This window comes from Ochotona princeps, chromosome 2, assembly GCF_030435755.1.
Source record: "Ochotona princeps isolate mOchPri1 chromosome 2, mOchPri1.hap1, whole genome shotgun sequence".
Taxonomy (NCBI): domain Eukaryota; kingdom Metazoa; phylum Chordata; class Mammalia; order Lagomorpha; family Ochotonidae; genus Ochotona; species Ochotona princeps.
Window position 1 is genome coordinate 55401127 of NC_080833.1, and position 52760 is coordinate 55453886.

General features: G+C 42.9%; 1 protein-coding gene across 2 annotated transcripts; it reads right to left on the reverse strand.

Moving 5' to 3' along the window:
• Positions 1-4932: 4932 nt before the first annotated feature.
• Positions 4933-46677, reverse strand: SLC35D1 (solute carrier family 35 member D1). 2 transcript variants are annotated; one of them, XM_004588751.2, is made up of 12 exons: positions 46110-46677; positions 45270-45303; positions 45088-45174; positions 44387-44454; positions 42704-42775; positions 42036-42104; positions 40009-40111; positions 37352-37444; positions 28559-28626; positions 25497-25575; positions 21386-21468; positions 4933-5983 (listed from the first exon to the last, which is right to left on the reverse strand). In XM_004588751.2, exons 1-12 carry the CDS (start codon positions 46418-46420, stop codon positions 5875-5877), a joined length of 1176 nt encoding a protein of 391 aa, XP_004588808.2. In that variant the 5' UTR covers positions 46421-46677; the 3' UTR covers positions 4933-5874. The 2 variants fall into 2 exon arrangements, 1 of the variants encoding a protein (XP_004588808.2); XR_009244465.1 differs by lacking the exons at positions 4933-5983; positions 21386-21468 and adding an exon at positions 24842-25077 and having other exon boundaries at positions 25432-25575; positions 46110-46482.
• Positions 46678-52760: the final 6083 nt, after the last annotated feature.

Consider the following 52760-nt stretch of genomic DNA (forward strand, 5'->3'; position numbering starts at 1 on the left):
AACATGTGGCTTTACAAATAGATAAAATGGAAACAGAGAACCCAAGTGATGAGACCTGCAGGGCACAAGAATGGGAGAGGGAAGGTACTGGTAGTTGCCTACCTGCTATGGGTATGCAAAGGTACCAGCTCCATGTTCCACTCACTCAAGTGGAGTGTTCCCAGATAACCTTCTCTTGCTCTGCTGCAAGGCAGCCTTGTGACACAAACCAGCAGAAGTCTGAATGAAAGGGCACGTATTGACTGCCTTGTGGCAGAGTGGGTCAAGCCAATACTTGCAACACTAGCATCCATATCAGAGCATCAGCTTAGGTCCCAGCTGCTCTATTTCATATGGCTTCATGCTAATTCAGCGAAAGGCAACGAATGGCCCAAATGCTTCAGTGAGACGACATGAGCGAGCTGGACGGAGTTCTGAGCTCCTGCCTTTGGCACGAACCACCCGGGCAGTTGCAGCCATTTAGGAAGTGACCCCACAGATGAAAATGAATGAATAGATGGACCCAGCACAACGATTTAACTGGCTGATCCTCTCCCTGCAAGCTGGGATCCCATACAGGCACTGATTCGTGTCTTGGCTGTCCTGCTTCCCATCCAGCTCCCTGCTTGTGGCCTGGGAAAACAGTCGAGGACGGCCCAAAGCCTTGGGACCCTGCACCCATGTGGGAGATGCAGAGGAAGTTCCTGGCTTCGGATTGCTTCAGCGCTGGCCATTGCAGACACCTGGGGAGTGAACCTGAGACAGTCCAAGCCTGCAAAAACCTTGGCCACACCTTCAAGTGCGTGGCACAAAAATTGTCCAGCCGTTTCCTGACTGATTGAGAGACCACCCGTGGGTGACATCTTCCCCACAGATTCTTGCCCAACTGGGAGGGGTCAGGGAAGGCTTAAAACTATCCCAAGACTCTTCTGAAACCTTTGGTGTCTCCCCTTTCTTTCAAGAGGCACCCCACCTCCCAGCTCTCCGGTAGGTGCTTTCCCCTTCCCTCTCTCTTTTATATTCACCTGGTCACTGTGCAAATAAAACCACTCTGTCTGCCACGATCGCCAGCTTTTTATTTCTGTAGTAAACCGAGGAAAGAACCCACTGTGCTTATCTGGTAACAATCCAGCAGATGGAAGATCTCTCAGTCCTCCTTCTCTGTGAACCTGCCTTTGCAAGAAAAATGAGTCTTTTAAACGATATTTAACAAATAAAAAGAGCATGTGTCTCTAACAGATTACAAAGAAAAAAAGCCACTCAAAGGATTTTTAAAAAGTTGATTAAAACACACATAAGGACAGTCACTCCAACAAAGGGTGTTGGCATACATGCTGTAGAACATTCTCACCCCATCTCGTTCTCTTTTTTCAAAATAAAAATGGTGTTGCAAAAAGATACCAATATGCAAAAGATCTTTTACATTGTATACAGGAGCTTCAAAAATGTCACGAAAAATACCTGTTCGGTAAGAACTATGCATGGACTTCAGGATTTAACACATTAATGTGCTCTGAGGAGCTTTTCTTGAATCTGCTTTTTCCAAATGACCTCTCTGATGGATACATTTTGTTTGGCGTTATTTCCTAGTAAAACAGCTGAGACTAAGAAACCTGATTTTGCAGACTGACAGATGCTGAAGGCAGAAAGGCTAGTATTCTTTCCTTCAAATTCACTGCAAGTAGACTGAGCTCAGTAGCCAAATGGCTAAGCCTTGCACACGCTGGGATCCCATATGGGTACCAATTCGTGTCCTGGTGGCTCCACTTCCCATCCAGCTCCCTGCCTATAGCCTGAGAAAGCAGTCAAGGATGGCCCAAAGCCTTGGGACCCTGCACCTGCATGGGAGACCCGGAAGAGGCTCCTGGCTACTGGCTTCAGAGCAGCTCAGCTCTGGCTGTTGCGGCCACTTGTGGAATGAATCAGCAAATGGAAAACCTTTCTGTCTCTCCTCTCTGTACATCTGACTTTTCAATTAAAAAAAAAAATTCATACTACTTATACAAAGCTTTCAAATGGAAATGGGTATGTTCTCTCTTACTTGGTCTGCAGAACTTGAATGCCATCCTCATGCACAGGACAACCCTTGGCTGTTGTATAGACTGTGCACACAGAAAAGAATATGAGTACATGTTTTCAGGAAAAAGTATTTATTTAACGCCATTATAAAAATAGTTAGGCACATAATTTCATGTTTATGTCACCTAATTTACATACCTCAATCCTCAGTATGTTTTAAAAACACTAAAATCACCATTTGGCAAATGGAATCTATAGTCAAGAAATACTGAGAGATATTACCATTTGTAGACCAAAATCAGTTGATTGATCATCAGCATGAGAAAGAAAACATCTGTGAACAAATAATCTCTAAAAAATATTTTTTGTGAGACAATAAATCTAACCAGCAGATTTTTCTTTAAAAAGTACTTTCAAAATAAAGCTTACAAAAAAAACAACTGTAGAGTATCTCCTTATACCACAAAGTGGCACCCTAAGAGTAAGACCTACAGGACAGGTTGGACATCAGAGGCTCACACACACGCCAGCTAGCTCAGCTGGGAAGCAGGCAGCACGCGGTCAAGTGCGCTGGATGCCGAGGGCAAGAGGGGCCATGTGGCTGTACAGGAGCTTCCTGAAAACGACACACCGGGACAGTCTCAATTCTGAAATGCAAGCATCTTCCTCTAGGAAGACAGCTTCCCTGACTTGACATTTACCATCGCATTTTGAAAGTCATTTCATTCTTTAAAACAAAATTTTAAAAAAGGTACAATTATCTGTATCACAAAAGAGCAACAAATTAACAATAATAATAAAAGACACAGAAGATTAAAACCTTTATAGAAGCATTCTGGAGACAATAATATTCAAGCCATGTCTTTCCCAGGCTTTTGCATTTCAGAAGAATAAAGGGAGAACTTGTTTTGCTTGTATTTCACCATGACAGTGTGATGGCAGCCACACTGCCGAGTGCTCGCTATGTACTAAGTATTGTGCTAAGCAGTCCTACATCCATTATCTCGTTTATTTGGAATATTTTCTTCTCTGAGAGGGACAAATAAATTACAAATTTGTCCTTTGGAGGAACCAAGATCACAGTTATGGGGAAGGATATGTGCAATTCCCAGAATTTTAAGAGCTGCATCACTTAGCTCACAGCTATCTGACTAAACAATTTGAGTTACAAGTCTTCTGAGATTAAAAATCTACATTCTCAGGACCAGCACAATAGCCTAGTGGCTAAGGTCCTCGCCTTGCATGTGCCGGGATCCCATATGGTTGCCGGTTCTAATCCCAGCAGCTCTGCTTCCCATCCAGCTCCCTGCTTGAGGCCTGGGAAAGCAGTCGAGGACGGCCCAAAGCCTTGGGACCCTGCACCCGCGTGGGAGACCTGGAAAAGGCTCTTGGCTCCTGGTTTTGGATTGGCTCAGCTCTGGTCGTTGTGGTTACTTGGGGAGTGAACTAGCACATAGATCTTTCTCTCCATATCTCCTTCTCTCTGTATATTTGCACTTCAATTAAAAACAAAGTTATTTTATTTTTATATCTACATTCCCTCTGTACTTGAGGCACCATGAGAATCAGTGACACCAGGACACTGGCGGCTCTTACAGATCACCTTTCCTTTCATGCCTCCTTTAGGATCCAGGCACCACCCCTGGCTAGAGAATTACATGCCACTTGAGCATAAGGATGATGCCAATTCATCTGTTTCCCCAAGCTTAGCAAAATGCCTGGCATGCATACAACAGCTGCTCATTAAAGCTTTGCACACTGAATGAGGCTGTAGGAATGAAAGCAGAGGCAGGCCCAGAGCCCTAGGTGCCCTGCCAGACTGAGCCAATGGGAAGAAACCATCATTCTTTCCAAACCTTGCCCTGGTTCCTGAAACAACAGGCTCACAGAATATGTGCTCACGCACACTGCAAGTTGAAGCCTACAAATGATGGATTCTCAAAGCCAACAGCCGCAAGAGCAACTAAAACTCATGTGACAAGCTGGCCACATACAATCTAGCCAGCGAGGGTTATTTTAATCTGTCTGGCATCACCAAAAGAAGACTGGCCAATGGGGACTTAACTTTCATTAATTCAAGGAGGAAGAGCCAGTACTCACAAAATTTGGCTTTCAGAGTTCCCACACAGTTAGTTCATCTGTCTCGTGGGAAAATTAGCATTTAACTGTAGTCTACCTCTTTTTTCTCCAAGGAGATATAGTTGAAAGATCAAAGAATTTTTGCTAAGATTCCAACATTGGGGCAAAATTTAGATATTCTAGTAGGCTTCAGAATACCTAGTGGTATAGTAATTATTTGCAGGCCTGCAAATAATTGAAAATATAAATTCTAGAAACAGTTGGCCAGTCTACTTAATAATCTGCAACTTAGCTAGGTTGTGCTCCCTTATCTTAGGATGTTGGTGGTAGCTGAACAAAGAATCCAAGAATCAGAACATGGACAGGGCAGAGGCTACAAGCTCTCTGGCTCGGAAAGGTCAGACCAGGCCAAAGTCCTTGAGGTGTAGACACCTCTCATCTACATTTCATGAAACTGTATTTGTCGGGATCTTCTCAATAAACCTGCGGCCGTGGCAGATCTCCAAGGGAACTCTACCGCTAAAAGCCCTGGTTGGCCTCTTCGTCAACACCTCTTACACAGATGCAAAGGCCTTGCAGGTTAAGACAGGGAGGATTCTACAGCCAAAGTTATTTCTAATGCCAAAGCTCCGTCCCTTGTGCGTGTGACAGAGGATCAGAACGGTTAAAACTAGCTCTCACTGCGCACCTTCACTGCTCCTAGGCAAAAATCCGGCAGTGGCAAGCAACACAGAAATGCAAATCAAATCAAATGAGGTCAGTCTGCAAGTGGGCTGAACGCTTCAGGACAGAGGAGGACCTGTCTGCCACCCTAGTCTGTAAAGCTTCCTTGTGAAGGGAAGGGCAGTTAAACAAATGACAGCATGGTTCAGTGGCAAGTACGTGCATTTTAAGTTTTTGACACATAGCTGAATTTCCTCTGAGGCTTGTTTTCTCATTGGTAAGAGATAGGCAATAGGACACAACCTATTTCTAGTCACAAGGTCTCTTGCAGGGACTGACAGAGCGAACCTCGTCATTTTACCTATGGCCACAATGGCAGCAGTGACATCCTGTAGCCACCTTGCAAGACATCCTGTATCCCTAGTACTTATACTTAGCACAATGCCTAGCACACACATAATGCACTAATAAGTCAGATAAATAAAAAATGAGTGAAAGGCTTACTTCTTCCACTCCTGCACAGCAAAAAGGGAACAGCACATTTTCCAGGAATGCACTCTGTCCTTGGGTTCCCAGGGAAGCTAACATGCATAGCAATACACTCTAAAGCCCACTTTTTTTCCCTCAGTGCTGAAGCTGTTGCCTTTGGCAGCCACAGTGATGATGTCATGAAGACAAAAAAGCCGTAAGAAATGAAATTCAGAGAAGATAAATGTCATAAATGTGGCTGCATTTTCAGCAGAAGAAAGGCTGTGTCTCCAGATGCAGCAACAATCTCAGTGAGGACGCTCCAACTGGAGCACATAAAAACATGCAGCCCTCAGGGACACCTGGATATCAAACTATGAAATAAAATATTTTCAAAACACTGATGTTTCACTGTCAGAAGAAAAATAAATTAAAAAGCCCAGTATATTTTCCAGTATGATATAAATTAAGTCAAACAACATATTTAAAATAGAGTCAATTTTAAGTTTCTCTCATAAAAATTTAAAAGGCAGCAATCAATCTCAGATTGTACAAGTGCAAAGGGACAATACTTTCTCCATTATCGAGACATCTCAGTTCTTGCGTGGGAACTGCAGTGTTGGCCCTCATCCAGTCTTGGGCCTGTGTGGCTGAGCCATCCTCATGTCACACTGCGCCTTTCCCCTTGACATCCAGCTTGCTGCTGGCTTCTGATTGCTTGCTCAGCTGCTCTTCAGTGAAAGTGATGTAGGAATACACCAGGCTCCCAGCAATGCTGCAAAGCAGAAAACCACCATTAGAGGGAGGAAGGGAAGGCTTTAGGATGAACATTCTACAAAGTTAATCCCAAAACTTATGCAAACAAAATCATAAGATGAAGGGTCCAATGCCCCCAGAAGGGAATCATACAAGTTCTTCCAATGGGATTATTTAATATGAACTGAAAACAGTTGACATCTTAAATGAGAAAAACATGACAAATATTAAGCATTGTCTAACCCCATCTTATGTAAATGGACATGCATATGTGCATCAGTCAGAATCAAAATTGGCCAAAATCTAGGAGCACAGCAAGACTATCAACAGTGATTACATGTGAATGGGAAGATGACTTTATTTGGTGAATTTTAATTGTATTTTTGCATTTCCAAAAGTAAGCAGTCAAGAGAAGAGTTTCTATAGGAAACATTCCAACAAGTGAGTGACCCATAGACTCTGAGGTTCAGAGCTGGCTTGTCTCTGGCTACACACAAGTTCACCACGGGGCAGAGCTCAGCACCTGTGCCTTCAGCCTTGGACAGTTAGTGGCCAGTACCTCTCATATCCTAGCATATACATCACCACAAATGCTCATTTTGGGGGCAGTGATTATCCTGTTAACACTCTGTGGTGATCTTAAACCCACCTAGAACTCACAGGCTCCTGCCCAGTCACTAGACTGCATGAAGGTATAAGAGCTCCCAGACCCCTGATCCGCCATGGAGATGGCTCCATGGGCCTCTCGTGTGCCTCCAGTTGGCTGGGTGCCTGGTCTGGGCTCTGCTTTAGATTTTTCTTGCCCTGAGTTTGGCCCTCATCTTCTGCCTGTTTGCGTCATCAACTTGCTACTTACCTCAAGTTTGTTCTGCTTTCTTCTGGGCTTGGACATCCTCACTCCTCTCCCACTCTGAAGGAGGTGAGAACTGGCTCATAACTGCACTTGCTTACAATATGTTCTGCATTCCCTGAGACTCTAGTCAAACCTTTACAAGGCCTTCTCCAATCTAACCTTCCTCACCAGACTCTTCCTCATCCTCATCTCAACCTCACAGCACTTATTCATCACTCATTATTTATTCAAGTTTACTATGTGTCAAGCATGTTACATATGCATCTCCTGTCACTGCAATAAACAAGATCCCTTCAAATTGCGTATTTTACAGATGAGGAAATCGAGTCGTGAAGCCCTCACTTGTCCGAGATCACAGAGCTTCCTCGTAAGACACGGTCAGTCTTTCCTCATCACAATGGCTGCATCCCTAACGGGCCCGCTTCACCTGCTGTTGCGGCCATCTGTCCTTACTCCATCTCTATCAGCCTGCAAATTTTCAGGACTTTGTTCTTTTATCTTCACAGGGTTTCTTGTGCAGGGACAGGCACACTGCAGCAACATACCGAATGGGGACGCATAATCCCTTACAAGCTCACCCAAAGAAAGGGTCCTCATGAACTAATCCTTATGCCAATGTTCAATGAGCTTCATCTTCTTCTTTCCTTTTCCTTTAGTCTTTTTGGAGTTCCAGACGCTTCCAGAAATTCATTGCCTCAAGCTGATGACTTCCCTGGTAGTTAGGCTGGTTACCCCAGAGGATGTCTTCCTGAAACCTTCCTGACTAAAGTTAAACACTCCTTGAAGACAAAGCAGAAGGGCTGCTGCTTGCTTTCATCCTCTTCTTTAGCTTCTCCCTCCCACAATAATCTAACATACCACAGCGTCTCCTTCTTTGCCAATACAACATTTCATGTTCACCTTAAGCCTATCTCACCTACAGACAAATAATGGAGAAATACGAACTAGAAGATGACAAAGAAGGGGCCGGCATTGTGGCACAGTGGTCTAAACTGCCACCTGCAATGTTGGCATTCCACCCTGGAGCACTTGCTGGAGTCCCAGCTGCTCGGCTTCCAATGTGCTCCCTGCCAATGTGCCTGGGCAGGCAGCAGAGGATGGCTGAAGTGCGTGGCATCCTTCCACCCAGATGGGAGACCTAGATGGAATTCCTGGTTCCTGGCTTCAGCCAAACCCAGCCCCCAACCATCATACATATTTGGGGAATAAACCGGCAAATGGAATCTCTCTCTCACCCTATACTGCTCTGCCTTTTAAATAAATAAAATAAATCTTTAAGAATAATGACAAAGAATACCCTGGAACTTATTCCAAGCTTAGTTTTACAGATGATCCTGGACACAATCCTAATGTAGTCAGCATAACAACAAAAATAACAAAAAATGTAATCTAGTTAGCTATAGTTCAAGTCCTGAATACACCACCAACTATGAAATCCTAAGAAAATTAAGTAATCTCTCTGAGATTTCACTTCTATTCTAAATCCTATAACAATACTATCACTGGGGCCATCACTGTGGCATAGTAGGGTAAAGCTGCTGCCTCCAACACCAGCATCCCTTATGGGGTCTGGTTCATGTCTCAACTGCTCTGCTTGTGACCCAGCTCCCTGCTCTATGGGCCTGGAAAAGAGACACAAGACAGCCCAAGTAGGAGATCAAGAAGAAGCTTCTGACATTGGCCTGGTCCAGCGCCAAACACTGCAAAGCTATCCGGGGAGTGAACCAGCTCTCCTTCTGTCTTCCATGCTCTTTTTGAGAATCTTTCAAATAAAAAACCTTAAAAACATAATAATCTATAATCTATCCCCACCCATCTTGTCAACCCAGACACTCACAAACCAAAGAAGAGTGAGCAAGACTGGTAACAAAAAGCAGGCTGGTACAACGAACGAGTGCCTTAGTCTGTCCATGTTGCTAAAACAAAATTAACTAAACCAGGTGGGTTTTTAATAACAGAAATGTGTAGTTCTATAGTTGGGAAGACCTAAGGTCAAGGCAGATGTGGGGCATTCTTACTTTTTCATGGGAAGACATTTCACTGTGCCCTCAGATCAAGGAAGGGCTAGGGGATCTCCCTGGGATCCCTTTTATAAGGATACTAACCCATTCTCAATAGCTCCAGCCAATCATCTCCCCAAAGCACTACTTCTTGTGGCAGGGATGAGCTGGGGTGGGAGAGCTGGGCCTAAGTGGCCCATACCGGTATCCACCAGGCCAAGCTATGTCCCCTGCCTGGCCTAGAGGGCCAGCGCCTTGGGCCTTGCCAGTCAGGTCACTGTACCTACTAGCATGCACAAGAGCCAGGGCAAGGGGTGGCTCTTGTAGGTGGAGCTGGGTGTGGGGAAGGGTTGACATCTAAAACATTGTTGCTATGAGCCCACCCAGGATAGTCCAGCACACCTGCCTGTGTGGGCAAGAGCTGGTGATGGTAATGGGCCAAGCAGGAAGGCCAAGAGTCATTGTGCTGGGACTCCTGGCCCAGGCAGCAGCACCCACTATAGGGAAGTACCCATTGATGACTTTCAGTGTCAGCAAGCAGCCTGTACTTTCATCTCATGACACCCTCAGACACATCAGGATCCTGAACCTATGGGTGTGTGGTCTGGCCTCAACACACATGTTGCATGATTGGGCCACCATGGTTGATGACTCGTGTGCAAAGGTGAAGAATGTACTCAGGCGCACACAAAAGACAGCCTACCCAGCCAAAAACCTCAGAAGCCAATAATTTCTCAGAGTATTAAAGATAACGTAGGGAAAAAAAGCCATTGGCACTGAACAGAAAGTCTACGGTTCAGGAAAGGTGTCTATTAGATGAGACAGAGAGATTTCTGAACCTTGGATAGGCAAGACCCATGTCGCCAAATCAGCAGGAAGTAAAAATAGATAATGTCTTGAATCTATAATCTTCACCAACTCTCAAGATTAAGGACTGAAAATCTCAGAGGAGGGAATTAAATGGGACAGTTAGGTAGCTATTGTGGGGTCAGGAATTGGAAACCAAATCTCCATGGCTCTATGTAAATCCCACCCGCCTATCTACCAATCAAATGACCTCCCTCCCAGAAAGTACCTCCCCCACCAGGAACAGGGCAGTATCAGGTAACCACTTCCCTTCTCAGGGACATGGGCAGTCCCCCAATGCAGAGGGGCCCTCTGTCTCTTCCCAGGGACTGAAAAGGCAGAAAGCAAAGAGCTGGTCCCTTCTCCAACTCCAAACAGCCTGGTATGGAGGGAGGCATTTTCTACTCCAGGGAGAGACAGGGAATCAAGTCCAGGCTTTTCTACCAGGCCCAAAAGGTGAAACCCAGTACCAGACACAACCCCAGGGTTCCAGTGCCCAAATGAATGTCCAAAGATAGAACCTTTGGAATCATGAGAGTTCCCCACTGGGGCAAGGATTTTACAAAGTTTTCATGGTAGCTCTAGACCCCACCACCTAAAACAATGTATGAGTGAAAGGCACCTGCCAAATATCTGCTTAGGAATAAATTCATCCTCCTGGCTAGCTTAGAAAATCTCTGAAGACAGAAACTAGTGCAGACTTTTGCTTTGCACTATGCAATTACTTCCTTTAGCATAGTCAGGACAAGCTTCCCAGATGCTTCTCTCCCTGCCTGCCAAGGGTGATCAGAAAAGAAAAACAAATCACGAGTCAGGCAGAAGGCAAGCAAGGAGGCTAGAAATGTTTAAAACAAGGAGAATAATTTTCATCTCAGCCTGCAAGCTCTCCCTCGGCTAACCAGATCCTGGCAAGGGGGAAGAGCTCATGCCATGGAAAGGTTGTTCAATCAGACCATGGAATCTCAGCTCTGCTTCTTACTATGGTAGCTGTGTGACCACATTATATCACTTCTCTGAGCCTCAATTTATTATCACGTGAATGAGGGATGATTTAACAAATGACACAGCAGACAATGCCATCAAGGAGTCGGGACTGTGGCATAGGAGATGTGCTGACAATGGCATCCTACTGAACACTGCTTATGTCCTGGCTGCTCTGCTTCCAATCCAGCCCTCTTCTTATGGCCTGGGAAAGCAGGACAAGATGACCCAAATATCTGGACTCATGTCACACACGTAGGAGACCCTGATGGAGTTCTAAGCTCCTGGATTTGGCCTGACCCAGCCCTACCTATTGTAGCCACTTGAGGACTGAGCCAGAAGATGGAGATTGGTATCTCTCTCTCTCTCTCTCTCTCTCTCTCTCTCTCTCTCTAACTCTGCCTTTCAAATAAATAAATAAATCTGAAGAAAAAAGGATGGCCATCAGATGTATTCCATAAACATTAACCAGCTACCTGTTGCCTTTCCAGAGAGCTATTCATGTCATGTCTTTACTAAGGTAAGTGTTGGTTTGTTGTTACACACACTTTTGAGAACAGAAAAACTTCAGTCACAATCATTTCATCTGCCCCAGAGTTTAAGGGCTTTGCCCAACAGTGAATTTAAAAACAACAAACTTTCAGACCCTTTTGTGGTAACTGTGGAACTCAGAGTCCGTGACACAGGTATCACTTGCTGTAGAAGGGACAGGAGCCACCAGATGCCAAGATCAGAATGCTGGGGAGACGGCCACGGACGTATGCATATGTGAAGATTGCTTTTGCTTTGCTTGTTTTTTTTTTAGGACAATTTTTGGAAAACTAAAGAGAAAAAATGTTAAAATAAATACTTTTTCATCACTTACTGTTCAGTGTTAGTTTCTTTGGAAGAAGGACTTTAAATGATTAAGAACAGTATCTTTTTTTTTCATTCCTGCTACCGCTAACACCTGAAACTACTTATATACGTCCATTACTTGTTCCCTTTCATCTGTGTTCTTTTTTTCTTTTTTCTTCTTAAAAACTCATAAACATGGGCAGAGGACTCCCATTAGAACTAAAAATGCAACACATTTTATTCATTTCCCACACATGAAAGAGGTTTGTTCAAACTGCTAAGTCTCCCTAAAAATAACCTCACACCTACTGCCCACATGACACATTCCCTCCAGGACCTTCAGAGCCAGATCAGCGCAGCTCAGTGGCACAAGGTGGAACTAGAAATATGCAACTCTAGTTCAGGACCCAGGTTCTATACACGTGACAAAACTTAGCTCATAGCTAGCTTGTGGCGCCATCAGAAACAGAATGCAAGTTTTGCTACATTCCACTTCAGTTCTCTTTCGTCATGAATCATGATGTAACCAAGGAGCTTGTGGGCCTATTCAAAAGTACAAGTTATTCCAATAAGATCTCAAACAGAATCCTATAAATAACCTGGAAGATGTTATACCAAGAGCAACTAACTGATAATCCAAAAATGTCCTCTCTCTCTTCAAATGAGACAACCACTGAATCAACACGAAGCTCAATCCTCCTTTCTGGAGAAGGCTGGAAACAGAAGCTCACAGCTAGAATAGAATTATTCTGGAGAGAAGCAGTCTGGAGCTGAGAATTACACACTTCTAAGGAAACAGGCAAAGTCTGTCGCAACGAGAGATCGTGGGTTCAGGCACTGGGCGGAGGTCGCTAAACCTTAGGCCTCAGGAACCAACTCCACAACCCCATACTCGGAGCTGCACCATAACCCAACCCTGAGACTGTACAGACCTGGCCTGACCACACAGACCACACAGACCATAGTTTAAAAACAGTTTTTGCTACGCCACTTAAAAGTTTGCAACCAATGTGGTGACATAATTATAAAGGAATATGAAAATTAAACTCCCTCATTCATCTATTCATCATTTACTAATCAGCTCTGTGACATGGAATGAAGTTAGCAGTTGGGTAATACGGACATGCTTCTTAACTTTTCTGTGAATGGATTATTATTCACAGTACCTCTCTCCTGGGACTACAGAAACATGAAGCACACAGCATTTATTACACTGCTTTGCACAAAGTAAACAAAAGACACTGGGTGGCATGTTCTTATTTTTACTTTTGAATACTTATTATTGACAAGGCACTGGTTTAGATGGGCACAAATATAAATAAGAACCTTAAGTGCTCAAATAGCTGAGAATCTAAATGAGAATGAACAATTATATGATCTACCAGGCTGGGTTATACTTACCCGGCCAATTACTTAAGGAGAGTGTATTAATGGTGAGAACTTGGGCTTAAATTCCAGCCTGACCTGTTTACAATACCAGAGCCATGACGTGTTAGCTGTGCGACACTGGCAGCTCTATGTGAGAGAATCATCATGTTTTTCGAGGGCAGAATGGCTGGCATAGAAAAACAGGCTCAATAAATAACTTTAGAACACATTCAAATTACTCAACCTCTCTCAACTTCAGCCTGAACACTCATAAAACCGTGATTATAACAAAAGCTACACAGATGACATTAGGAATTGTGAAAATCAACAGAAAAAGAATATTTTCAACAAAAGGTAATAGAATAAGTAACTGTCATAAAACACATTTCATAAAAGAACCTTCATTCATATTTTACCACATATATAAAAATTAATCCCAAATGGATTATATGTATAATTTAAAAATAACGTCTAGAAGAAAATGTAACATAAAATCTTTATGATGCTAGGTTAGAAAAAGATTTCTCAGATACAATATTAAAAGCTTAACTCATAAAAGGAAAAACTGGTAATTTGGGCTTCATCAAAATGTAAGTGTTCGGCAGGCATTGTGGCACCCACATCCCATATCAGAATGTTAGCTACTCTGCTTCAGATCCTCCTTCCTCCAGATGTGAATCAGAAGCAGCAGACTCAAGTACTTGAGTCCAGGCACCCAGAATGGAGACCCAGATGGAATTCTTAACTCCCTGAATTAGCTGCAGCTATTGCAGCCAGGAGACTGGACAATCTCTTTCTCTACACTATATTACATATATACAATATTTTTCTGCCTTTCAAGTAGAAAAAAAAAGTGTTTTTGAAGATCTGTTTATTTGAAAGGCAGAGGGATAGAGTCAGAGGGAGAGAGGAAGAGCTTTCATATGCTAATTCACTCCCCAGTGGCTACAATGGCCAGAGCTGGGCCAAGTCAAACCAGCAGCTAGTAGCCCCAACCAGATCTTCCACGTGGGTGCAGGGGCCCAAGCACCTGATTCAACTTCCCCTGCTTTCGCAGGTGCAAATGAGCAGAGAGCTGCATCAGAAGTGGAGCAGCTGGGACTCAAACCAGTGCCCATATGGGATGCTGCCATTACAGGTGGTAGCTTCTCCCATTTTGTCACAATGCCAGGCCCTCCGATTCTTTTCAAATCAACATTTATTTATTTTCAAAACAGACTGTTATGAGAATGAAAAAGTCAAGGCACAAACTGGAAAACAGTATTTGTAAATCACATATCTAATGTGAACTTGTGTCTACAATATATACAGAATTCTAAGTATTTAATCAGAAAAAAAACAATTTTCAAAAATGGGCAAAATACTTAAACAGCCATTCAACCTGAATATACATAGATAGCAAATACGCAGACACAAGAGAAGATGCTCAACATCATTAATAATTGTTTAATTAAAATCATAACAAAATACAACTGCAGATCTAGTAAAATGGTTAAAACAAAACAAACAACAAACAACAACAACAAAACACCTGACAACACCATGGATCAGGATGTGGAGTAACTGAAGCTCCTACACACTGCTGGTAGTTCTGCAAATGGTTCTGACGATTTGCAACCCAGTGTGGCAATTTCTTATGCCATCAATCATATATGGAGCATATCACTAATAAACATTTATCCTAAGTGCAATTAAATCTTAGGTACACTCCTTTCTAAGCAAATGTTGATACCTAATACAAAAATAGCTAAAAACTAGAAAACAACAGCACGGCTTTTAATTGTTAAAAGGATAAACTACAAGATGTCTATATTACAGAATACTACTAAACAAGCAAAACGTATAGGCTGATACATGCAAAACCATAGACAGAAAGTCAAATGAAGTCCATCGAATGAAAAAGCCAGTCTCAAAAGCCACAAGCCTTATGTGGCATGCATATGACATTTTGGAAACCATACAGACAAAATGCAATCTTTGCAGTGCAATAGGAACAGTTAATTCCAGGGATGCAGCGAGGTCTGAGGTGTGTAACAGAAGTATTATGTGATCTGCTCACCATGGCAGTGGTAGTAATCTGACTATATACATTTGCAAAACTCGTAGAATTATACCTTTGAAAAGATGTGTTTTACTGTATTTAACCATGCATTTTTTTCTTCAGTGTAATACCAAGCAAAGAAAGAAAGATGAGTTCCAAAAATCTAAGCAGTGTAGCTGGCACAGCTCCAAGGGTGGTGACATCAGCATCAGGAAAGGCAACATGACTCAGGCCTCTGCTACAGGCCTGGCCAGGAGCTCGATGGAGGCTCAGGAGCATGTGCTGTCTCAGTACTGCTTGCTCCCCAGCTTCTCTGCTACTTTTTTGGCTTGGCTGAGCTACTCAGGAATCAGCTACTGGAAAAAGGCCTTCGGGGAACTGGAGAAAGACAAGCAGCAAACAGATTCTTCATGGCAAGAAAGCCTCCTTAAATCAGAGTTGGGTACAACCTGAGTAGCTGGCTCCTGCTTCCTGCACTTGAACTATCCAAATAGACTGTTGGAACTTTATTAGAGCAACAAAGAAACTAGGCAGGGAGTTAGATGTGTCCATACTGAATCACAGGCACTTTTAAGGATATAGTTCAGAGGGAGACTTCCTTCAAAGCTCAGTCTACCAAAAGTTGACAGACAACATTTCCAAGCAAAGTGAAATCTATAGTCAGACACTCCTGAATCTTTTTGCATTAGAAAGGGCAGGGCAATGCCCACAACCTGATCCTGCTTACTGTCCAGTGGAGGAAGATCAAAGAAGTGTAAATAAAATGATAATCTTCATCTTAGCAAAAAAAAAAGTAGGAAGAAAATGAGAAATTACACTTTCTAATCAAAAATTGAAATGTACACTGTAATGAAACCATACCTGAGTAATGATGCCTGGATTCTAATCCCAAACTGCAAATAACCTGAATGCTAACTGTATTCTAAATATGTAATAAGTCAGGGATCAAAAATAGATGATATACAAGTTAAAATAAGAAAACAATTAGAAATCATTAAAAATATGAAAAAAGGAATGACACAAACCAAAGCTCTGGAAGATTTTTAAAGTCGCTGATTTTGACATGTTACTGTTTCACACGTTGTAATATTCCAAATACTCAGGCTCCTAGAAAGTTGTTTTATTTTCTAAATAGTCTACAAACATTCAAGGAACTCAAACAATGAGATGAAAAAAAAATCCAATTGGAAGATGGGCAACAGATCCACTACTTTACTAAAGCGCGTACACACACACACACACACACACACACAGGCTCTCATTGACTGCTTTACTTCATGATCTCCCAACAACAGCCTCAAGGTGAGAACAACGCTGGAGCAGGGAATACAGTCCAGGTTTCCAATGTAGGTGGCAAGAACCCAAACACCTGAGTCAACCATGGTGCCTGCTGGGGTCTGAACTGGCAGAAAACTAGAATCAGTAACCAGAGCTGAGAATCAAATCCAGACATGCCATGGTGGACATCTGCTCCCCAGGGTAACAAGTCTAAGTAGCTCTCAAAGGAAGATATACAAATTGCCAACAGGCACCTGAAAAAATGCTTGACACCTCTAACCACCAGGAAATGAAAATCAAAACCACAATGAGATGTCACATCACTCCAGTTAGATTAGTTACTACCAAAAAGGCAAATGATACCAAGAGCTTGCAAAGATGTGGATAAAAGGGAAGCTGTTACACAGTTGTTTTTTTCCTTCCAGTTCTTTTCTTTTTATTCTCTTGATCTGCTAGTGGGGAAGAGAAGTGGACCACTCCTTGCTATCAAACTACGTCAGCTCCTGGGGATAGGGGATGGTCATTTGACACCGGCTTAAAGTCCGATGTGGGGAGGAATGTTCCAAGGGTGTTACACAAGTGGTTTTGATAGTTCTCAGACACTGTTGGCTTTCTTGCACTGGGGTTAAGAAAATCTTTCAAAGGTCTATTGGCTGACCAAGTTCATACAGTGTGCATTGATAGACTCAGACTCTGCTGCAAAGCTTGATCAGGAGAGTTGACCAACCTATTCTGCTTTCCATCCTCAAATGAGGCACACGACATCCTCTGTTGGCCTAGATGAGCTATCACGTCAACCATGTGCATCTAGGCACTCTATGCACTGCACAGGCATCAACAACTGAGAAGGCCCAGCCCCAACATAGGCTTTCCAAGGTTACACCGTGTATCCTCTGATTTTCCCCTTGACTTGGATTTAAGACCAGTGATCCGGTTGGGGAGTCCCTCAAGAAGTCTCACCTGGAGTAACCTGACTTAACTCTTGTGTGTGCCAGCTGGTGCAGGGTTATGCTCAGTCCATCTCCTGCACCAGCCAACATACATACTGTTGGATACAGCTCATAGTCAGTTCTGCCCTCAGCTCCATCTCATGCAAACTGACAGGTGTGGCTGCCTAGCCCAGCCCAGCCTGCCACAGGCTCAGTCCTCACACACACACACCAGCGGGTACCGTGGCTCTGGCGCTCAGGCTCACCAGCAGGAGCTGCAGTGAGCACGACAGCAGTGCCATGCCCACAGCCAGCCCCCAATCCTGTCAAGGGTACTGCAGTCCAGCCTTACATGATTTGTAACAAGTCTTGGCACTTGCCACCTGGTCCTGCTGCCTAGCCCTGCTGGTGAGTATCCATTTTGACTCTCTTACTTGTCAGTGGATATGGTGGCCTCGCTGAGTCTGGCTCACCCCCAGACCCAGCCCAAATACCGGCCAATGGGTGCTGCATTCCTGCACAGACTGGACAACCCTCAGTCCCAGCTCTTACGCTCACTGTGGAAGCAGCATCCCGGCAGGGGAATCCCCTACCAGGCTTGCTCCCAGTCCTGGGACTTGTATGTGCCAGTAGGTGCTGTGCCCAGACTGAGATGGCCCATCCCCCAGTCTCAGCATTAGTTAACAGGTGCTGCAGCCCAGCTTAGCCCAACCCTCTCCCATTCCCAGCTCTTGCTGGTGGGTACAACAGCCTAGCCCAGCCTGGCCCACATCCAGCCCCAGCCCTCATATGAACTGGCAGATGTTATGGTCCAATCTTGCCTGGCCTATATCCCATCCTGGCTCTTGCTTGTGCCAGTGTGTGCTGTGGACTAGCCCAACCCAGGCTGCCCCCAGACCCAGTCCACACATGCTGACAGGTGCTGCCCCTAGTCTCAGCTTCTGTACCCACCAGTGGGAGCCATGGCCTCGCAAGGGAGTTCCACAAGTTCCCCTCCAGGTTTATTTCTGGTCCCAGACCTTACAAGTGTTGGCCTGACGCAGCCTCTCCCCACTCCTAGCATTCACCAGCAGGTACAGTCATCCAGCCTGGCTTGGCCCACACACATTCTGGTCCTTACTGGTGGATGCCATAGCCTAGCCCAGCGAGGCCCACTCCCAATTCTGCCTTCTATGTGAACCAGGTGCTGCAGCCTAGCCTGGCCTGTCCTACATCCATTCTGGCTCTCGCAAACTCCACAAGGTGCTGAAGCCTAGCCCAGTCTGGTCCGCTGTCAGACCCAGCCCACATGCATGCCAGCAACAGGTGCTCAAGTCTTACCCAGCCTGTCTGCCCACAGCCTCAGCTCTCACACTCACCAGTGGGGCTACAGCCTCACAGGGATTCCCCAAAGTTCCTCTACCAGGCCAGGCAGTTCCCCACCCCGATCTTGTACATGTTGGTGGGTGCTTTGACCCATTTTGGCATAGCCCACCTGCAGTTTCAGCTCTCAGTGGCACATACTGCAGCCTAGCCTAGCTCAGCCAGGCATAGTCCCCACTGCATCCTGGCTCTCAAGCATTTCAGCAGGTGCTGTGGCCTGCACCAGCCTGGCCTGTCCACAGACCTGGCTCACACATATGCTGAATGCTCCAGCCTTACTTGGTCTAGCCCACCACCTCAGGTTTGTGCTCCTCAGCAGGAGCTGCATCCCAGTAAGGGAGTTTTCATGTTCTCTTACCAGACCTGCCCTCAGTCCCAGATCTCACACATACTGGCAGGTGCCATGGCCCTGCTTAGCACGGTATGCTCTCACACCTGGTCTTTGCATGCACCAGCAGGTGCTGCAGCCCGACTCAGCCTGGCCTCTTCCCAGCCCCAGCTCCTGCAAGTATCAGGTGAGTTCTGTAATCCAGCCTGGTGCAGTCTGTCACCACCCCAGCATGCAAACCAGCATGTTCTGTAGTCCTATAGAGGCTAGCCAACAAGTCCTCTACAGGATCTGTCCCAAGATCCAGTTTTCTCATGTTCCGATGGGTGCTGCAGCTCAGCCTGATGTGGCCCATGCCCTGCCCTAAAACACATGGGCAGGTACTGCGGTCTAGCCCAACCAGGCTTGCCCCTTAGCTCCAGCTCTCGCATCCACCACTAGGCAGCAAGTGATGCTACTTAGCCCAGCCCAGGTCTCCAATGGAGGTAGGTATCAGATCTGACCCAGAGATAACCTTCAGTTTCTCTCCTCTAGACTACCCATCTCAGCTCCCTCACCTTCCTTCAAGTGCAGTGGCTCAGTCCTCAGAAACTCCCAGAAGTCATTGCTGCTCTATCAAACATGCTCTCAGTGGCTCCCACTCCAACACCTCTCCAGGCAGTATCTGTAGCCACCCCTGCCAGGCTCCTGCCTTCAGTTTGGCTTAGCTCCGGCTGTTGCGGCCACTTGGGGAGTGAAACAATGGATGGAAGATCTTCTTCTCTGTATATCTGATTTTCCAATAAAATAAGTAAATCTTTAAAAAAAGGAAAATGGAGCACACACATACCATTGTATATTATTCAGCTCCAAAAAAGAATATCCCTGGCATCTACAATAATATAGATGGAATTGGAGGTCATTACACTAAATGAAACAAGTAAAGCATAGAACGACAATCATTGTATGATTTTGCTCATAACTGTAATCTAAAGAAAAAGATCTGACAGAAGCTTAGAACAGAATAGTGGTTACCAAAGCCTGGGGAGAGTAGAATGGGGTAAGAGGAAAAACTGATTAAGGGATATTAAGGAATTTTTTTTGCCAGAAAGAGATGATAAATTGTTGGTGAGATACAGATCTGGTGTAAGATTTGGTTCATTGGCGTGGAAGGCAAAGTTACAGACAGAGAGAGGGCAAGAGAGATCTTTTCATCCTCTGGTTCACTCCCCAAATGGCAGGAGCAGCCAGGGGTGAAGCCAGGGGCTTCCCCCGGGCCTTCCACATAGTTACAAGGGCCAGGCATTGGGGTCATCCTCTGCTGATTTTCCAGAACCACTAGTAGGGAGTTGGATTGGGAGTAATGCAGTGGGACTCAACTCAATACCCAGATGGAGGGCTGGCATTGCAGATGACAATTCAACCCACTATGCCACAATTCCAGCCCCAAGAAAAATATTTTTACCCTGATTCGAACATCATACATGCGGAAAAACATCATGTAATATTTATAAATATAGTCTTTATGTACGTTAAAAAATTCTAAAAGCTTACAATGCAAAAAAATACATCTAGCTTTTTAAAATTTCTTTCACAGTTTCACCTGAAATATGCTAGGTACAGATAAACTTGCAAATATTGAAGGTATATCATTTGCCGAGTTTGGGTATGTAAACACACCTGTGATACTGTCACCACATCTCACATCACTTCTAAAAGTTCTTGACCATTTTCAGGTACTGTCTTAACTGTATTGTTAACTGCAAGTACTGATACACAGTTGATTTGTCCAACTTCTTCATCCTATATAACGTTATTATTACTGAACAACTCCTGTTCTCCCTGGCTTGCAATTCCCTGGCCATAACTCAAAAATGTTATGACTGAAAAGGATCTTTCGTGTAACACAGGTTGCCCCCTTCATTAATTAAGTAGCAATTCTAAACAAAGGTAGTGATAGGTTTAAGGCCAGACAGCAACAGTTGTGACATAGTTATTCTTTAGCCCTGAACTTCCTGAGAACATGACACTGCCATCTGGCACAATAATCAAATGACTGTTCGTTGAAGGCCAAGTCAAAGAGAGTTCAACTTGCACAAAAGGTTCCCCAAACATACTATGTATCTTTTGGGTCCATTTTATCTTTCTTAAAAAATACCTTATGTAGAGTCACTAAGTATCTGTGCATAGCAGGCATTTCAAAGATGATGGTGTACACAAGTTGGCAACCTGACAGCTCAGGACAGGTGTCTGGCCCCAGGTAAAGGATGCCTCCATCCTTTACCCAAAACACCCATGTTGAACTCCTGCCTGTGGTTTCTGACCCCAGCGTCCGACTCACTCAGGCTCTGGGAACCAGATGTAATGGGTCAAGTGACTTTTCTAATCACCCAGGTGGGAGACCCTGATTGAGTTCTCAGTGCTTAGCTTCAGCCCCAGCTGTTGTAAATATTTGGGGCGTAAACTAACAGATGGAAACATGTGATCTAACCATCTTCCTGTACTCTCTTAAATGAGTAATTAATTTAAAAAGTAAATAATTTAACTGTACTGTAACATTATAGTTTAAATTCTACTGGTCAACATAGTTGTATATGACTAAAAAAAAAACTTACTTACCTTATATTTAAGCCAATGAAGTTTGTCCATGTGAAAATATAATCTCCACCAAAGACCATTCCAATATAAGTTATTAATATATTCTAAAATAAAAAAGGGAATACACTGTAACATACGTTTAACTGAGCTTTCAAAATGTAAATGTAGAAGTCCAGTTGCCTAATGGATAAGTTATCGTCCTTCAAATACAAACGCATACTCATCCCTGTAGTGACTTAAATATCTATCCTTAAAATATAAAAATAAAAACTACTGCCAGGGCCCGGCGGCGTGGCCTTGTGGCTAAAGTCCTCGCCTTGAAAGCCCTGGGATCCCATATGGGCGCCGGTTCTAATCCCAGCAGCTCCACTTCCCATCCAGCTCCCTGCTTGTGGCCTGGGAAAGCAGTTGAGGACGGCCCAATGCTTTGGGACACTGCACCCACGTGGGAGGCCTGGAAGAGGTTCCAGGTTCCCGGCATCGGATCGGCGCGCATCGGCCCGTTGCGGCTCACTTGGGGAGTGAATCATCGGACAGATCTTCCTCTCTGTCTCTCCTCCTCTGTGTAAATCTGGCTGTAATAAAATGAATAAATCTTTAAAAAAAAAAAAAAAAACTACTGCCAGCAACATCCCTAAAATGAGGGCAGTAAGAGCAATTTAATAGGAGAAATCAATGCTGTTCACCTGTTTCCAATCTATCCCTCTAAAAGACAAATGCTTTTGCCAATATTGGGGGGAGAAAAGACTAGCCAGATTATCAAACTTTCCCAAAGAAGCACTGCTGTTTCCAGGGCAGAAAACAAAGTCACACTTAGCAGTCGTAGAAGGTCAGCTTCTTCCTCCGCTGAGATAACTGTTGGCTTGTGAGGGAGGAAGGGAAAGCCGTGTGTATGAGAGCATCTTTCCTTCCTCCTTTTAAAAAGGAAACAAGGCTTTGCCAACATGAAGACTGCTTTCAGAGGCATCTTCCACTTTGTTAAGAAACATATGCGAAGACATCTCAAAATAGTACACACCAAATCATCTCTCCCAACACCACCAGGCAAAAACACCTGCTGGCTCCATCTAACCATCCTCAAACAAAACAAAAGTGAAAAACAATTTTCCAAAGTTATCATCCGGTTCCTCCCCTATCTCTTCAAGTTTATTATAAGTTGTGGCTTCCCCGTCTGCTGTTATAACTGCCATGAATTGCAAATGTCAGGAATGGTTTTTAGTAACCTCATCTCTCCTAGATTAGGCTTATGAGACAGAAAAAGTGAAGTGCTATAGTGTTCTTAAAGGCCAACAACAAATTTCAAAAGTATTTTTATTCCAGAGTGTCCTTGAAGAGCATTCAAGATGGTGACAGCCAACTTGGGTCCTAAGCAAGGGAAGTCAGGTTGCCTTAGAGTAGATTTTCTTAGTATTTGAAGGGAAAATTCATGTAACCACAAATCAGGCCAGTGGGTAATACTGGAAAATTAAGTGGCAAGATCTTTCTGTGCATTCAGGGATAGCGGGAGAAGGTGATTAGTTTATATGATTTGCCCAGTGAACTTCGGCAAGAAAAAGAACACAGAGTCCACAGCTTGCTCCAAATCAGAAGTACGGGCTGGCACTGTAATAGCACAGTGAGTTAAGCTGCTACCTGCAGCACAAGCATCCCATGTATCCCAGCCGCTCCACTTCCAATCCAGCTCCCTGATAATGAGCTGGGCAAGCAGAACAAGATGACACAAGCACTAGGACCCCTGCAGCAACAAGGAAGACCAGGGTGACGCTCCTAGCTCTGGCCTGGCCCAGTCATGGCCACTGTGGCCATTTAGAACCAGTAGACAGAAGACTTTCTCTCTTTCTCTCTTTCTCTTTCTCTCTCTCTCTCTCTCCTCTCTGAAATTCCACCTTTCAAATAAACAAATCTTAAAAGACAAACTGCACATATATGCTAGATCATCTTTAGCAAGATTTACTAATCAGGAAAAGCCAGTAACATCCCCCAAATACACAAATACAGAGTACCAGGAAGCCTAGAAGACTGTCCTGGTAGCCAAAAACTAACTGCAAATCTCACACTTGCCTACACTTAGAAACCTGGTGTAAAATGCAGATTTCCAGGCTGTATTCTAGAAATTCCGATTCAATGTATCTGGCACCAGCCTAGAATTTCCATCTTTACATAGTTTTCCTAAGTGATTTTCTCACCACTCCAGAGAAACAAGTCATACTGCTCGCAGGGTTTGCACTGCTGGGGCTCTTAGGCCCAGAAGGAGGTTGCACGTTCCTGAGTGGGCTGTGCTTGGGAGGCTAAGGCAGAAGCTCCACTGCAGCCCAGGAGGCCCCAGTGGCACCCATGTGTCTGAAGGTGCCAGCCATCCTTCATCCAACAGAGACCCCACGCGGCAGTGAGGAGCAAAAGCAGCAATGAACTGATCAAACAATCCAATCAATCCTCTCCCTCCAGAGTCTGACTAAGTCATGGAGCTCTTGGACTATCAGGAAGAGGAACATACATCAAAAGAAAAGTAGAGATTTTATGTTGATGAAAACATAACAGTATTAGTATCCCATGCTGAAAATGACACAGTACACTGAGAAATTCCAAGCAAATACGTTTAGTTATTAAAATTAAACATGGACTTTCATGCACCATTTTTCTCCGTGGCTAAAAACATGGCACCACTTTCCCTATCTCTCAAGTTCTCACTGCCATTAGTGTGAAAATGTGAGCTATCTATTTTGTTCTTGAAGCATTCACTCTACAAAATCAATACTGAGATGAGAGCTAATCTGGGGGACGGGGTGGCTACAGCAGTCTCAGCCAGCTCAAGTCTGAAGGCATAGTAAGTATCTCCACTTCCCTGACCTGGAGTCATAGACTTGATTTAACCCAATCTAATTCCTAAAATTAGATCAGATAGATACCACTCCAGTGGGGGTAGAGGGAGAAATCTGGAAGACCAACAAACACATTACTACCTTTCTGGTCTCTGGCACCAGAAAGGAATTCATAGGACATCTTCCCCCACCCCCTGCTATCCCCAAGATCAAGGACCCATCTCTCTCTCTCTCTGGATGTTTCTACAAAGCAAGTGCGCTTTGCTAAGTCATTAGAAACTCAGATGTACTGTGGCCTCACACAGGAGGCCTCAGACTTCACCCAGCAACTTTAGCTCAGTATGCTAATGACACTGGCTCCATTGCTACTTCCTAGCAAGGAAATGACATGATGAGGAGGAAATGACATCACTGGAAATGACAGACCCAGGCTTTAAAGGTGGGCCATTCAAGTATGGTTATCACCTTAGAATTGCATAAATGAAATGTATTGTATATTATTTTTAAATTAATAATTTGAAAAGGAAACATAAAAATGAGCCATTGTAGATTTGGCTTAGACCTAGAAAAACTCCCTTGAATAGGTTCTAGCAGACATCCCCTGCTCACACACCAGTCAGAACTCAGCAAGGCAGAGAACAGAAGGGACCTAACTAGACCTTAAACAGATGGGTCCATCAGTACCAAGTGACCCCTCTGTCCTGACAGAAACTGGTCTCATTCTCTTTCTTCCTCTACTCGAAGATAACACAGTGTTCTTTCTTTTCCCTTAGAGTTAAGTTGCGTGAAAGCAAACATTAGGTCTAGTCTGAGGTTTTAAACAGAGTTTTGAAAACTGTCACCAAACCATCATTGGAATTTGGCCAAACCATCATGATTATGGGACTTCAGGCCCTAGCCAAATTTTAGAACAATTTTCTTTTCTTTTTTTTTTTTTTAAAGATTTATTATTATTGGAAAGCCTGATATACAGAGAGGAGGAGAGACAGAGAGGAAGATCTTCCATCCGATGATTCACTCCCCAAGTGAGCCGCAACGAGCCGGTGCGTGCCAATCCGATGCCGGGAACCAGGAACCTCTTCCAGGCCTCCCATGCGGGTGCAGTGTCCCAATGCATTGGGCCGTCCTCGACTGCTTTCCCAGGCCACAGGCAGGGAGCTGGATGGGAAGTGGAGCTGCCGGGATTAGAACCGGCGCCCATATGGGATCCCGGGGCTTTCAAGGCGAGGACTTTAGCCGCTAGGCCACGCCGCCGGACCCAAGAACAATTTTCAAATAAAGCATTTGTCAAAGTCAGAACTTGTTCAACTCACCTTAATACAGCCAACTATTGTAGTTGTAAGAGCAGAATTATACTGCGTACAGAGCACTATGGAGTACATCAAGATAAACCTGGAATGAAGAAGGAAACAGGACATTTTAAACAGATCTTGTTACTTTCTTCTCCAGCTCCAGCCAAAAGAAACAGGCGGCGCTGCCCAGGCCAGCACGCCCTGGCCACTGACCAGGTGTGAGCCTTCCCTCCACCCTGCTCACTTATGCTGAATCTTCCATTTTTTTTTTTTTATTTTACTAACAAGAAACACATGTCCACAGCAGGTGTTCTGCCCTGCTGTCTTCACCAAAATTCTAAAAGTGTCATCGATAATCAATGCATGCTCTTTAAATATCTGCTTCCTGCAAATCTACCTAAGCCAGACGGACAGCAGAGAGCTCAGCCATGCTTGTTCAGTTTTTCATAACCAATGAGGGCAGCATGACATCCGGGCCAGGAAGAAGGCACGAAAGATCCTTCAGCACAAAGGGAAAACAAATTACAGCTGTTTTAAGCAAAGACGCAAGTTGACAACTAAGTGGCAGCAGGTGTGACCCCTTCAGATTGGCTAATGCCCTGGGTCTGAGGCACCAGGTCAGCTCTACGTGGAAGCAGCCACTCTGTGCCAGATTCAGTCCCAAGTAGCAACAACTCACTTGCTGAGGAAAAACAGAAAAACATCATGGAGGTGAGCAAAGGCATGTCTGCAGATATCCTCTTGTCTCTGACATAGCCCCTGCTAAAACCAAAAAAAAAAAAAAAAAAAAAATCCTCTTCCAAAATGAAGTTAAACATCCTCAAGAAGAAATGTGGCCAGTTCAGACTGCAAAACCTTCTGGTGTTCTGGAGGACCAGGGTAGATGTGGGACGGATTAGGCTAGGTCTCGACCCCTACTGAGCTATGTGTATGAGCTGTATGTGGGTAGGGACGAGCTGTGGCTGGGCTGAAACATCTAACAGCAAGAACCAGATTGGGTTGAAGGCCAGTTAGGAAAAGACACTGTTCCTGCTAGGACAGGTGAACTGAGTAGGGCTGGCTCATGGACCCCCTGGTATGCACAAAATCTGGCATTGGGTGAGGTTCTGATGGAGAGCCTGAGCAACTCCTCTGGCAGGACACAGACCCGGCAGGTAAGCGCAAGAAGCATGAAAGGAAACAGTCCAGAACAGGCCATGATAAGTATCCCACTGGCATACATTTGGCATGGGTCGGGGGCAGACCAGGCTGAATCAGTTCATGTCATCCACTGGCAAATCCAAACACCGGAACAGAGTGTGGGTCGAGCCAGGTTCGGTTGCGACAAAAACCAGTGCACAATATGAAATGCCAAGGTGAGGTTGCCTGTGCCAGATGTGACCGCAACGCCCAACCAGCACCTGTGAGAATCAGGAAGGGAGAGGGAAGAGCCCGCAGGGGAATAAGGGATGGTTCCCTTGCTGGACAGTCGCTCCCACTGGAGAGCGTGAGCTGGGATGGGGATACACCAGACCAGGTAGGGCTACAACACCTATGCGCTTCACGTGAACCAGATTAGGGAAAAGCCATTCTGGGCTGATTGTTCCTATTGGTGCAAATTACAATTAGAGTGGGTGGGGGTTGTTTGGGCTTTGCCGCAGCAGAAGCTGGCAGGGGCTGGCACTGGGGACTAATTCCATCAAGTTAAACCACAGAACCACTTGGAGGGTGCATAATCCGGAAGTGGGAATGGCCTGGGAGGGAAAGGTGGGCTCCTCCCTCTTGGGTTACCACTCCCATGGGAGGGCGACAAAAATGAGGACAGGGGCTGGGGTGGCTAGACAGAGAGGCACCCAACAACATCCGTGAGGGCTGGACAGTTGAGCTGGTTAGATGGAACTAGGCTTTAACACCCATTGACATGTACGAGACCCGAATGGGATGTGGGACAGACTGGACCAATCGGCTACACATGCTGGCAAACCAGGGTAGGGGCGGGCCTGGTGGGGGTTATTGTGGGTCGCTCCGACTAGACTGCAGCTCCCACTGGTTTATGTGAGGGCCGAGTGTGTGCTGGGCAGAACCAGGCTGGACTGCAACACCCATTGGTTCCAGTGGAAGTCAGGGCTGAAAACAGAACCAACCCAGCAATTGCAACCACCAGCTGATCGGGGCAATGGACTGTGCCGGGCTCTGTGCTTGCTAGTACATTATAAGAATCTGGTCTGGGAACACCTCATGTCTACGGCCATACCACCCTGAACGTGCCCGATCTCGTCTGGGAACACCTCAGACAAAGTTTCTTTGGGGATCCCCCCAATTGAACTGCCGGACTCAGAACCCTAACCATGAAAAGACAGAGGACAGAACAAGTCAATCAACCACCTCAACTACAGGTTGGCAGTGAAAAACCGGGCAAACGGAAACTTTATGATGGACTATGTCAATCAGTGGATTCTTCAACATCATCGTGCTTGGAGTGGAGAGACTGGCAGCAATTCAGAACTGTTGAACTATCAAAACCACCTGAGCAAGACCCTCGGAGCATGCCCGCGTCAGGTACCTGGGGTGGGTGGGAGACTGGGTGGGGCTTCTCCCGTAAAATCACCCTTTACCTCAGATATATGAAGGAAACAATATAGGAATAATAGTCTTACCCATTTTCCTGTAGCTCTTGAACCCTTTACCCTAATTAATTATGTAAAGATTGTCAAAAATATAATAAAAAATTTTAAAAATTAAAAAAAAAGAAATGTGCTGGTTGCTGTCACCTACTAATTGTGCAAACTTAGACAATTAATTTCTGAGTTTGCTTTCTCATAGGAAAGAGGGCAACGTGGAGGGGAAAAAGCACAGAATAATGCGCAGTGAAACGTAACCTTGAGTGTTACACAGTAGGTGCTCAGGTAAGCATGCTGCTGGCATCGGCTGGATAACCTCGACAAGGCTGCTGCCCACCTGAATCTGCAGGTTTAATTATCTTGATTATCCTAATTTAACAGACTCAAGAGAGCATTGAGAAATGAGGCACAAGGATCTAGAGGAAATTTCTCAGATCTGTTTCTCTACACAGCTTATCTATTCACAAGGCAGCGGAGGCTCACCCCATCACACAGGAGAGGGCAAACTGCAGAAGAAACAGAGCATCAGCCCAGCCTTCAAACTCCATTGCCTGCAAGAAACAAGAAAACATTCTATCTTAGAGCAGGCCCTCAGTATCAGCTGCCCTGCACACTAGCAGGAATTATTATCTGCGCGCACACACACACACACACACACACGACATCCCCAACCCCCAATCTCGAGCCATGCATTTCCCGGCATCACTCCAATGACAGGGTGATGCTCTGGAATATCAAATGTATGCCGCTGAGCCAATGAACAACTCCAGGAGGGTTTTTTCCTTTCCTTTCCAGAACGAGTGTGGAGAAAGCAACAAGAGGAATTTGCCCAAACGCAACAGCTCTCTCAGAAGGCTGATAATGTGCTGGCGTTAGAGTTCTCAATTATTCACACATGCATTCTGTATAACTAAATCCAGCTGAAGGACTGGGAAGAATCACTGCTTTAAAACAGCAACTGAACGCCTTGAAAAGCAAGGAGTGCATGTGTTGGAGTCAGAGAGGAAGTTCACTGTATTCCTTGCTTTTTAAATCCAAAAGCAAAAAAAAAAAATAAAGAAAGAAAAACGAAAGGGTGCACCAGTATGTCTCATCCAAAAGGGAGCATTTCTCTCTCAAATACATAGTTTCTTACATAATATAAACTTTATAAGCAAATGTGAAAAACATATCACCATTTCTCTCCTGCTAACCTGTCCAGCTTTAAGTCTTGGCACGTCCATGCATATTTCACTCTGGCCATACAAGGCCCCTTCTGGTTTATGATGCCCAGGGCACAATTTTGTGCCTGTCTGCCTTTGCCCCTGTGCGTCCTTGTCATCTCTGCCCACCCACCCAATGCAAACTTGAAGTCCCTATGCCATGTCCTCCCCAGTGAAGTGCTCCTTCCCCAGTGCCTGCAGGACTGGCCTCTCTGAACCGTGTATCTTCCTACAACCGAGTCCACAGATGGGATGTCCCAGTGGGGAGGCCCTTCTACACATTATCTCATTGTGTCCCTAACAGCACTTTATATACAGAAGACATCCTATTTGTTGTGATAACACATAAAATTCAGCAATTTTTAGTGGAAAGTTCCATTAATACTGAGAACTGCAAAATCACATCACCACCATTACCTTAATCATAAACAAATTCTCTCACACAAAGGCAAACACACAAAGTACTCTCCAGTCCCTTCCCCACTGCTAGCCCTCGGCAACCTCTACTTTCTATCACTATGGTTTAGTTTTCATATAAATAAATATTTTTTTTAAAAAAGAACTAATTCAATTTTTCGTAAGTTACTCAGAAACAGTTGAGAGGGAATCCTCCCAGGCTCTTTAAAAAGAAAAAAAAAACACCAGTATTACCTTAATTCCCAAACCAGGAAAATTATAAGCACAAAGTTGAACCTTGACTAGAACTCATTAAGTACAAATCACAGGTTGAATCATGCTTCTCCCAAATACATATGCTAAAGTCTTTTTTATCTTAGGGAAATTAATATCAAAATGTCCATACTATTCAAAATAAATTACAGATTCAATGAGTCCCCTTCAAACTATCAAGGGCATTCTTCTCACATCTAGCCAAAAGTGATCCTAAAATTCATATGCAAACACAAGAGACCCTGAGAATAGTCAAAGTAATACAAAACAACATAAATAAGATCATAGGCACCATAATACTATCTTTCAACACACAAGGGAGGGGTGTTAAAACAGCATGCAACTAACACAAAAATAGACATGCAGACTCATGGAACAGCACAGAAAGCCCTCTTAATAAGAACTGCAGGCGGGCCCGGTGGCGTGGCCTAGCGGCTAAAGTCCTCGCCTTGAAAGCCCCGGGATCCCATATGGGCGCCGGTTCTAATCCCGGCAGCTCCACTTCCCATCCAGCTCCCTGCCTGTGGCCTGGGAAAGCAGTCGAGGACGGCCCAATGCATTGAGACACTGCACCCGCATGGGAGACCTGGAAGAGGTTCCAGGTTCCCAGCATCGGATTGGCGCGCACTGGCCCGTTGCGGCTCAGTTGGGGAGTGAATCATCGGACAGAAGATCTTCCTCTTTGTCTCTCCTCCTCTGTGCATATCTGGCTGTAATAAAATGAATAAATCTTAAAAAAAAAAAAAAAAAAAAAGAACTGCAGGCAAACTGGGATCAGGGACTCACTCTACCTAGTATGACTTCACTTAACTAACCACATGTGAGATTTATATTTCTAACTATGGTCACAGTGTGCGGTACGAGATGTTAAGACTTAACATATGTGGACCTGGCACAATGGCTCAGTGGCTAAATCCTCTTCTTGCATGTGCCAGGATCCCATATGGGTGCCAGTTTGTGTCCCAACTGCTCCGCGGAGAGAACGCAGCCGCTTTTGGCAGTGCAGGGTCCGGTTGCCAGCTTTTCCTGGACCCCCAAGAGTATGCCTAGGCGTTTTTAGTGTCACCACTGCTGGGTGGTGGTGACACATATGGAAGTATAGTTGGCTTCCGTATACTGATCTTGTATGGGGCAACTTTGCTAAATGAATTCCTTCTGATCACTTACTTTTAGACTCCTTACGCTTGTCTATATACATAAATATGCTTCTTCTGTAAAGTCGTTCTTTTTCCCTTCTAAACTATATAACCTGCAATTTTTCTTATCTTACATACCAATGAATTCTTCCCCTACACTGCTCAATAGAACTACAGGCTAAAACCCTTGCTTAGTTTTCAGTCTTGTTCACCATCAAGTGCATGGGCAACAGATTTTCAGCCAATAGCCTGATTACATCGAGAAAATCACTTCTATTTTTTTTCCTAAATGGCTTCTATGGCCAGGCTAAGCCAACTGTAGCCAGAAGCCTGGATTTCAATCCAGACCTTACTTGTGGGTTAGCAAAGAACTAACACTGGGATGAAGCCAACATCCAAACATAGGTACTCCAATACGGGACATAACCATTAGGCTTAATACTTGCTCAGAGAATACAGATATTCTTGCTACCTATTTTGTCTTGAGTGAATTCTCATTGTTTGTTTTTTTAAAGATTTATTTATTGAAAAGTCAGATATATACAGAGGGGAGAAGAGACAGAGAGGAAGATCTTACGTCTGATGAATCAAACCAAAACACACTATAATGTGTCACGTGCCATGACTTCTTAGCAATATCTGTGACAGGCCTAGGACAACAGCAGCACCAATTGCCCGCCCTTACCCCAGTGAGAAATATGGATTATTTTGAATGCTTACTTCAATCTTAGTAGCAACAAGTTCCACTTCCAGGAAAATTTGGTAAGCAGAGTTATCAACTTGAAATCTGAATTAAAATTCAAAGTGTAACTAAAACATGTTCTTAGTAGTTCATTACCCCTCTACTATCCTTAAAGTATAAAGGCAAACCATTTTGTCTTTGGATGTCATGTTAAAGACAAATGACTAATAAATGATATCATTCTATTTTAAAAATTCTTTCCCCTAAAAAAAAATCAAAGTCATTATCTGAAAGCAAACTTCTAGAAAACTTCGGAAGAAAAACAGAGATCTTGTCAGTGATTTAAATATTCAGCACAACTCTCCCTCTATCTCGAGAGAAGAAGATGAATTAATGGAGCCAGGGATTCTGCTATCTATCAGAGACTTCACTACTGTACCCATTTGCCACAGACCCTTCTACTCTGTCTCCTGCTCCTGGCTTAGACTAGAAATTAGAGTCCAAGTATCCCACTACCTTGCAATAGGCTCTACCACCCAGATAACATCTATGTATGATGATAAAATTATAGCCTGGTCCAAGGCCTTATGTTATGGCAAAGCCAATTAAGCTGCTACCTGCTACACCAGTGTCCCATATGAATGACAGTTTGAGTCCCAACTACTTCGCTTCCACTTCTGATCCAGCTCCTGTTAATGTATCTGGCAGAGCAACAGCAGACTGTCCAAGTGTGTGGGCCCCTACACCCACATGGGACACTAGTTCCTGGCTTCAAACTGGCCCAATCCAAGCAAGCTATTGTACACATTTGAAGAGTGAACAAAATCAATCTCTTTCCCCTCTCTCTCCCCACACATCGCTGTCTCCTCTGTGTGTGTCTCTCTGTAACTCTTTCAAATACATAAGTAAATCTTAAAAACAAATTACACACTCCAGCTTACCAACTAAGACATCTGCTCTGTTTAAAAAAGTATTTCTTGAAAGGTAAATGTGTCTAAAACACCAACAGGCAAAGAGAAAATATTTATTCATTCAGATGTAAGGAATAATTGATTCAATTCACTGGTTTTTACCTCTGAGAACACTAAGGACCTGAAGACAGAAAGTCATCTGTCTCTGTACGTGGGGAGAATAATGTAGAGTCTGAAAAAAACCAATCTGTGTAATCCATGACAAACCCTGGACAGGCTAACACAACAGCCTGAAGTCTCTTTGTCATTTGGACACCAGTGCCGAGCAAGAGGCCCTCCACGTAGAAACTTTTGTGTGGCTACCTCCCCCTTGACTCCTCGGAGCCATGTCACTTCAGCAGCGATATAATGAAGACATTATCCAAGGCACTGGTGCTCACAGTGCTGGCCTTGTGAGACCCACAGCGGGAGACTGCTGTGCTGTTCCTGCTGAGAACACCTAGCAGGGTGTACTGCCAGTAAGCCAACCTCCACCTCCTGTCACTCTGAATCGCTGCCTTTGTGCTATAAACGCATACTTTAGGAGGTACAAGGGACCACACTGAAATGCAATATGTGCTGACATTTTAGGGAGCCTTAAATGTATGCGGTCTGCTCCATCTTTATCTATGTTAAACACACACCTATCATGGACACTGAGCTGGCCTCTGCAAGACACACACATTTTTAAAAGAAGAATTTGAAAATACAAATGTTTTTGCAGTGCTATATATTATCATTCCTGATAAACACAGGATTTTGAGAACCTTGAAACATACCCAACTACTCATCTACCCACACCCCAGCACCAAAAAAAAAACGAAAACAAAAACATAAAATTTTTAAAAAGGGTACACACCTACAGGCGAGTTTAGATTCTCACCAGAATGCTTTGCTCAAATCTTAACACAAGTGCTACATGCTCACTGGAGTTGCCCAGTTGAAACATGTCTTTCCATTTTTATCATGGAAAGAGACCTTCGGCCCTAGTTCTTGCCTACAGAACCATCCACTTCCATGTCCAGTTCCTGCCTCTTTGTGGTGCTGGCCCTCTGGGCCCTCTTACTGGGCTCTTGGAACTAACAGAGGGAAGCTTTTCCCCTCTGCCTGTTATGGTTGACAGTGACACTTTAAGCCAAATACTTTGGCTCTGATCTTGCTTCAATTTGTATATTACTCAAGAGTCTACAATGCTGAATAATGAAAGAACAAATGGATTTGCTGCACCCCTTCCAGCTATTTCCAAATGTAGGACTCATCATAGGCCAGTCATCGATTAGAGAAAAGCTCTTTTTCTTATTGCTTATTTCATAAAGTAATTTTTTTATTAAATAAAGCATTTATTAAATTGTGATAAAAACATTCCATCAAATTACAAAACCTGAGTAAGAAAAACAAACGGCACATGCTTAACTGTAGTTGACATTCAAATAAAATTTGCATTCCCAAAATATTATACAGTAATTAGAAAATACCAGCCAAAGTAATATTAGTATACTTTTACGTGCGGTCTCAACGAATTTGAACAGAAGCAAATTTTAACAAAGGCAAATTTTACAGTGAAACTTAGCAGTAGATTAAGGATCTTAACATGTTTATTTTACTGCTATTTGACACTATGATACAAAAATAAGAGGATTTACTTGACATTTTTAATAAATATCTCATGGGCTGTTGAGTGCCTTACCGGTGAAAAGATTTAACTGGCTAATCTCATCAATCCATTTTGTACATTTAGTAAGCATCAACTCTGCCCTACATAACTCTTAATGCAATTCACAGCACACAAATGATTATCATATTAAATACATAATCAACTCGGACTTCTCAACAACGAGGAAATTAGTAAACCATCAAATGGACTGCTTACCATACACTTTCCTCATAACTAAATAACACACAAAAAAATCAAAATAATATTTGTCATCACTCTAAACTATTGCCAGCAACTGACGGAAACTGCCAATTGCTTATTGCTTATTTCATAAAGTAATTTTTAATATTTATATGGATTTATAATAAAAAATAAATAGAAAGATGAACAACTTGAAAGACTCACACTTCTGTTCTACTTACCCTGTATCCTCAGAACTTCATAAAAATTTGCTGGTAAAATTAGTTTACTACAAATTCTTCTAGAAATAATTTTTATTTAAATAAAATAAATCTAGATGGATAATTTTACTTCAACCAAAGCTCAGCATACCATACACATGGTTTTGCCCCGAGCTTTCCCATCTCATCATTTTTCTCGGAGATCTTTTCAATCAACACACAGAGTTTCTATGCACAGCGGCCGTGGGTCAGGGGAGCCAAGTCCAGTGGGTGAGAGCAGTTAAGTAGAATTGATTATCAAGGAGCACTAGGTTCATGCCAGCCATGAGAACACACACTGTGCCCTCAAACCCAGTAAGGAGGTAGAACCAGTAAGTTCCACTTTTCCATAACACCCCAAAACCCTTCTTTCACAGTCTATACCATTGTGCTGCTAGATCAACAGTTCTGCTCCCCTGGAAGATTCTACACTCCACAAAGGTAAGAACACCACCTCATTCATCTCCCTATTTCTTACCCTGAGCCTAACATGGTGAGACACACAGCAGCACCTATTTACTTGAGGAGAATGCTAAGGGGGAGCACGTTAAGAGAGGAATGTTAAAGCATGGGACGGTAAGAGTGCAGTGGGTCGACTCCCTACTCCAATAAATGTTTTGAAAAATACTAGTAATAAGTAGTGACAGCGAGGCTGAACAAACATTTAAGTGAAACCAGAATGCTAAAGGGGTATGACTACAAAACATTACGTTCAGCTCCCATAATTAGTCTATCATCCCAACTTGAAAATATTTAGATGAATACCATTCTTCAAAATCACAATTCTAAAATAAGCCCTGACAATTTTGTTGGAAAAAACAAAAAACTACTCAAATTCCAGTTCTCTTTAAAAACTGAAGAAGAATCCAGGGGAAAATCTAAACATAATCTTAACAGGTGGCAAAGTTATTTTTTTGACTATCAATAAAAATTCTATTGAAAAGCATTTCAAATTGAATGTGAGGGTGCTGAACTTTTAAAAAGGCAAGAATTCCACTGTAACTACGCTCTGGAATGAATGCCTTCCTGGGTGTTTCTTCAACACTAACAGTTCCTTCTACAAGCTAATAATAGTTTCAACTTAATGAAAAATCCAATTTAACTAAGTCCTCAGAACACATATTACTTGTTCCAACTTCTTCGTGAACAGATTGATCTCAACTGGACTCATCTGTCCTGCCATGAAGAGGCTGTCTATCTCACATTACGTTCTTGCCCCCAACCTGAAGCATGAGGGTTGCTTTCTGCCAGAGGCTTCCAGAAGGCAGAACACCAGGGAAAAACCATGGTCTTTGGCGCTGGTTTTGGGTTTAAATTCTGACTTTACTAACCATCAGTAACATCATGTTGTGCGACTATTACCCTCTCAGAGGTGCTACTTACTGCCACTTAGGAAAAGTAGCGGTGACTGAAACTTGCTAGAGCTGTTAGGGAGACTGCATTATATCAAACACAAAGTGTTTAGCATATAACACAGACTTAAAACATGTCAGTTCCTTATCCCAATTTCTTCATATTCACAATATATACAATCAGCATTCCTTCTTACAACATTAGCTGTTTCCTACCTTGGACCTGTTTTCAGGCCTGTTGGTAACCAGGTAGCACTGTATTATAACATTTAATACACATATTCAAGAAGATCTGTGTCCATTTTGTAAAAGATGTCTTGATAAATGAATGAATGACTAAAACTTCATGGGCTATTAATTGCCTGTGTTTGGGTGCAAGAACAACTTTGCCTCTACAAATCTCTTATTTCAATTTCCACTGATTTGTGGGAATTGTCACTGTCTTAAGAATAGCTAATCAATACATCTATTCTGAGGAAGTGACTAGTGAAAGGAATCAAAATACGGCGGTCTGGTGCAGAATCTTTGGTAGATTTTTTGATTTCTATTTAATTGGAAAAATCCTATGAATTCTAATCATAGGTCATCATTTCTTGTCCCATGACAAAAATTAGAGAAAAATTCTCCGGACTTACTTTGCTACTCTATTCTGGATTTATTTAGCTGAACATTTACAGAAAACTGGTAAGCTTCTATATTAGTCATCATTTATATGGCTAAAGTCACCACACAGGGCTAACTCCTGAGGTGAGAAGAACCAACCTGGGAGTTAAGCAAGAATGACAACTATACACAAACATTGTGAACGTTAGTGATGCCTAGCATTTTGTTTAGTACTTCAACAACTTAATTATTATTTTATTATTCAAGGATAGTTTGCTCTCACTTGTGTATTTTACAGGATAGCAGAAATATTAAAACTTCCTTTCCCTAGCATGTAAGAAAAGAACACTAGTTAGCATGCACTGTTTTTATGTTGACAGTCAGAGCTGTTTGGAACTATTTTAGTACTGTCCAGTGCTTACGCCAAGAAAAAGGTTAGCATGCCATTAGCAAGCTAAAGGGTACATTTTTAGTTTTTGACTACTTAATAAGTATATTTCTTTAACAACCCAAACGTCTACCCTTCAATCATAAACAATAATATAATTCATTAATACAAGCCATTAAACCATAATCAGAAAGTCTTACCTTTTGTGCATCTCCTGTGAAATATGCAATGGCCAGGGTGGGCAGAATCATGAACAGTGCATTGTAATACAGCAGACCATATTTTCCCAGCTCCTAGGATAGTAAATAATTACATGTTTTATTTGGTCCTATGACTATCACCCCAGACACAGGTATACACCATTTTGTATGACTTTTTTTTAGTTACAAGCATTTTTTAACTTCAATAGTTTAGTTTGAAAATACAGTAGTAAGCATTTATGCCATATGACTCATGTAGCCCTAAAATTCTAGGTAATAAAACCCCCAAATTATTAAAAGCATCTTAGTGTGTCCACACACTTCTAGAAAAAAACAATTAATTGACTGCTATTATCATAAGCATCAAAAGGTGGGTCTGAACTGTATGGCAGCAGGAAGTTATACTGAAGCAAAACTACCCTTAAGGATAGGCTCCAGGCAGGCCTCTGGGCTATCAAGATGCTTGTGTCCCACACTACAATGCCTGGGTTTGACTCCCAAGTCAGCTTCCTGCTAATGCAGGTGCTGGGTGGCAGTGGCAATGACTCAAGGAACTGGGTTCCCGCCACCCACATGGCAGACCTGGGTTGAGTTGCTGGCTTCCAGTTTCAGATGCCCAGGCACCACAGAAATATGGGGAGTGAACCAGCAGATGGGAACTCTCCTCTGCATGTGCATGTATCCAATAAATACATTTGCAAAAAAAGAACAGGTCCTCTGCTCATCAACCTGACCTGCGTCATCCAGGAAGCAGCGGAAGTGCGTGTGGGCACAGACAAGGACCAGCTGGATAACTGTCAAACAATACTGCACTAACTGCCAAAACTGTTCCTCCTTTTAATTTTAACTCTTGGAGTATCTTTCTCTCTGCCTTCTTACATACAGACAGAAACTACAGACATGCTATGTCATTATAGACATGTTAGTGTATTATGTTCTTTGTTGCCTTATAGTGCTGTTTAGCAGTCTCTGCATAATTTTTTCCAGTACTGCTGTCTTTTATAGTTTTCCTATTTATTTCTCTTGTCATCTGACTTTTCATAGTGTTAGAAAGCCTATCTCTACAAAAAAAATCCTATCTTCTGGTTTGTGGCTCCCAAACTGTGAGACTGCTAAAGCACAATAATGAGCTGAAAAGTTGTAATGCAAAGAAGTTACGAATCATTTCCGAATGAGGAACTAGACTCTCCTAGAGTAAAGCACATAGAACCCACTGTTACTTTTTCCTATGTTCTGAGAAGTACTCTAGAATGTGTTAATACAGCAGCCACCAACTACAGGTGGCTGCTTAAATTTCATCCTCATTACCTAAAACTAGCAATCCACTTCCTCAGGGCTATACTAATCCCTTTGGAAATGCTCAACCCCATGTGTGTCTGGTGGTTACTGTAACAGAAAGTAAAGACAAAGCTTTCCATCATCATAAAACATTCTACTGGACAATACAGCTGAAGCTGCCAGATGAATGAAATGTTAATATTAGTTATTAATTTTCCAAAACACTAGTTCTTAACAGAAAATAATGAAGAAGGACTAAATCTTTAACCACTCTCTCCTCTATTTAAACAGTAAAAATTTTTTTTCTAGCAGCTGTCATGAAATAAACTATTATATATTTTATGAGCAAATACAAGGAAATGTCACAGAACTGCTACACGATGTATATATGTTTACCCTACACGATGTATATGTTTGAAATGTTGTGTCATAGCCTACAAATATGTACAATTATTGTAAAATAAAATTTTAATTCAATTCCCATAATTATCAAGGTAAATAAGTATAGGATACTACACAAGAGGTAATGCTGGAACAAAATGTATTACATGTAAGTAATACTATCTTTGATTCTTCAAGAATATTCTAAAACAAAAACTTGTGTGAAAATAATGAAACCTGCTGGTCAGCCACACAATCTACAGTTCTTTTCCAAAGGAGAAGGCAAAGGCCCGGGCTAAGATCACATCAATTCAATACCAAGACATGAGCCAGCAAGACTTCTACATTTAGGATCTGAGCTCCCAAAAAGCATCTGAAGTAGTTTCATAAATGCTATATATTCAGCCTAGACCAACTAAGCAGATAGTGTCACCTGACTGATGAGAAGACACGAGTAGCAAAATAAGATAGAACCATGGTCAGTTAGATTTAATCGTGAGATAAAATATTGTAGGCCACTCAGAAAACCAATGACAGCTAAGATAAAAATCTCAGCTGAGTGCTCACGCAGGCGACATCCTGATGTCAAGGATCACCCTGTTGGTACCCAGCCTGTGACACACAGAGCTGAGGTCCAGACGGCCCTTTCTTACAGAAAAGTCGCCTCATAAGATCGTGTTCCAAAAGCAGTGTGGCTCAAACACTCAGCTTTCTGATCTAAGGGAAAATCAAAAGTGACTATATTCAAAATATTAAGACAATATAACCTTAAAAAGCTTTGTGTACATGTTACAAGTAGAAACCAAAGAACCGAGTTAATACAAAGTTTTTACATATGAGATCTAGAATAGAGACTCAGTGTTGCCCTGAGAAAGACATTCTCTCCCACCCATCCTAAGTGTTTTTTCATTATCCTTGTTTTGTGTTTCCCCTGAATCAACATTATCATTCCCCAAAACTGTAAAAATATATTAAAGAAGCTTTAAATTGCTACCTACTTTTGAATCTAATTTTTGTTTTACATATGCACCATTTGCTGCTGTTAGGACATCGTTTATCAGAATGAAAACATATCCTTCCAGATCAAATGCCAAGTCAGAGCTGCAAAACATAAGCAAAACTTTAAGAACAATTTACACTTCAAGAACACACATTTCATTTTAAATAGGTCCAAACAATTTGAAAGGATATCTTATGTACGTGAACATTAGGCATTTTGTAAGCCGCTAAATATTCATTGCTGCCTGGTCATAATTGGTAATTTCATGCTTACCAAGGGATTCTTTACAAACAAGAATCACTAACACTGAAATAGATCATTAGTAAAAATCAATCATATCAGTTAATAACATTTCTCTGAAGTCAAAGTCAAAACAAGCTGCCAAATTCACCGTTAGTAAACAGAAGCTTCAGTGACAAGGAAGCTGATAAGGAACCACAAGAACAAAGTTGTTCAATGTCACTTTGTGAAGTCGCATAAAAGTTAGGATGCTCTTGCACAGGCAGGTGGGTCACTAGATGGAGTTTCTGAGTGTGAATGTTAGTTCTCAGGTCAAGCTCAGGAGTGTTTAAGCACCTAGGAAGGTATAACTAGTGAGATTCAGAAAACAGAACATGCCTGTTGCTTTCGTAGAACGCTAGGTACACAGGATAAAAACCTAATAAATTCAATAGAATAAATAAAGTTGTGAGCATCCTACCTACAATGGTGGCCCCACGTTTGACGACTGCAATGATACTATATACTTGGAGTAAAACTACCAAATGTAACCGGGGCTTCTGAGAAGCTCAAAGCCATTGCAATTTGAAGTGGAGCTGACCTAAAGCACACGCCAGCTACCCTGAGCAGTCTCATGGGCCTGATTAACTACAGATTTGCTTTCCCAAGTCAAAGGTTCTAATTAGAGAGTAATCCCCCTCAAGAGTGCTTCCCAGGCTAAAGCAAGCCCTGAAGAATCCCTGCTGTTCTGTACTGCACAGATCCTGGATCCCGCAGCCTCAAGCATATTAGGGCATCCCCAAGAAGAAAGGAGAAATCACACACAGAAGGAAAAGCAGTCAGCTATAAAATCTAATTCTAGTAACTGATTATGCTTCTCTCTCTTTTTAAGAATGAAACTTCACTTTAAAATTAATAGTAAATAGAATTTGACTTATAATATTTTCTCCTTATCTATAACAGAAGGACTTGCTGAAAGCCAATATGACAGTCCAGAAACAATGGAACTTTGAGAGAAGAGAAAGCATGTCAGACTGACTTTGTGGCATTAGCAAATCCATACAGGCAGGGCCTGGGCTGGGTAAAACACAGATGCCTTCTGGTCTTCATTTTGAGTTTTGGGATAAAAATGTTTCACTATATTTAAAACTGAAGCTTATGAAACATGGCAAAACTTTTAGTATTCTAATAGAATATTATTGAGACATCTGTGACACATTTTAAGGGAGTCCAAAGAAAGCCATGCTATTATTCATTATGTTCCAAGGCCAATCAGGCATTGACACTTTCTTTACCTCACACACAAGGGCAGAAAATAAATTCATCTGGCAGGGCACAAAGCAAAAGGATGCCGCATGGTATGTAAATCACACAGGCTATAAAGTCAGGTGCAGATTCACGTTCCAGCTGTGCACCTTCAAAGCTGTAGGACCCTGAGCAAGTTACTGAATTTGACTTTTAGTTTTGTCAAATAGGAAAAGTATACCCATACTTTGGAGTGCTTGTAAGAACACATGAGTGTACATAACACTGAACAGACTGTGTGGTATAATGGAAAGCCCTCAATAAGAAAAAGACAATCGCCAATCCTAAATTACATCCAGGGAACTTCCTGAAAATCTACATGCTATCAGTCCCAACTTACTATATATAACTCAAAAGACTTAACATTGAAAAATTGCAGATGCTTTTCAAAGAAATGACTGGTATTCTGACTGTAACCAACTATTTTTATTAAATAATAAATCATTTGTTAACAATAGTTACTGATAATTTCTAAAGTGTCACATAAGGGCCCAAACTTACCTGGCAGCCACAAAGGCTCCAATAATCATTGCAAATACAGTCATTTTAACACCCCAAGAAAAACTTTTCCTGCAAAATAATTTAAACATACATGCATGTGACTGTAGTTGTTTACATATCCATTTCACAACACAGGCCAAAACATTTTGATACGTGATCTTTTAAAAACACATAAAGTCATACTTCAAACATTTTCAAGAAACTGGATATTTAAAAGAGCCCTTTGACAAAGCAAAAACTCATTTTTGTTATGTAATAAATAATTATACCTTTTTAGTGAAACCATGTATTATTATAGTGTTTGAATGTTTATAAATCAGAACTTCTTTAAGCAGGAAAGGGTCACACACAAGTATAGCAATAGAAGCTGAGACAGAAACACTGTTTAAAAACTGCTTTGATAACTGACCCAGCTTCACCCAGTGACAGGGATTCTAGAAAATAAATCATATGTTCAGATTGATTTCCAGTTCCAAAATCATGACCCTCCCAAGTACTGCTCCACAAATGATCAATCCCAATACCCAAGGGAAAAACTTGCTTAAACACCTCAAAAACTGGAGTAAAAGACAAAAGGACAGATCATTTTAATATTTCACACACACTGGATACCTTCTCAAGGTGACTAAACTTGTTTTAATAATAGATATGTTAGAAATTTAGCTCACTTGAGTAAAACTCCTTCAGCAATCATTGTAAACAAGATGGAGAACCTTCTCAGAACTGTAAACATTGGCAAGCTGCAAAGATAAAAATAATTAGGCAAAAGAAAGTTTTAACAACTTTGAAGCCAAGATTTTCCAAACTGGTACTTTAAAATAATGTAATATCTTACTTCCATTAGGAAATTCCATATTAATTAAGCTGTTAACTACAAAATGGCAGAATTCATACAACCATTATCAGGAACGAGTAACACCTAAGTTTTAGTTTTATTCTGTTAATTAAGCAAACACGCTAAATTGTAACTATGCTAGTCTTTAATGGGTGGGCAACACCCAGCCTGCAGGCCTATGAGGCTCTCAAAATCATTTGGTCTGGCCCTGCCAGGGCAAACACAGGTAGGAATCAACATTCAGTTACGTCCACAGCGGACTGACTTTTAAAAGTGGATAATTCTGAGTGGCCTGCGAATAATGTAATAAATACCAAATAGCCGTTGGCAGAAAGGGGTTCCCCAACTCTTCCCAGAAAAAAGACCCTTTTTCTTCTGTACTCCTTCCATTCCCATCTCTGTGACTACGCCCAAAGCCATTTATGAAAATCTTTCCCCATGAAAAATCCTCTGATTGTCCTGTTGTAAATCCCCAGAGCATTTTGTGTTCATGAACTAATCAGCCTTGCAACCTCCTACAGCGTTGCTATTCCAGAATAAGCCTCACTTACTCCAACATGTCTTCTACTTAGCTGGCAATCCAGGCTAGGGTGTGAATGAATGATGGAGGGATGACAAGGGATGCAAAAAGCACAGGCCTGCATTTCTTCTCAAATGGGTCATGATGCGGGAAAAGATGGCCCACCCATGATAAATCTGACTTCCCTACAACATTCTCCAGATAGCATCTTGCTCACTGTCAGGTTTCTTGGGTTTAGAAAAGGGAGAAATGAAAAATATCTTGTTACTGATCCTTAGACATCTCCCCAATCTGTTTTACAAACATCCACCAGGCCAGGGCTTTTGCTGATGTGGAAATGGTGAAGCCATGTTTAATGGTTTCCCTGTGTGTGACATTTTAAAATCACACACACCCAAGGCATACTACACTCCCTAAGCGGAGAGGCCAGGACAATAGGAGAGTCTTGTCATGCAATGCAAAGCTATCACTTCTTTGGAAAAGCCACACACACTGTGTCTGCAGCTGTATTGATCCGGGGACACTATCAGATGTCTATCAGGCTTCCACCTGCTGCTAACCATGTTATATTAGAAGAAATTAAAAGTTCGAATATCTACCCTCTGATTTTTTGTATGGAATTCATCTAATACGAGTATTTACGAACTACATTACATAGAGAGCTGAAATTTCAGAACTCTAGCATATTCATTACTGTAGATCTGGAAAAATAATGACAATCACCTGTCACAGCATTTTAGAACACATTAAGGCTTTTCAAACTGGTGATTAAACAGGGGGGAGAGGACAAAGCAAACCCAAAACTGCTCATGGGCTTCCAAGGAAAAAGTTTAGACTAAAATCTTTGGTGCACAGTTGATTATTCAGTAATGCAAGCTTTCTGTTCCTTTTGGGTTTTTTTCAGTATCAATTACAATGTACTAAATATTTGACATTCAAGTACAGTTCTAAGAATACATTATATTAACCTCACTAGGAAAATAAAGTTCTCCATACTTCAGTTTCTTTGTGCTGAACAGTCCCGTGATTTGGTTCCCAAAATATAGTAGAGGTAGTGGAAACGTCTAGAAAATTTAAAAAGGGATAACAAAACTCAATAATAAAGACAGCTAAAACAAGGTCCTTTCAAACAGAAACAGTTTTGTTCATACAATCAAATTCTTCCCGGTTAAGGCAAAAGATTACTTCTCACACAGTTTTGATCCCCATGAAATACCCAAACAACAAGAACTTTTGGTGGACACAGACATCATCAAGGCAGAAGGTGACAGAGGGAGGAAGACAAAGACCCCTGTGGGACAGAAACATCATTTGCTTTACAATGCAATGAGTTAGCCCAGGGCTTTAAGGACAGCAAAGGGGAGTCAGGAGGTAGAAGACAAAATACTACAATTCACTCAAAACACAAGCCATGCAGGATCTACCTGCTGGTTTCCACATTCGTTGGAAACCAAAGCTGCAAAGCTGTTTACTCTCCACCAGCCTGCACTGACTACCACAGAAGGTCTTGGGCTTTCAACACAACGTGGTACCCCTTCCACACATCTCACTGCAGATTCTTCACCTTCACCATGCCCTCTTTAGCACTGGTGTTTTTGAGACAGCAAGTTTTACATATCCAAGACCCTGACACAAAATGTACAATGATTTCTTTTTAGAAAGGATTGCTTTTTTTTTTTTTTTTTTTTTTTTTTTACCTTTCGAGGTACATTTCTGTCAAAGTCAGGAAATTTGACCACTCGGAGGGCCTTTCCCACCCAGAGAACTGCCACTGTGGCTACCATCTGTAAAGAGAACACAGATTCACTGTTCCACGCATAAAGACATTCACACAAATTCTGACAACACCCACCCCAGCATGCTGAAGCGCCCCACTAACCTGGCCAAGTCCAACACATAGTGAGGAGGGAAATCTACAAAAAGCGTAGAGGGGAGAAAAAAAAACTGTTAGAAAAATCCAGTCATAGCTCTGTGATTGCAATTTGCACAGGAAGAACCTTCAAATGCATTTAGATACAATTCACATTTACAAATAAAAAATCCCTGCGGGTTGTCAGGCCACACCACTGATTCTGTAGCCCCGGGTAAGCCACTTGTCTCAACTTGTCCCACTCTACAATTTCAGTAGCTGCCTGCAACGGGTTTGTCAAGAAAGTCAAGACACATCTCAGCAACGGGTTCACAGCTTAGAAAAACAGGACCAACAGCAACTTCTGCTGCCGAGTCCCAGGTATACAGCAAGAGGATAACTTACTTGGGCGTGAGGATGCTCACGTCCCCAGCGGCTGTCAGCCGCCGGTAAGCACCCTAACCTGAGACCCGGGGTCCCCAGCGCAACAAGGAGGGCACCCCCGCCTCACTGCCTGCAGGCATGCACAGGACCCCAAAGTCATTGAGCACTTGCTCCATCGCTCTAAACGTCCTTAAGGGCTGGGCGGGTGGGCTGTGTGTGGGGTGAGCTGCACCTAGGACATGGCAGGCGCTGCGCCCCAACGCGGCCCCCACCGCGCGCCGGCCGGCAGCCGAGGCGGGACCCCGGCCCTAGGCCCGCGCGCCCGGCCGACCCCTCAGCCCCGGGCCGCGCGCGTCCGCCGCCCGCCCTGCCCAGATCCCGCCCAACTTTGTTCGGCTTCAACTTTGGCAGCCAAAGTCCAGGCAGAGGCGCGCCGCCGCCACCCGCTCCAGCTCCGCGGCCCCGGCGCCGCCGCCTCGGCCGTACCTGTAATTGGTGAGCACGCTCTTGTTCACTACCACGATCAGGAAGGAGCTCACGCCGTAAAAGCCGGCGGCCAGCAGCTTCAGGAACACGGTCAGCGTTTCGGCCGACGCCATCCCCAACTCCTCCTCATCTCTGTGTGTGGAGGATTTCGCGGGGGCTTCTCCTTTAACCCGAGCATGCTGACGTCTATGAACTTCCGCCATGGCTGCGGCGGTGGCGCGGGCTCGGGAGGGGAGCGGCGCGCGGGCCTGGCGGCGGGGAGGCCTGCGGCGGTGGCTGCCGGCGGCTGGCGGGCTCGGGGCTCGGGGCATGCGACCCGGAGGCTGCAGGCTGGCTGCCTCGGCTCCCCGCACTGCCGCCGCCCGTCCCCGCCCAGGGGCAGGGACACTGCGGTTCACACCCTCGGGGACTTTGCTCCGGCATTGTGCAACGCGGGGTCAGAGGGTGGAACGGCGCCCGCCCCGGTCTGGGCAAGGTTTGAAGAGGGCCTGGGGAGCGGCGCGACCCCCGGGTGCGAGACGCCAAGGGAGAAGCTGTGGAGACCACTCGGGGGCTCCGGAGCGCCGGGCTGCAGGGCAGGGACCCGGGGGCGGCCGCCTTGCGCCTGCGCGGGGGGCTGGTGCGGCATCCTGGGGCTGGGGGCGCGCGTTCTCCAGGTAGCTGTCACAGCACCTGGACGGACCCTCGCCGCCCTTCTCTAAGAAGTGACTGGCTAGGTAGTCGGGATCCACTGGGGCTGCAGTCCTATCAGATGTGGATCGCCATAAACACGCGAGAATTCCAGTCTGCAATGCCTTGGCCTTCTCACACCGTCTGAGCTCAGAAAATACCTTTATTTGTACAGATAGAGCAAGATTTTATTTTTAATTTTTTTGTATAGAAAAATGGTGACGTATTCCGGAGAAGTAGCAGTGTATGTAACCAAGCAGCTTGGGGATTGGTGAAAATGCAAGGTATTTGGTGCTTAAGAAATTTGAGTTGCAGTTCTGAGTTTCCTGGAGATATTGCCCACGCTTAGCTGTGTGTTCTTGGGCCAATTAAATCCCTCCCTGAACCTGGACTTCCCATTTCTGTGGTAAAAGGCCAGCACAGAGCTAGTTTTCAGTAACTTGTAGCCATGATTTCACAAAATAATCAAATCCTTGCTTTAAGTAAAATAAATCTTTATTTAATAGAAAAGAACTTTGACTTATTTCTTTAAAGGCTTAGCGTAAACCTTTAATAAAAACACTGAATTATTTATCTAAAGGCTTAGCCTAAACATTTAAAATATTTGTCATTTTCGAGTTATGATAAAAATTGTAAGACTTACCATTTAAAACCTTTGTGAGTATACAGTTCAGTGGCATTCACCACTAGTCTAGCCCCAGAACTTCCTCACCATCCCAAACCAAACCTTTTTTAAAATTTATGATTCTTAATTTATTTCTGTTTATTTGAAAGGTAGAGAGCAATCTGCTGATTCATTCTTCAGAGGCTCACCATAGTCTGTGCCAGGCCAGGGGAAACTGGCAGCCTGGCATTCAATCCAGGCCGTCCCATTGGGCTCAGGAGCTCAAGCCATCAGCAGTCGGTAGAAGCAAGCTGGAGTTGGAAGCAGAGCTAAGACTCAGACCCGTGCAGGCATGTGAACACTGTCCCCAGAACTGAAACTCTCCCACCAGAAAGCAATCGCCCCTCTGGCCTTAGAGTTCTACTTCCAGTCTCTAGGAATTGGACTACTCTGGGTACAAGGGGACTTCAATGTATGTTATAAAAAACTGCACATAGATTTCAAAAATGCTTTATATCAAAATAATCTCGTAATTCCATTTTCAAGAGCTTTGCGAAGTTCCTCGTGTAAATGGAATTATATGTTGTTTGCCTTTTTGTGACTGGCATATTTTCCTTTGTGTGTTTTCAAGGGTTATTTGTAATGTATTATGAATAGAATTAACAAATTGCTATCCAAGGAAATTGTACCAATTCTGCATTTCCACTAATATTGCATGAAAATGAAGCCCTCCTTCATAAAGTCAGATGGCAACAGTGGAAAACAATGGATGAAGAGATTAGAAAGTAGTTCAAATTTTACCCTAGGAGGCATGAAATGCCAGGTATAAATTTCTGCAATAAATCAATTGTAATTACACACAATGAAAGCAGATCTTAGCATAATGATCCAAGCAACTACTACTGTTTTTCTCAGCATAGTTAGCCAACTTATTAACAAGTATTTGTTAAGAACTACTAACGCAGTAGTAACACTGCGTTGCAAAGTGCAAGCGCCAAGTGTAGAGTTATCATTAAGTATAGAAAACTTAGATGGATAGATGACCAAGAGAACATAGAGATGAAATAGTAGCATTTCACCCCTGCCGCATCTTATAGATACTCAAACTTTTATGTAATTTTTGATATTGGATGACTGCAAAAAGTTCACAGAAATGTATGTTATGAAAAAATTATGGATTTTAAATTTTCCTTACACTAAACATCATCTCATTTCATTTTTACGTGAACTTTTTGAACTCCCCTTGTGTTTTAAGTACTTCAGCCTATTTTTTTCACCTCAGTAATGTTAATCATAGAATCATAACAAGTGACTTATACCTTTGACAAATACTGAAGTACATGTTGAACATTTTTACAGGATTGGAAAAACTACATTACATGTTCTCGTTGATGTAAAGTCTACTCTGGAAAGTTCAACGTTGTGAGTTTATGGATTTCATATCTTGCAAGATAAAATGGCTAGCAGGAAAATCTCTGCAATTAGATCATGCTTTTTATCACACTATCGCTTTTAACCATCATGGTCCCCGTAAGAGAACATCAATTATGATCACTGTTTCAAAACTTGCGCTATGTTTTTTATCCATCTCCTTTTCCCTCGGCTCACTTACTCTCCCTAGGATTTAGGTCAGGACTTTGGTTACCTGCCTTTATTTTACTGTTTCACTTCCAGCCCAGATCATATTGATGACCTCCTCCTGTGTTGCACCACTGATTGTGAGTCAGGGAACAAAGTTCAAACAAAGGTCTCCTATTTGAACGATACTTTTTAAATGATGGGAAACAGAAGTAGATGTTTAGACTGGTGGTTAAGCCTTCGGTGGGATCACAAGGCCCAGAGTGGAGTACCTGAGTTTCTATTGCAGCTCCACCTTGCTGGTGAAGACCCCAGGAAACAGCAGGCTATGGTTCAGGTTCTTGGGTACCTGCCACTCACTCTAATGGGAGCACTGGGTTGAGTTCCCAGCTCCTGACTTAAGCATGACCTAGCCTTTGCCCTTGGGGAGAAGAGAGTTCTCCCTACATGCCTGTCCATGACCATCAGTATATCCAAATCTATAGATCTGTCTCTCTCACTTCATCCTTCCCACTAGAAAGTAGTTGTGGTGCAACAACTTATAAACCCGAAAACAAGGACAAAAAGGTAGACTGAGGCATATACAGGGTCCTGCAACTTTAAGTCACTATGTACACAGATTTGTCCCTAGATCTATTGAACATTTAGTATTTGCTTCTCCACTCCACTCCATTTCTTCCTTATTTGTGACAGTCCTCATACATACCTTTATAAGAAGTTCTGGTACTGCTGGTACTTCCTACAAATATCAAATATAGTGTTCCTCAAGTCTATAAAAATTACACAGGAAAAGCTATAGCAATCTATTAAATGCATAGTCAGCGAGGAACTACTCAAAAGTACCCCAAAAAGGGCACTGAAAACAAAATATTTCGAATTCATTATTTTCACAAATGTTCTTAATACAAATCTTTCCCAGATCAAGTGTTCCTTTGGATCTTCAACCATTTTTCCTTTGTGTTAATAATGACAGAAGCCATATATAATTACAGATCTGATAAGAGACCTGCAAACAAATGCTATGTGTCTGTTGTGAGCAAAATGTGATGACACCAAATCCATTAGACTTACTGATAGAGATGTCATATCAGATGGCTCTGCACAACCAAGTTATCTGAGAGCGTTTAATTGTCTTTTTGTATAACCATCAAAGAATGAGGTAGCTGCATTTGCCCACATTACTGTGCACATGCTTATTACGTTTCATAAGCTGCCACCATTTCAACATTGCCCTTCAGCACTTTTTCAGGAAGCCATCCTCATTGACAAAGTGTTTCTCTCCCCTTCTGGAAGAGATGCAGGAAAACAAAATCCCAAAATACCACAGGCTCACAGGTACACGCTTCCTACCTGGAAGCTCTGCCGAAAAACTCCCTCAAAGTATTTCATTTCTCTCAGTGGTCTTACCAAGTAGGCACAAATTTTCTGAAGCCATGGGCGAAACTCTAGCTCCCAGTGTTGAATAACTGGGTACAATACAAGCTCATTCACTGTTACAAGTCACCAAATAAGCACCTGCAGGGTTTAAATATGCATGCAGGTTGGCTAGCGTATCTTTAAGATCTGATCCAATGTCTTCTTATAACCATAGTCTTGAGAATTCTTGTATTCCTGAAAAGATATTTGTAATCCTTTCTTAACTTTGAGAATGACTTTAATGATTGTGAGAAACTAGTCTGAGAAAATTGCAGAATGTTGTAACAAATTTTAATTAACCACTTAATAAAAATTAATTTCCAGGTAAGTTAGTAACTTCCTAATCCTACACCTACAAATGCAAGCATCCTATATGGGGGCTGGTTCATGTCCCAACTGCTCCACTACTGGCTTAGGGTTTGAGAAAGCAGCAGAGGATGGCCCAGGTCTTGGGACCCTACACCCAAATGGAAGACTGAGGGAGGCTTCTGACTCCTAGTTTTGGATTGGCTCAGCTCTGGCTGTTGTGGCCATCTGGGGAGTGAACCAGCAGATGAAAGAGCTTTCTCTCTGTCTCTGTCTCTCTTCTCTGTAAATCTGCCTTTCCAATGAAAATAAATAAATAAATTGTGTCATGTAATACAATGTAATTAATGAATAAAAAAAGAAAAAAAAAGAAAAGAAATATTTTCAAAGGAAGGATAGTGAGAGAGAGAAGGAGATGGAGATAAATAATATTTCTAAGAAAAAGTTACAATACACTGCTTATCATTATTTAACCTTAAGAAGCTCCCATGAGTCTAAATAAAATGGTTTAGAAGTGATAAAAACAACTCTTACAGATTATACAATTATAAAGACCCATCCAAATTGGTTGTTATCTTCAATGGTTCCACATAACACAGCAGTCTGATCATAATGTAATATTGTGATATCCTGATATCTGGTGAGTTGACCCCCATATTAACCACTTCCGTAAAGAGCACTGTTTGGTTTTGGCACCTATAATGGAATCTGAAGGTCTCAGTATGTACCTGGCAGAAAAATTGTAAAGCTCTGAACAACACAGAATTTCACTGCCCTCATCATGGTATTCCTTCCTTTCCCTCCATCTGTTTATCCTCTGACGTCTCCTCTCTGATAGACAACTAAGAATCTGGCTGTGTGATTATGGATGATCAGAGAAATCAGCCAATTAAACTGTATTTAAATTCATAATGAACCAACCTCACCATCGTCTTCACCACGGCTTTGTCCTCTCTACAGCTATCATTCAGCACCTGTCAAATTTCTACCCATTCCACTATACAAAGCTATTTCATTTCTAACTCACCCATGGTTTTAATGAAATTAAACTGCCATTCTTGGTTCTCTTGCTTGATTGCACTCCACAGCATTTGTATGGCTGATACTATCTCTTCTTTAGCTAGACTCTCCTTGACTTGTGGAACCCTATTATACTCTGGGATTCCTCCTGGTCCTCTGGCTGTCATCTCCTCATTCTACTTTGCTGGCTTCTGTTCTATTAGATCAATAGCATTTCATATTCCTAAGGCTTTGGTCTTGGGTCTTCTCTTCCCATTCTGTGAATTCTTACTAAAGAATCTCTTTTCATTCTCTGGATTCACTTGTTGATTACTTTATAATGAGTTTCTGAATTGTGTATCCCCCACTTTCTCGCTGTATTCCTCAGTTAATGCTGAGGTTGGCAAAGGCTTTTGTTCCTTTGCAAGGGAGTCTTCAGTAATATTCATTGTGCCTTTGTCTCTTTTTTGCTCTTGGTCATTGTACTTATTGTGGTTGGTACACAGCTCTTTGTTTGCAGTTATTTGTGCCACTCCCTCCAGCGGGTTTCATATATGGGCTGTTGTGATAGACTTCTGTCATGATCTCCGTAGCCCCACTTCCTGGCTCAGCACTCTACCTCCTGTGATCCCATGTGATTGTTGCATAGTTGTCTATACAACATTTTTCCCACTTTGAGTTTAAGCAGTTCCCAGGGTTATGGCGATACCAGGTGACCTGAATCGCAAGGTTGCTGGCGATACTGATCTTGCTGGAATCTGCTGACCATTAGGTCTGAGGGCCACATGGTCTTATGGTCTTATTTTGAGTTAAAAGATGCCAAAGTCAGTGTTATTTTCAATGTGGGACCACTGCAAGGCACTGAGCTCAGTGAGTTCTCTCCCAGCTTAGCACATGAGCAGTTCACTATTGTCCTTGTCCCTTTGCCACACCATGCAGGCCCCGGTCTCCCAAGGATTAACTCCACAGCTTAGCTTGTTTCTCAGAGGGTAACAGGATGGGCAATTTTGGCCTGATACATCTAGCCACTGGCTTAACCGCAAGTTCCTGCTTCCTATTTGTCAAGTTATCTGCCAAGG

What these genes read in the sequence shown, in the direction of transcription:
- SLC35D1 (XM_004588751.2), bottom strand. Translation starts at nt 46,420, where the DNA reads ATGCCCCGAGCCCCGAGCCCGCCAGCCGCCGGCAGCCACCGCCGCAGG. An exon ending in GGAGCCTTTGTGGCTGCCAG is followed by an intron (nt 40,112 to 42,035) that starts GTAAGTTTGGGC and finishes TATGTTTTGCAG; the next exon opens with CTCTGACTTGGCATTTGATC. An exon ending in TTCATTGGCTTAAATATAAG is followed by an intron (nt 5,984 to 21,385) that starts GTAAGTAAGTTT and finishes TCTGCTTTGCAG; the next exon opens with CATTGCTGGGAGCCTGGTGT.